The sequence below is a fragment of the Chenopodium album genome, chromosome 22, assembly GCF_948465745.1.
Source record: "Chenopodium album chromosome 22, dcCheAlbu1.1, whole genome shotgun sequence".
NCBI classification, from domain to species: domain Eukaryota; kingdom Viridiplantae; phylum Streptophyta; class Magnoliopsida; order Caryophyllales; family Amaranthaceae; genus Chenopodium; species Chenopodium album.
The window spans coordinates 16,540,674-16,605,000 of NC_137855.1; the positions used below are offsets into that span (position 1 = coordinate 16,540,674).

Sequence of the window (64,327 nt, forward strand, 5' to 3'; positions counted from 1 at the left end):
TAATGCACATACGTGAAGTCTTAACTTAGTCTTTACTTGAGTCTAGTCACATAGTCTAGCCACATGGTCATGACACAAGTCTTAACATGTCACTTACACTCACTTATAAAGCACACACTTGACACGTTAGTCGCACCATGACCATGTCTTAGGTTCATGCATGAGTCGTTTTTCCGTCATTTGAGTTGGGGGGTCTATTATATTCCTATTACTTCCATATTTCTTCATCTACATCTTCTTCCTACTCTCCACATACTTTCTTTCATATTTCTTCATCTACATCATATTCCCACTCTCCACATTCTTTCTCCACACATATCATTCCCTTCATTCTTTCATAATCTCTTCCCATCTATGCATGTTGAATCGAGTTTGAGTCATAGGATTGACAAGAAAAAAAAGTATGATGAGACAAAATACAAGGCAAGCTTATCACTAAGATTTCATGCTTTCTTCTTCTTATTTTCAAACCTTCCCCCAATAAGTCTAGCATAGGCACCCTTTGTCTACCTTAGATTTATTACATAGGTTTTTTTTTTTAATTTTTTTATTTTTTATTTTGTTCCCCTTTAATAAAATGGGCATTTTAATTTCTTGAATATGATCATTGCATTACATTGCAAAAAAAAAAAAAAAAAAAAAAAAAAATCAAGGTCGAACTAAGCACAGGGTATACCCATGATTTGAGGCACCCCTTGTAGCCATATCATATTACCTTTTACACTTCAAATATACAATCCTTTTTTTGATAAAACACTTTGAGCCTCGTCTAACGATAGACCTTTATCTCTTCAACCCACATCTACTTAACCTTGGGATGGGATGGTGTGTAACTTATGCAATTCACAAATATGAAAAGCTTGAGTGATCGCAAAAGAATAAAATATAAATAATAAATAAATAAAAGTGTACAAAAGGGGAAGTGTTCCAATGTCTTTGATATAAAAATATCTTTGATAAGAACATGTCTCAGATTGCGTTTCTTATGGAGTGCTCGGTACCGTGCCTGAGAAACATGAATGCCAAGTGAGTGATAGACCGCATGATCGAGATTGCCCATACTTATAAAAATAAAAATGCAAAAGCAAAAAAAAAAAAAGAAGAGCAAAAAAAAAAAAAAAAAAGCTCAAAAGAGAGAAAACCTCAAGCATAAAAATGTAAAGATTCAAAAGCAAGGTTGCACACCTTGGGGGCTTATTTAGGGTCTTGAGCCTTTATCCCCTTCTTCTCTAACCTTTAGCCTAACCACGTTACAACCCTTAAAAAAGACCTTTTTGAGGTATACATACACTTGTGCGAGGTTCGGCTAGAGTTACGTTTGGCCTGATTCCTAACGGATACGTAGGCAACCTCACAATGAGGTGCGGCCATAATAAAAATGCATTCATTTTCACATTCACATTCACACACATACACCATGATCATATCAAGGGATCTCCAATGCTCATCCCTATTCACTTAGAGCTAGACTTGATGGCTTGATCCTTACATCATTAGCCTAACTAGCCTAAGAGTCATCATTATTTGACTCTTTTCAATATATTTTCCCCACAGTTTTTGGCAACTCTTATCAAATAATACTTTTCCACACCGTTAGCCTTTGCAGCTTAACTTTAGTGTCACTTTCACACACATCACAGATATATGACCAAATAGACTTCCAATTAGGAACCCTTTAACATGAAGTCTTAGCATAACGTTGAAGCATGCCTTATCAAAATCACTCATCACTCATCACTTATAATCATCATTGTATCAAAGTATGAAGTACTTAGCCTCCGTGCCTAAGTTACCTAAATACTTTCATAATCAAGTCAACTAAGATAGTTTAGGAGGAATTAATCCTTGCACCTTGAGGGATAGTATCAAATGCATATACTTGATTAAGCTCATTCAACATGCACCATCAAACACTTCAATTCTTTTTCGCGTCTTTCTTTTTCGGGAGAAAGTCGGTACCTTCCACAAAAATGACAGAAAATTTTTTCTTTTTTGCATTTTCGAGTCGCACTTTACACACGAGTCATGTACATTGAGTCATGTCGTGTCATATCACATCGAGTGGAGTCTAGCTAACACATGTGTCAAACGCTTTGAGTTGAGTCATGTCAAATCAATGAGTCAAGCAACACTAAGCCTTAGGTCAACCCTAAGATAATAAAAAATGAGCAAAGTCCTATAGTCTGAAATATAGATGCAGGTACATTCCAGCGAGCAAGAATATTCTCGGATTTTTTCGAAAAACTGCGAATATAGATGTATGAAACTTTTCCAAGATGAGAGAAGTTTGAGCAAAATTATATGGAGATGAAGAGCCTTAATTTGCAAAAGAATTGAGCAGATTTGGAAAGTTCGGAGTGAAACTGAGCAATGAACAGCAGCAGCAGCGGTAGAAATGAAAAAGAAATCTGTCGCCAAACGACAAGGTTTGTCGCCTGGCGACAGGATATCGCGGCGACAGAAGGTCCTGGCATGCGCCGGTGCAGCGACAGAATGTGTGGCCCCCATATTGGACTATGCGGACCTTTTACAGAAATTTCGGGTTCCTTGGTATGCCAGTTAGCCCCTCTAAGCAATTTGACATGATTTAGTAATCGGCTCGATTACAATCACAATAAGTGATCGACCTGATCGTCTCACTTAGCTTAAAGCGCCTAAGTATTGGCTCATCGCAAGCACCAAAGTAACGGTTCACAACGATTTCCTAGGATGGAAGAAGATTTGAAGATTCGAGATGACGAAGCCTTCAACAGGGGGCTTTAAGATTAAAAAAAAAGAGTCTATTACTTGGATTTGAGAAGGACAGTTTGAGATGAAGCGACGACCTTCAATAGCTTTAACTATGATTGGGGAGGTTATTAGATTTAAGAAGAACGATTCAAGATGAAGCGGTCTTTGATAGCTTTCGCTATGATTGAGGAAGTTATCACTTGATTTTGAGAAGATGGCACGAGATGAGTGATCTTCGACGACCTTCGCTAAGATTGTGGAAGTTGTCATCAAGATTTGATAAGATAGCACGAGATGGGCGATCTTCGACGACATTCACTAAGATTGTGGAAGTTGTCACCTATATTTGAGAAGAGCGGTTCGTGATGAGGCGGTCTTCGACAACATTCGCTATGATTGTGGAGGTTGTCACCTAGATTTGAGAAGAGCGGTTCGTGATGAGGCGGTCTTCGACAATGCCCGCTAAGATTGTGGAAGTTGTCACCTATATTTGAGAAGAGCGGTTCGTGATGAGGCGGTCTTCGACGACATTCGCTAAGATTGTGAAAGTTGTCACCATGATTCAAGGAAAGGCTCGAGATGTAGCAGCAATGATAGACAGCGTTCCCAAGGATGTGGAGAGTTGTCACAAATCTTGGAGATGGCGAAGTAAGGTCACCTTCGACGGTCCCTCAAGGTAAAGAAGAGATTGTCTATAGCGGCGATTGTAGACACCTAAAAATGTCTCCCCAAAACCAAACCCGATGATGAGCAACCTTTCACCGCCATTATTGGTCGGGTTGAGTATTTAATCTTTGGAGTGCTTAAATCCATGTTCCATTCAATAAATTTCATAAATCAATCCAACTCATAGCCCATTTTCCCAAATCATAACTTATTTTCCTCTTTTCGTGCCTTTAAGCCCAAATAATTCATTTCGTGTCCATTAAAATCATTCATTTCGTGTTCTTTTTATAAAAACGTTTAATCCAGTTTATTTTGGTCCATAATCTGGGTCTAATTGTTGAATGGTTGGATGGGGCTTGAAAAGATCTTTCCAACGATGTATTATAAGCCCAAATCCGAGTTATAACGAATAAGTTATGGCCAAAACACTAAACTGGATCTAAACCGAACCTAAGCCCACCTTACCTACGACCCAATGATCATGTGGAGGGTCCAAAGGATTTAATCTCACTCCTAATCCAATTAGGATTAATTGGAAGCTTCTATAAGTTTCTAAAAGATCCTAGTTATCCTTTTTGAAAAGATAAGATTAAAGAGTTTGAAATAGAATAAAACTCCTCTAGTAATTTAATTCGAATTGAAAGACGTTCAAAGATTGACAGATATTATTTTCGTTGCTCACTGTTTTTATCTGATTCTTAGATGGTTGGATAGCTCTTGAAATTATCTTTCCAATTATATATTATAATATTAATTCCGAGCTATAACGAAAAAGATATAAAAGAAATACGAAATTCTATCCAAAACTGACACCGTCCCACTATTTCGGCTATATCGTTTATTATACAAAATATTTTAATTTGATTCAAATTGGGTTAGAAAGTAGACTTTAAGAGCTTTCCATCGATATCTTATTCATCTTATTCCAATTTCTGGATCAAAAGATATGATAAAAACAAAAACCGCAAAAACTGCTGTCTATCGCAAGAGTTTTATCCGTTTCGAATTCTTATCTTTTCTTGATTCGACCCCCTCTTTTTTCCCTATAAATAGATGTCATATCTCCCCTTTTTCAATCATCAACAAGCTTGATCACCTAATCCTTCTCTCTTCCTCTCTTCTACACCAAAAATTATTCTCTCTCCCTACACCAAAAATCATTCTCTTGCTTTAGCCTAAATTCTAGCCACCCTACTCTCTCATTTTATATCCCTTAAGCACTCTAAGGAGTTCATACAATACCCGAAATTCTATACTTAAACCAAGGTGTGAAAGGTAGAATAACTGAGGGTTTGGACCAAATCAACTCTACCTTTTATTTAATTTAATTTCAATTTGATTTATATTTATTGAAGTTACTAACAATTTATTCATGATGTAGCAATTTAAAGGAACGCGCAGAGTATGAGTAATTAATTTAATTACTTATATTATTTTATATTGCTAGTATCATGATTAGGATTATTATTATTTGATTTGACTAACGCTATTATTGTTGAATTGCTTCCAATATTAATGTCTATTTTTATTATTTATGATCACTATATTGCATGTTTAAAGGGAATATGTAATTGAATATCACGACTAATAAGATAATTTGAACAACCGGTTTAGGTTCCTTTTTAATCTTGTTGTTTAATCAAGTGATCACTAATATTTTAGAATAATGTGTGCATTAATATTCAACCAATTTAGCATAATAATAGTTTGGAGCAAATTGAATATTTGTTTGTATGCCTTTGAGATTGCAGGAATGCTTTTCACTATAAGAATCGAGTAGAGGCCAATACGGGCGAATGTGACTCCATGACTCACTTCGTACCATCATCCCCGATCCTCCTTTCGTGGTTCCGAACCATATGGAGTTAGTAATCTCATGTATTATGAATGGGGTGTAACCTTCACGGGTCAATCGTTGTTGCCTATCGTTGTCCCTTTTCGTGGTTGCCTTTTATGATCCTTGAACGGTTTACAAGTTCCTTAAAAACTTGTTGGCGGCTCCCTACTTTCCTTGTCCCTAATCGTGTCCCTAATCGTATATGTCAATTCCCACTTCCTATGAGTGCCAAGCATATTCACAACATGCTTACGTAGGCGCGCTTCGAACGACGCCTACAGCGATGCACTGCCGTGGCGATGTATGGCCACAACCTAGAAGATGACGACATACAGTTATTTTCGACGATGTTTCCAAAATACTGTGGAGGATTGTCACCAAGAATATTGAAGATGACGACGTATTGTTACCTTCAATGATGGCGTTCACGAGATACTGTGGAGGTTGTCACAAACAACAAATGCAGCAACAACAAAATGGTTACGTTCAGAGACGTGTGCTCGACGGTGCAAGATACGTGTTTCTTAACTCTTTTATCTGTTTTAACTAATGATTAGTTTGCAGGTATCGACGTTATAAGAATGATTTGGAATCGCAGAACATTTTGATTCATTCTCCGTCCCTATCGATACTTTGACTTTTGTTTTCGAAACATAAGTTTCTCCAAACTCAGTCAAAGTGGGGGCATCTGTAGACACCCATTTGTGTCTACCCAAAACCAAACCCAGTGATGAATGTCTTTCACGTCAAACCATAATCGAATGAGGTGAAAGTGGTTGAAAGTCAAGTGTTGCGGTTTAGTTTTATTAAAATTCTCTTCTCTCTATTTTTGAAAATAACTCTATTTATTTGAAAATAGCCAAACCAGTTTAGTTTGATCCATAATTAAGGTCAAAAAATAGTGTAGTTGGATGGGGCTTTAAAAGACCTTTCCAACGATATATTATAAGCCCAATTCCGACGAATAATGAGGAAGTTATGGCCAAAAAACTAAACTGGGCCCAAACCGGATTTTACCTACGACCCAATGATCATGAGGAGGATCCAAGGGTTTAATCCTATTCATAAACTAATTAGGATTGATTAGAATCTTTTATAAGTATCTAAAATATCTTAATTATCCTTTTTTGAAAAGATAAGATCAAGGAATTTGATTTAAATATAAACTTTCCTTTTTTTTTATAAAAGTTTCCTTTTTTAAAGTCCTAATTCTATTCGGATTTTAAACATGTTCAAAGACAGTCAGATATTATTTTCGTGCCTCATATTTTTTAACTAAATCTTGTATGGTTGGATATATCTTGAAATTATCTTTCCAATGATATATTATAATATTAATTCGAGCTATAACGAAAAAGATATAAAAGGAATACGAAACTCTATCCAAAACTGACACCGTCCTACTATTTCGTCCATATATTTTTATCTACATATGATTTTAATCTGATTTTAGTTGCATTAGAAATTAGACTTCAAGAGCTTTCCAACGACATATTATATGACTTATTTGGACTTCTGGATCAAAAGATATGATAAAAACAAAATTCGTAAAAACTGCTGTCTACGAGTTTTATTTCGATTCGAATTTGGTTTCTTTTCTTATTCTTCGACCTTCTCTTTTTTCTTATAAATAGAGGTCATATCTCCACTTTTTCAATCATCAACTCTCATCAGGAATTACTTAATTCTTACTTTTTCTCTCTCTTTCTAAACCAACCTACTAAATACAATATTCCGCATTCACAAGACTTAGAATCTCTTAGCCAAGTTCGAAGTTGTCTTCGCCCTAGACGTGAAAGGTTGATAATTTCTTAGGGTTTGGTCCAAATCTAGTCAAAACTTTATTTTGATTCCAATTTAATTCTTTAGTTGTTCTATATTATTTTCATTGAAGTTTACTAACTTGTGTATTTTGTTATTAGAAAGAGGTACGAGGCTTCAAAGTAAGTAGATTAGCTTACTCCCTATTTTATTAACAATGTAGAAAGCATGCTTATTATTGTTTAATATTCCTAGTATCATGTTAGGATGTTATTTTATGCTTTCTAGTATCATGTTTAGGATGCCTTTAATCCTTTCTAATATCATGTTAGTACCATGTTAGGTTTAAAGCTTTGATCTTTATTGTTTAGTGACATGCTACGATTTGTTATTAATCTTGTTAGTATCATGCTTAGGATCTTGCTATTTTATTTAAGCTTTATTATGCCTTCACATGATTTATTATTGTTTATTATTTATGTTGCTTGATATTTATTTTATTGTTATTGCTTGATCACACCTTTTATGCATGTTTAAAGGGAATTTGTACTTGAAATCACGCTTAATAAGATAATTATCAATTTGGTTTAGGCTAATGTGATTTTAACTCAAGTGATCGCCAATAATAGAATTATTTTGTGCATTAATATTCAACCAACATAGATAAACAGGTTAGGTTCAATATAATGTTTGTATGTTATTCGAAAAGCGCACATGAATACGAGCAGAACAAAGTAGAGGCCTATTTTATAGGGCGGGTCCTTTCTTTTGTAGATTGGATTCGTACCCTCATCCCCGGACCCTGTTTGGTTCAAGACCTTATGGAGTTGATGGTCCTTTTGGATTGTCTTTTGGGTTTACAAGTTCCTAAAACTTGTTGGCGACTCTTTTTCTCTCTTTTCTTTCCCTTTGGAACGCCACCATACTTAAGTGTATGATCACAGTGGGGTTCAAGTTTGGGGTCATAATGCTTGAAATATTCCCTACAATACGACATGAAAGATATTCATCACTGGGTTTGGTTTTGGAGAGACACATTTGGGTGTCTATAGAATCCCCCACTTTGACTGAGTTTGGAGAAACGTAAGTTTCGAAAACAAAAGTCAAAGTAGCGATATGGACGGAGAATGATTCAAAGTGTTCTGCGACCCTAAATCATTCTTGTAACGCCGATACCTATAAACTAGCATTAGTTAAATAGATAAAAGAGTTCAGAAACGCGTACTTGCACCGTCGAGCACACGCGTCTAAGGTAACCGATTTTTATTGCTTTGTTGTTGTGACGACTTCCACAGTTCCTCGCGAACGCCGTCTTTGAAGGTAAAATTACTTCGCTATCTTCAATTGTTTGTGACAATCCTCCACAATACTTGGGGAACATCATCGAAGATGACTGTACCTCGTCATTTCCAGGTTGTGGCAATACCTCGCCACGACAGTACCTCGCCGCTATAGACAATCTCCTCTATACCTTGGGACATCATCTATCATTGCTGCTAAATCTCGAGCTATTTTCCTTGAATCATGGTGACAACCTTCCCAATCATAGCGAAAGCTATCGAAGACCGCCTCATCACGAACTGCTCTTCTCAACTCTTTGTGACAACCTCCACAATCTTAGCGAATGCCGTCGAAGACCGCCCATCTCATGCTATCTTCTTAGATCTTGGTGACAACCTCCACAATCTTAGCGAATACTGTCGAAGATCACCCATCTCGTGCCATCTACTCAAATCTTATGATAATTTCCACCATCCCGGCGAAAGCTATCAAAGAACGCTTCATCTTGAATTGTTCTTTTCTCAAATCAAATAATAACCTCCCCAATCATAGTGAAAGCTATCGAAGGTCGCTTCATCTCAAACCGTCCTTCTCAAATCCAAGTGAGAGACTCTTTTTAATCTTAAAGTCCTCCTGTTGATGACTTCTTCATCTTGAATCTTCTAATCGACCCTTCCATCTTTGGAAAATCCTTCTCAAAAACCATATCTAAGTTTCTTAAAGGCTTCAAATTGATTTGAGGAAATCTTCCATCATAGGAATTCTTTGTGAACCATTACTTTGGTGCTTGCGATGAGCCAATGCTTAGTCGCCTTAAGCTAAGTGAGACGATCTTTTGTCAGGTCGATCACCTATTGCGATTGTAATCAAGCCGACTACTTAATCATATCAAATTGCTTATATGGGCTAACTAGCGTACCAAGGAACCCGAAATTGTGCACTAGGACCGCATAATCTAATATGAGGGCCACGCATTGTGTCGCCACACTGGCGCTTGCTGGAAAATGTGTCGCCGTACTTTTCATCTGTTGCCAGACGACAGACTTGTCGTCTAGCGCTGGAGTCGGGCCTTCCCTATTTTGCTCTTGCTGCTGCTGTTTGTTGCTCGATTTTGCCCCGAACTTTGAACTTGGTCGTTTCCTTTCAACCAAATTTGCTAAAATGTTTTGTAAATTAAAGCTCTTCGTCTCTAATTTACTGATCCATGTAATTTTGCTCAAACACCTATCATCTTGGAAGAATCTCATGCGATTGACGTGGGGAAAACTAGGTCGTTGGGCTAATTCTCCCTAAGCCAAACAAAATTTATAAACACTCAACAAACCTAAATACAAGTATAGAGGTAAGTCAAGGGTCGAACCCAAAGGAACGGTAATGTCTAAGTGCTTCCAATTATATGCCTAAGCTAGGTCGAAGACAAGAGATAAAAGGTGACTCTAACAACTACTAAAACGAGGAAACCAAACAAATATAAGAGCTAGGGATTAGGATCCGCAAATAATAGCAATGAACATAGCAAATTGGAATGGAAAGTCGACTAAGTCAAGCAATGTGTGGGAAAATCAATCATGCAACCAAAAGAGCATGTCAAGCTATTCTCCTAGAGGTCTAACTAGCGTCAACTACGATAAACTCTAGCTAGGAAACATCACAAGACACCTCAATCAAGTAAATGCAAGCCACAAATCAATGGTCCGTATCAATGTGAACTTACAATGCAATCTAGTGCAATAATCAAAGTTAGCTACTCTCTAATTAATCACACACATGCACATGATCAGTCAACCAAGTTTAATCACATCATCAACTCCATCAATTATCCCCAATTTACATCAATTCATTACATCATAAGCTTCACCAAATCCCTAACTAAACAACTACTCAAACATTATCATCAATTCTACCAATACAAACATGAATATCCAAAATCAATCATCAAATCATAAAATTCCAATCAAATCAATCAATCAAAACAATGAATATTAAACAAAGCAATAAATGAGATAGAGTTTAGAAATGCTCATTGATAATAGAGTAGATCTCCAATACAATTGTCACATTTGGATCTTCAATCTCTCAATCACCATTGAAATTCCTCACTTTCTCTCTCTAAAATCTACTCCTAAAATTAACCCTAAAAACTAGAGAGAGAAGCTCTCCACTAAGCTAGGAAAATGATCTAAATGTAATACTACTTGTTTCTCTCTCTACCCAAAAATGGGTATTTATAAAATACAAGGATGAGAGAAATAAAAGGGAAAAGAAAATAAATAATAAAAGGAAAATAAAAGGAAAGAAAAGAAAAGAAAATAAAAATAAGAAAAGAAAATGGAAAAGAAAAATACAAGAATTATAGATTAATAAGAGTAATATAAAACCATAGCTTTCAAATAACAAAATTAGCAAGGTAATTCATCTTGTAAGTGATATTATCTATCTGCTACCTATTTGTTCTGTAGTTCAGAAATTGGAACTATCATTTCTCCTGGACATGGGAATCTCACATTAAGTACTTCACAAATCTTGGAGTGCAAAAAACAATTCACATGCAATAACATAGTAGCCCCCGTAATCATATGAATTTATATCCAAAATTATTAACAAAATCACATTAGATACTACTATACTCACAAAACCATTACAAGAAGAAACACCAAATCACAGGCTACATATATATAATTAAGAAAACACGTGCTAGAGACGTTAGGAAAATGGGGAAACATATACGGAGTACATATAACTAAGATGAGAAATAGCCTATAATTTGAGCAAAAATGATGCATCTATGAAGCTTGAGAAATAAACATATACGGAGTACATAAATTCAAACGCTGAAAGATAGAGCTTAACTCGGATAATTACCAGAAGCAACCATTGCTTTAGGACCCAGCTCTTCAAAAAACTCAGCTTCTGGACCCTTTTCAAGGACAGTGTGACAATACCTCTGAAACAAAAAGTAAATAAATGCTCTCCCATTAATACAATTAATCTGATTATCCAAATCCCTAAAAAAACTAAATTATGTGATTTATACCACGATTCAGATATTCAAGGTCGCGGCAGAACAGAGCAAGGAATGGAAAAAATTGATTAACAGGAAAAATAGATAAAAAAAAAATCAACCAAATGAAGACATTAATTAATATACCCACAATCAATTTAACACATTCATATAGCTTAATCAATCGATGTTTACGAAGCCAATTTCAACAAGTAAATAATCTAATCGTCCAAACAAATTACAGTCAATATAAAGTTGACCGCTGGCAGCCCCCACAGCCACCACGCTTAACCAACCACATAAACCCACCACATGCACCACCTAAACCCAAACACAAAACCTCAACCCACCCCTACCCGAACCCACACACCAGACCGACCACCAAAACCCACCCTAAGTCCCTAACCCAAACCCACACAGCAGACCGACCACCAAAACCCACCCTAAGTCCCTAACCCAAACCCACACAGCAGACCGACCACCCTAACCCACCAGATCCACTACCTTAACCCACCCTAAACCCACCAGATGCACCACCTAAACCCACCACCTTAACCCACCCTAAACCCAGCACCTTAACCCACCTTAAACCCACCACATGCACCACCTAAACCCAAACACAAAACCTCAACCCACCCCTACCCGAACCCACACACCAGACCGACCACCATAACCCACCCTAAGTCCCTAACCCAAACCCACCAGATCCACCACCTTAACCCACCCTAAACCCACCAGATCCCGCCTTAATCCACCAGATCCACCACCTCAACCTACCCTAACCCTAACCTGAACCCACCTTAACCAACTAAATTCATACAGAACAATGGAACAACTCATTTATCTTAATTATCAATCAGAAAACAGATAATTTCATACTTCATACACAATCATGAATATTTCTTTCATAAATTTAATCAATTATTCTACCAAATAAATTAAACCCAAAACGCAAAAAAATCAAGGCATTTAACCTGAATAATTGGACCAAAACGCAAAGCCAAAGAACCCGGAAACCCTAACATCAAATTTCTGATTTTTGAATCGATAATTGATTCAAGTTTGTTGTTGTTGTATTTGGTTCAAATTGAAGACGACAGCGACGGTGGTTGTGGCCAATTGATGCTTGCATGGTTCGAATTGGCGGCGGCGTTGGTGGTTGTGCGAGGGTAAATGAAAGAGAGAAATAGAGAGCTGAGAGGAGAGTGCGCCGGCGAGGTGGAATGGACGGCGGCACGGCCGGAGAGAAAAGATCTAGTTGAGGAGAGAGGAGAAAGAAGAGAGAGAGAAGAAGGAGATCTAGCTGAGGAGAGAGGAGAAAGAAGAGGCTAGGTCGAGGGTTGAGGAATGAGAAAGATAATGCGGAATGAGAGAGAAAATAGAGGGGCGTTTTTTGTTTTTATTTTTTTACTATTGCCACGGGTTTTAAACCGATGGGATTTACATTTTCCCCACCGGTTCGGTTTGAACCGATGGCAATAATCTTCCCTCAAAATCCCGCCCAATTTTCTCCTTCTTTTTGCCACCGGTTTTAAAAAACCGGTGGCCATTGATCGGTGCCAATGACTATTTTTCTACTAGTGTTGATGGTATCCCATCCTTAAGTAAATCTTCGGAAACACCTTGGAACCATGTAACTCATCAAGCATATCATCAAGTCGGGGAATAGGGAAGCGATACTTGATGGTGATGTTATTGATGGCCCTACTTTCCACACACATCCTCCATGTACCATCCTTTTTTGGAACCAAAAGAGCCGGAACCGAACAAGGGCTAAGGGATTCCCTTACAAATCCTCTTTCAATCAACTCACAAACTTGTCCTTGAAGCTCTCTTGCTTCATTGGGGGTACGCCTTTAAGCCGGTCTGTTAGGGAGTTGTGATTCGGGAAGAAGATCTATTTGATGCTCAATTCCCCTAATAGGTGGCAAACCGGGTGGGAGATCATCAGGAAAAACATCATGGTACTCAACCAATACTTCCTTGACAAGGGGGTGGATTGGGTTCTCTCGCTCACTATCTTGTGTTTCCTAAGAAGACAAATAAAGACAAGGTGTCCTTGATTTATCTCTTTTCCCATCTCATTTTCCCCAATGAGAAAGTTCTCTTTGATTGTGTTTCCCGTATCGAAGGGTCCTTTGTGTTTGATGGTGGGGGACAAGGGGTTGGAGTACAATCTTCTTCTTATCCATCATGAATGAATAAGTGTTCTTTCATCCATCATGCATTACATCTCTATCAAATTGCCAAGGTCTACCAAGCAATACATGACAAGCATCTGTAGGTAATACATCACAGAGCACCTCACCTCGTCCTTATATAGCTTGCCAATTGAGAAAGAAAGAAGAGTTTGTTTCATTACCTTCACCTTATTGTGAGTGTAAGCCATCGAAGCTTGTAGGGAGTAGGATGATCGGTAGTTTCAAGATTGAGCTTGCTCACCAATGTTGGTGAGGCCACATTAGTGCAAGAGCCACTATTGATGATAAGTGATGAGTCTATTTTATATATATTTTTATTCCCCGTCCCATGGTCATATTTGTGCTTATTTGAGCTCTACGGAGCTATTTTTATTACTAATATACGTTTTCTAGTGTTTTTGTAGAGTTGGTATTATTTTGTAGGAATTTGCAGATTTATGACAATTTCCGAGCTTATTGAGCCACTACGAAAATATTAGAGTCGGATCGTATTTTATGAATGTATATTTTAAGCCCAAGGTCGAGCTAATTAAATTTGGTTCGATGATTAAGGGCTCGATATGTGAAGAGGTCCAAGATTTTACAAGTTATTATTACGGACCAAACAAGTGAATGAATTTGGGCTAATGAACTCTAAAAGACCAAGTCCAAGAACAAAAGGATAGTAGAGCTTCGAAGCCCAATTCGCAGCCCAACTGACCGGGCCCGATCGGGGGAAGCATGGCCCGATCGGGAAGATATAATCAGCGATTCACTTAGGCTATTTAAGATATTGGGCCTACAAATCCTTGGGCCTTACTTCGCGGAACACGTCTTCATTTGCTGAAGGAATTTGTTTGGTGAGGAGTTTGAGTGGGAATAAAAGTCCTCTGACTTTTTCTTATGAAAGGGGTAGTAGTACGTAGGTTGGGGGGAGGTTGGTAGCTTTAGTTTAGTTTAGTTTTTTTAATAAATTTTAGTTTAGTTTTCTTTTCTTTTCGCTCTCTCTCCCTTAATTAAACTCTTAGTATTATTTTCTTTCTTGTTTCTCTCTCTACAACTCTTGATTTAATTTCAGTTATTTATTTACTTTCTTCTATCATGTCTTCTTTTATCACTTTGCATGTTTTAGATTTAATTATGTGTGAGTAGTTTAATTCTAGGGTTTATGGGGATCCATAATTAATATGAAGGGATAATTTATTATTGTTGATTATTGATATTGCATGATAATTTCTTATTGAATTGTTTTAATTCTTTGCAATTAGATTATGAATCGAGCAGATGTAATTTGATTGTGAATGTTTAGCAATATTGAATTGATGAATCGAGCAGATGTTAATTTGATATTAAAGGCTATTTTCAATAGGAACTTATCTAGTAAATTGCGAGAGCCTGTTAGATCTATGTTGGTTAATAAATTGCGAGAGCCTGTTAATCATGTTATTGTGCAATGTTAATTGTTGATTGTTATGTTTTATCCCGGAATATTAATTATTGGTGAACCTGTGACCCTAGGCCTTCTTATTATTAATTTTCTCCCTAAACTTAATCTTCATATATAGTATAATTTCATATTAAACACAACAAATTGGTTACCTTAATAATTTAGATTATATTAATTAATTAGGAGTAGAAAGACCAGTTTCCCTGTGGATTCGACCCTACTTCCCTATCTACGTTAGTTAGAGGACTTAGGTATTACTTTTGATTAGGGGATACGACTTTACCCTGTCAATAAGATTGCTAACCCGATCCTTGATGGTGCATTGAGTTTGGAAGATGTTTTCCCCTTGCTCTTCCGCTAAAGGGGTGGAAATGGAGTGAAGTGCTCTCCACATAACAAGGATTCAACCCTCTTTGGTGTCAATTACAATTTTATCCTCCTCATCATATATAAGGTCACTAAAATCCCTCTTCTAATCTTCGTACTCATCATCATCCATTTCACGAATCATCATAGCTCTACTATTTAGACACTCATTAGCAAAATTTCCATAGCCTCTACACTTGTAGCAAATCTTTCGATTTCCCATCTTGTTGTGATCATCTTTGCTAGGAAAATGCATGGGAGCCTTGCCTTTTTCATCCTTGAAAATGGGCTTGCTTGTCTCACCCTTTGGAGCAAAAGAATTCTTGAAGGTAGGCTTAGGATACCCATTAGCACTACTCACCTTGTTATACTTCTAAAACTTCAAAGCCACTTGCACCACTTGATCAAAACTTCCATGGGCATGCTCATCAACCTTTTGCCCAAGCTTTCTTTCAAGACCACCAATATACCTAGCAATCTTATGCTCCGGTGCTTCCTCAACTCCACTCATGATAGAAAGTTTTTCAAACTCCCTGGTATACTTCTCTACCGACATAGTTCCTTGTTTAAGAGAGTTCAATTTAAGATAAGCATCTTGCAAATAATCTCTAGGCACAAAAGCCTTGTTCATATGTTTCTTCAATTTCTCCCAAGAAGTGATTTCTGATTTTCCATCTTTCTTCCTACGGTTCTTAAAGTTCTCATACCACAAAGAAGAATGTTTTTTTAGTTAAAGGATGGCCAATTTGAAACGTTTTTCATCATTATAACCCTTATATTCAAACACATTCTCCATACTTCTAACCCAATCAAGAAATTCATTAGGATCAATATTATCTTCAAAGTCCGGAAATTCCAACTTGATTTCTCGGTTGTGGTTATCCTCATGGTGTCGTTGGAAGTGTTCCCTTCTCCGGTGAGGATAGTTAGAGTCATAATCTTCACTAGGGCTCCCCCTCCTTCTAGGACTTATCAAACTTCCTTTCTAGAGCATTCAATCTAGAGGTTTCATTGTAACCTTCATCATCTTCATAATAGTATCTATCACCCATGTTTCAAGATAGAAAGCTTGTATTTTGAGGGAAATTTTAAATTTTTATGGGAAAGTATGAGATCTTTTGACAGGGGGAAATAGAAAATCAAAAAGGTAGGATCTTTCTAGGCTAATAACCTAGGCTCTTGATACGAAATGATTCGAAATAACCAAGAAAAGACAAGTAAAAGGGAGGAGAAATCAAGTAACAACAAGTTAAAACCCACAAACCAAGATAAACCTATCTCAAATTCACAAAGATAGATGAAATAGGGGTCTTAATCAAAGCCAACACCAAGTAAAGCTAGAATTTAGTGTAACCACAAAGATTACAAGAGATGCAATCACAAAGAAAGCAAGCTAATCACAAAGATTATGGTAGAGAGAGAAAGTCTCTTGATTACAAAGCTCAACAAAAATTAATTGCAAAACATCTTAAAAACAACTTAAATAGTGCGCATAAAATGAGAGAAAAACGGGAAAAGGTTCGGCCGAACTTAGGGTAAGTTCGGTCAAACTTGTGGGTAGGTTCGGTCGAACTTTTAAAGTTCGGCCACTCCTGTAAAGATGCAAAAATCAGGTCTAAAACTGCCTTGATGGTTCGCGCGAACCAGTTTAGGTTCGGGCAAACTCCCCTGCTCCCGGACAGCTCAACTTCAAACGTTCATAACTTCTTGGTTTCTTGCTCAAATTTGGCATGTGACTAGTCGTTGGAAAGCTCTTGAACTCTACTTTCACCTCCAACTTGAATCACCTAAACATTCCTTGTAAAGAAGGAGATGTGGCTGAATGAAGTAGTTGCATCATATGTGGATAAGCTTCTTGTCTTCAAATGTGATGATGGTTAGCCCCAAAATGTGACCTCCAAGGACCTTGGCTCGACTTCGTGTCACGACACGTGGCACATCTTTCACTTCTTCCGCTAAGTTCCATGCACCTGCGTCACCATCCCTAGAAACTCTCTCTTCAAGTACTCTTCCACTCCTCGTGGTGATAGAAGAAACTAGTTTCTTGGGGTGAAGTCATTGGGAAAGCAATGAAGAAGGACTAGCATAATCTTTCAAAGTGTTTGCTAGTTATGTGATTTGTGTCTCAAGCATTTTGTTATGTGTCATGATCTCATTAAATTTCTTATCGCTCACCGCCATATAGGTATTCTAGATTTTTGTTTGATTTTCAATTATATCCTCCAAATTGGACTTAGATAATTGAGAATAGGAACTTTCACCAACATGCACCTTGTGGTTTTGTAGCGAATCCGGGTGGGGGTCCCCTTTGGTTGTTTTGAAAATTACCCCTACCTTGATTGTGCCAATTGCTCTATTTTGATTGTTGCCAAAATTTTGTTTTGGCCACCAAAGCCTTGAGATTGGCTTTGATTTCCATACCCTTGGCCTTGTCTTTGATTACCATAACCTTGGTTATTATAGTTTCCTCGAAAACCTTGATTTCCTTGGTTCCTATTATTTACATTATTGTAGTTATCAACGCCACCTTATTGGCGAAAATTTCTATTTCCAAAGTTCCTTAGTTCATCAAACCGTCAACCATTGTTATTGTTTGAGACAAAGTTCGAATGTTCACATTCACTACTCTCTCCTTTGTCAACATTTTCAAACCCATTTGAACAAGTCGAAGAATCATATTCATAAAACCCACAAACATCACAAAATAATCATCCATTGGGCATATTGTTAGAAGTAGAAGGAGGAGTAGAGTTTGAAGATGTACCTCTCCCTTTAATGTGGGAGGGATGACCTTGTGCATTGAAAGTTGCACTCTCAAGCTTGGCTTTGACTATTGTCATCTTCTTTCCCAAACTTACAACTTGAGATGATAGATTGTTCATGGCATTGAGGTGATCAACCGAATAAATCGTTGATCCATTCTTGCTTGAAGACTCTCTTTCTCCTTCTTGCTAATCCATAAAATGGCGCACCACATCTTCGATAATGTCCACAACCTCTTCTTCGGTTTTGTTCATAATTGGCCCTCCAGCTCCCGCATCAAGTCATGATTTTCCTTGAGGACTCAACCCTCCATAAAGAATTTGAATATTTTGATAGGTTGGGATGCCATGGTGGGGACATTCTCTTTGATACTCCTTATATCTCTCCCAAGCTTCATACAAGCTCTTACTCAGTTTTTTCTTGAAACTTTGAATCAAAGTCCTTGCCTCTGCCATTTTCTTTAGGGGTGGAACCCAGACAAGAATTCCTTAGTAACCTCGTCCCATGTTCTAAGAGAATTCGGCTTGACCTCTTTGTCTAACCATTCTAAGGCTCGTCGTATGAGAGAGAAGGGGAACAACTATGAGCCGGATAAACTCTTGAGAAACACCATTCACTTTGATAGTATTACAATACTTCTCGAACTCTTTAAGATAGTTTAGCGGGCTCTCACTCTTAGCCCCACTAAATTGTGTCCTTTAGATCAAAGTGATCACGCCCGGTCTTATTTCAAAATTGTTCACCGGTTTTGTTGGCAATGCAATCCCACTTTCAAACCTATATGCACCGGGAATCCCCAATTCCTTTAAGGCTACTCTCGGATTTTCTCCCATGCTTTGTTCTTCTTCTTCTTCTTCACTTGAAGAACTTGTGCTCAAAGACGTACTAGCAATCCTTCTCCTTGAAAGTGTCCTCTCGATTTCCAGATCAAAAGGTACAAGGGAATGTCCTCGTGCTCTATGCATACAAAACTCAATGAAACTATTAGTAACATCGCTACAAGTGTAGCCCTAAGAAGAAAATCTTTTTGTATTTTTGAAAATAAGATGAAATAAACTCAACAACAAAAGCAATCATCTACGCCATTCCCCGGCAACAGCGCCATTTTTGACAAGGGATTAAGCTAGGTCGTTGGAACTAGAAATGCTAAAACAAAATTGACAAACGCTCAATACACCTTCATACAAGTATAATGGTAAGTCGAGGGTCGTACCACTAGGAATGGGAGCTAACTACCTTGGTCTAAGTCAAGATATTTCGAAATCAAGGGGTAAGGTGTGTGTGTGATCTAAACAACTAAATAACAAGTAGAAATCAATATAATGAAACACTAAGGTTTAGGATCCACATATACTAGCAATGGAAATAACGAATTCGGGTTGGAAATTGGCTAAGTCGAGTGACGCGAGGGAAAATCAATCACGCAATCAAAAGAGAGTGATAGGTTAATCTCCTAGAGGTCAAACTAGCGTCAACTACGAGAGACACTAATTAGGAACCTTACAAACCATCTCAATCGACAAATGTAGGACACAAATAAATCAATGGGCCGTATCAATGTGAACCTACAATGCAATATAGTGCATCAATCAAAGTTAGCCACTCTTCAATCAATAGCAACCATGCACATAATCAATCAACCAATTTAATCACATCATCAACTCCATCAACATCCCCCAATTAACATCAATCCATCACATCATATATGCTTCACCATCACCTTAGCAAGTAAACTACTCACTATCCATAGAAATTATGATCAAAACTAAGCTAATCAACAAAATCATCATCATCATATCAAACAAACTAAAATCAATCAAAACTTAATCAAACTTGAACAATAACTACACAAATGAAATAAAAAACTAAAGATTGCATTAAAGTAAAGAAACCCTTACAAACTTGCTTCAAATCAAAGTAGAATCAATCTTCAATCATCAAATCAAGAGTTTCTCTCTCTACAATTCCACTCTTTCTCTCTCTACAATTATCCAACTAAAAATGATCTAATCTTCTCTAATTGAATTCTCTCCCTAAAAAAGAAGGAAAAACTATATATAGTAAAACTAACGAGGAGAAATCGGTTAGATCGTCCCAAAAAGAAAGAAAAAGGCGCGGCCAATGCAAGGGAGGGGCGTAGCCGCTCTAATGTGGGTATGGAACAAAGGCTCCGGGAAGCTCGCTTGCGCTCAGGCGAGGCGCACCCGCGCTTTGGTGCAGGGCACTCCTTCCCCTTCTTTGTTGATGCTCATCCTCATAAACTCAACTTGGTGATGATGATGAACACTATGGTAGGCAGTCTTGATATGGCTTCCACGGTAGGTTCAACACCAAAGTGGTGCCCCCACCGCATGCGTGCACCAACTCATAAACTTGATCCTTGTGTTCCTTCAAACTTGAGTTCCAAATGGCAAGCAAGAGGCATCTAAAATGATGTGAAATGAGGGAAGGAGACTCGGGAATCCTTGGATCACAATCTCAACCTGAAAAATAAACAAAAACAAGCAAATAAAAGAGAAAAAAGGCAAAATAAACCAAGAAATGCATAAAAATATAAAATTAAACAAAGAAATGCAAACTAAGAGAATAAGGAACAAAACTAAAGGAAAACTAAGGAAAATAACTATGAAAAGGCATAAAATTCATCCTAAAAAGAATCAAATGAGTGTCATAAATGACAGTCATCAATCAAAAAGGATGATAGGATTGAGTCAAAGTACTTATATTGATAAGGTATTGGCTCAACTCAACATGGAGGAAGCCAAGAGAGGCCATCTACCCATGTCGCATGGCATAACCCTAAGCAAGAAGCAGTGTGCAAAGACACCTGAAGAGCGAGAAAGGATGAATGAGATTCCATATACTTCACTTATTAAATCGATCATGCATGCCATGATATGTGACTAGGCCAGATGTATCGTACGCCTTGAGCGCTACGAGCCGTTACAAATCAGACCTAGGAAAGGTGCAGTGGACTACGGCCAAGAATATCCTAAAGTACCTGAAAAGGAACAAGGATAAATTTCTGGTGTATGGTGGCAAAGATGAATTGATTTTTGAGGGATATACCGACGCAAGCTTCTAGACAGATAGAGAAGACTTCAAGTCACGGTCTGGGTACATATTTTATCTCAATGGAGAAGCGTTAAGTTGGAAGAGTGCTAAGTAAAGCACAACTGCTGATTCTACAACTGAAGCCGAATACTTAGCAACATCTGAGGTAGTTTGGATTCGCAAGTTCATTGGGGAACTTGATGTTGTACCCTCCATCAAGGGTCCAATAGACCTCTATTGTGACAACAATGGGGCTATTGCTTAGGCCAGAGAGCCACAAGAGCATCAGAAGGTCAAACATGTCCAGAGGAGATTTTACATGATTAGAGAATGGAAATCGGAAGGTGAAATTAGAATTTGCAAGGTTGGAACGGATGACAATGTAGCCGATCTACTCAGTAAACCTTTGTCTCAAGTAAAGCACAACAAACACATTGAGGCAACGGAAATCAGGCACATCGGTGATTGGCTTTTATTTCATTATTTTAGTGTTTTAATTAATTTTAGACAATTTTAATGTATAGCGCGTGCACTATGATGAACCATTTAGTTTTGGAGTAATTAAATTGTTCATTCAATTTAAATCACTCCGTTAATTGTGGTTTAGAATTAAATATTCAGTCCATTCGATTTTGAAAATATTCAAAATAGGGTATCAAGACAATGTCTTGGATAAAGAAACACCTACTAAGTGAACATTGAATATTTTAATCGAAAACTATCCCAGATTAAGGTCATTTAAATGGTGGATGATTAATGACCAATCAAGATTAGTGTGTAGTATGATTTATAGCACTGTTTCTTGTGCTACGAGAACATAAATCATTTGCAGAGGTATTAGTTTGGAACCATACTAGATTGACCTATGAGAGTACTTTAAGAGATTTAAAATCATCATCCTCCACGAGGATCTCCTGCTCCTGAAGAATTTGTTGCTATCAGAACTCTTTTCCTTCACCATGAGTATTGTGAGGTCTCTTGTTTGAGTACTAGTCCGTTATGATTTTGGTCATACGTTTGCTATACATGGAAATTATAACGATGGCAATCGGGCGGCTAGGTCCTCTTAGTAAGAGAAGCTTACATTACAAGATAAGGAATGTCCCCCTACTAACAATAGGGAATATGTCTTTTTTGTTTATAAGGCTACTCGAAGAGTGAGACTATGAAAATGCATAACCGTGCTCAGATGGATTTTAGAAATCATCAGTTTATTGACACTCAAACTCGGATTTTGAGAAACACTTCTGGACGTAATAGGGATGACGAATAATCTTACCCAATAGTTCATGAAGAAACATTATGGGACATAGGAAAAGGGCTATACACTAAAAGCTCATTTTTCCAGAAGGACAAGTGGGAGATTAAAAAGAATGGAGTCCTTCAAACAAGTGTATTATTTTGATAGTGGATTCAGAATGCCTGGGTGGAATGCCTGGGTGGAAGACGCGTCCGATCAGTGATATTAATGCATAATTAATATTACAGCTTAATCTTAACTGAACCCTTCGGGTCACAACCAAGCAACTAATGAACCAAAGAGACGAAGTAATTCAGAAGGAATTAATGAGTCGAATTAGTAATTGATATTTAGACGTCGGCAATTCGAGCTTAGAGCGTCGAAACCGAACGTCGAAAGTCGAGTCGAAAATAGAAAAAGACGAGACGTTCGAATAGTAATAAATCAGCATACTTTCCAAAATACCCCTATCATCGAAACGCCCCGAGCAAACCGAGTGCTAGGGGCACAATGCATAGCATGGTGGCTAGCATGCGCACCAAGCCAAGCCTAGGCCGGCTGGTGCGTGCTAGCGCACCAATGCTAGCATGGCTGCCGCAGCCACGTGCACGCACAAGGAAGCAGTAGCCATTGGCATCATCTCTCGGTAGCAGCTCGCACTCTTGGTGCGCGGCTTGCTAGTCGAGAGCACAAGCAGCCCGCATAAGAGTGCTGGGATTGCTGGCCGAGAGTGTTAGCAGCCCGCACGCTTGTGGTGGGCCTACTAGGCGTGGCAGCCGCTAGCATCGCAGCCCACATGGGTGCCTTGGTACCTAAGTGGGGCTGCCATGTGGTGCGTGATGAGTGGCGGTTGTTTTAATGTGTTGGCCGGTTTTGGGAGAGGGAGTGGGGAGCAAGTTTGGTCCCCCCGCCCCCCTCCAAGTGGTCCTCACCTACTCCCCTATGTAAGCTTGACACTTGTTGATTTATTACTAGTTAGCTTAATAATTTTATTTTAGCTTTAAAATAAAATGTGAAAATCACATTGTCCCACATTGATGGGAGAAATTTTCATACTCACATCATTTTCTATAGATACCCAACTTGGGGCATTAGAAAAGATGCTTGAGTAAGAATTGAAAAGGGTATTACCATTTTAAAAATTCTTAAACTCATTATTACTTGGGCTTGGTCGGGTCTTGTTAACCCCAAGGCATTACACCCTCGTCGGTGGTTGGGTTGTGGGTGGACTATTGTTGGAGGCCATCGTATTTTGGAGGCTTGCTTTCGAAGTAACAACCCTTAAGGTCGGGCAAAGCACGCAACAAAGGTATAATTACTATTCTACCCTTGTCTTTATATTTATTATGCTTATGTGGTTTTAATTTTTGCGAGCGAGATCTTCGCTTGGGTTTCTTCCGCGGTGAGTCGGACTCACCAAACCCCAACATCGATGAGTCCGACTCACCGCGGTAATAAAATCCAAGCCCAAGGAAAAACTCACAATTAACATAACTAAAAGATATAAAATAAATGATTAGAAAAAAGACCAAATTACCCTTAATTCATGCGTGCTTCGCTCGACTTACGGTGCTTTTACTTGAGAAATCCAAGCCTCACAAACGCAACAGACTTCGACGGTATCTACCCACAACTCGACCCGACTAGTCTCTTACTTGATGGTTAGCCAAGTCGGACCAAAAAAACTACCCAAGTACTTAATGAGCTTAAAGGTTTTCTCTCAAGTGGTGATGCCTTTTTGAGCACTTACTCAAGTGAGTTTCCCCAATTCCCAAGGGGATATTTATAGGGAAACTCAAGTGAGAAATCCATTCTCCCATCGATAATGTGGGAGAGTTGGTAAAATCAATTTTCTCATTTTATTTTAGAATAAAAAATAAAAGAAAAAAACCAACAACTAATTAATCAACAAGTAGCAATCGTAGGAGGAGAGGTTAGGTAAGGACCACAACGGAGGAGACCATGCCTTCCTCCCCAAGCATTCCCAAACCGGCTGCTCTCACAAGTTGTGTGCTAGGCTGGGCTGCTATCCGTGCGAGCTATGATGCGAATGGGAAGCTACCTTGGCCCGTGCGAGCTATGATGCGGATGAGCTGCTGCCCGTGCGAGCTTGCTTGCTGCTGGCCAAAACATGCACACCTCGTGCTACCACGCTAGCAAAACTCTAGCTGTTAATTGCTAGGCGCTGTTAGCATGGCGAGCCAGCAATGCTAGCCTCGCACCAAGCACGCACATGCACGTAGCAAGCCACGCTCCAATGCGGGCAACTGTTGCTTGCGTGCGGCTGGTGCTGCTAGCATGGCTAGCAATGCGCCAACAGCTAGCTAGCCATGCCCACCTAGCACCATTGCCTTGGTACGGTGCGCATGGTAGCACCATTGGACCCTAGCACTCGATTTGCTTCGGGCATTCCAACACTAGGGATATTTTAGTAACTTGTTGATTAATCATTGATTTCACCGTCTCGTCTTTGGTAATTTGACTCGATTTGTGACGCTTGGTCTGAACGCTTCTAGCTCGATTTTCGACGTCCAAATTTATATTACTCGAGCGACTCATTAATTCCTTCCGGATTAATGCGTCGTGTCGGATCGTTAGTTTCTTGGGTGTGACCCAAAGGGTTAACTCAAGATGAAGTTGTAATATTAATTATACATTAATATTACTAATCGGAAGCGGCCTTCACCTACGCCTTTTGATCACTTGACCTTAATGAGTAATTAGCTTTCTAATAACTCCGAACTCTTTATCGGAATAATACACTTGTTCGGAGGACACCATTCCTTTCACCTTTCTTATTAAGTAAATATGCAACTTTTTAAAATTACATGTGTTTGCTCTTTTCACTTTTTTAGGTGAGGCAGAGAAAATATGTTGTTTGTTGTCTTAGCTTTGTATTTTCTTTCCTTAAAATATTGATGGTTAGGGTTCAAATGCTGCTTTTAGTGTGTATATAAATATATATTGAAAGGAATAGTGTCCTTCGGACAAGTGTATTATTCTGATAGTGGGTTCAGAAGTATTAGAAAGCTAATATATTAAGTAAGATCAAGTGATCGAAATGCCTGGGTGGAGGCCGCTTCCGATCAGTAATATTATTGCATAATTAATATTACAGCTTAATCTTGACTGAACCCTTCAGATCACACCCATAGCAATGAACGAACCGACTCGACGAATTAGTCAGGAAGAAATTAACCCGAGTATTAAATATTTAGACGTCGGAAATTCGAGCTTGGAGCGTCGAAACCAAGCTTCGGATATCTCAAATGTCGAGCCAAAATTTAGGATTTGGCGAGACAGGAAAATGCTTCAAGTAACAGGTAAAATCCTGATCATGCAAAAGGCAAGGAAAGCGTGCCCAATAGGAGCGTGCCACGTGGCAGCACACATGGAAAAACGCCATGTGGTATCACACGTGGCAACCAAGTTGGCAACAGCCAAGTGACAGCGCGCCATGGTAGCGAAGCGCCACGGTGGCGACACATGTGGCAAGGGCCGTGTACCCGGGTTGATGGGTCATGGACACGGGCCAAAATAAAATGGGCCAACCGAACCCAACTTGGGGCTCAAGGTTGGGTGACACATGGTTAATTCACATTGCATGTGAAATGCCTTGGGGACCAAGTGAGGAAGTGGTCCACTCCTAACCATGTGACACATGTTACTTGTTCCTTGGTTTATTTAACTAAGGGTTGAATTCACCAATCTTTTCATATGGGATCTTTTTGTGAAAAGTCCGACATTGAAAGATGAGTAGAATTCACAAAGCATCCTTCCTTATAAATAGTCATGGCATGGCTTAGGAATTCTTTGCTTGGGTGGGAGTTAAAAAGAGCATTGCATTTTGGCAAAAACTCTTAAACTGCATTAACACTCGGGTTTTGGTCGGACCTTGCTAACTCCAAGGTAGCGGACCTAAAAAGTCGGTGTTCGTCCTTGTAGGTGGATACCGTTGGAGGCTAGATATTTTCAGAGCTAGAATCTTTCAAGTACGAGCCCGTGTGTGAGGGCGAAGCACACTTCAAAGGTAAATTCCATATATATATATATATATATATATATGTATATATGTATGTATATGTATATATGTATGTATATGTATATATAGGTCTACCAAACCACATAGATCAGAATGATTCTATGATTCACATGCAGAAAACTTATCATAAAGAAACATCATCACATGACAATGCAAAACTTTCACACAATTGAAAACCTTAACATTCAAAATAAAGTTACATAAAAGGAAATGATTGTGAACTTGGCTTTTTTCATAAGCTGGTAGTAAAAGGAATACATTATCCTATCATTAAAGTATAATAGTCATATCAAAGATTCTTATCAACTTAATAAGGTACCCCCAAAAAATAATTAAGAGGGTCCCTTGACTACCTCTGAAAATGAAAGTTCTATACAGCATCCATCATTCATAAGATTGTGATATGAGTATGTCATGCAATTCACAATATACAAGGACAGTCAAAGGATACTAAAATGTTGCTCCTCTACCCTTTTCTACTTGTAGTCTAGTAGAAGAAGAAAAGTTAGATTTGGAGAAAATTCAACCTAATTTAGCAAGGTTTACTGGTATTGGCCATAATTTACAAGAGTGACCCAAGTATGTTCGATTTCTAAAAACTATTACTTATATGTAGCTTTTTAAGGAATCATTCATGGATCCCCCAAAAACAATGCATTCTCCTTTACACCCTTGAATATTACCAATAGAGAAATGAATAATAAATAATGTGAAAGTAACTTCCAAGCGCTTGAATGACTACACGGAACCTTATACCTATTAACTCATGAAATGTGAAAGCACCACCACTTCCTCACTAAAGAGATGTTCTCTTAATTTGTATTACAAAATCCCAACATTTTAGTATCCTACAGCTATCAAGATACAAAGATAACTGGGCTATCGAATCCTTAATAAATGCTTATAGGTTGTGTTTACCGTCTTTTCATAGCTTTCTTTCTAAATAAATGCTTAGTTTTATGCATTTTCTCTTTATTTTACCTTTTCTCTCTTATTTTGTATTTTAATGGTTTTTCTAGTGTTTTCTCCTATATTTGCTCTCTTTTTTGTGGTTGTATGTATTGTACGAGGTTTGGGTCTTGATATTAGTGGTTTAGTAAGGTGTAAGAAGCATTTGGAACAAGCTTATAGCATTGGGAAAGCTCAAGATGCAAGAAGGTGGATGCTCCAAGTTCTAGCTCTTGCGCTCTCAAGCTGCACTCTCATGAAGACGCGGTGTTAAACCCACCGTCAAGTCCATTTCAATCTTCCATGTTTAGTGACTATCAAGAAGACCTTGTGAGCACATACGACATCTACTTAGCGAGCGCAAGAAGCTACGAAGATTTGAAGAATCAAAGAAACCCGGTAGAGCGCTAGCGCGCAGGCCACACGCGCGGGCGCGCAGCTCTGCCAGCGCGGTCGCTCCTCCTTGGGTGCCGGTTTCTTTCTTCTTTTATTTTTGGAAACCTATAAATACCTTTTTTATATACTATTTTTGCAAGAAGTTTTAGAAATAATTTTGATCATATTCTTAGCTTAGTTAAGAGTTTCACTCTCTAGTTTAGGGTTAGTTTAGGAGTAGGTTTAGAGAGAGAAAGCTTGGATTTTAATAGAGATTTGAGAGTTTGAAGAAGCAATTTGTGGATTCTCTTCTCATCTATTAAATGATGTTTTCTAACTTTCTTTCCTCTTTATTGCTTTAGTTAATTTCATGTTTGTTTTACTTGATTTTGATGTTTGATTCTTGATTAGTGTATATGTTCTTCATATTTTGTTGATTCTTGATTTCTGTAGCTGTTTGTTGATTAGATGATGATTCTTGAGTAGTTTCTTTACTAGGGATTGGGTGAAATTTGTATGATTGATTAAATGTGGTTAATTTGGGAATTGTGTTGATTGATTGTTAAGATTAAAGTTATTATTGTAGGTTCGCATGTGTGTAATTTGATTAGGCCTTGAGAATTATGCTAGATTGCATTGTGATTTCTAATGATACGGACCATTGATTTAGGAATTACAATTGTGGATAGGTTTGGATTGTGATTCTCCTGTTTTTTTATTCGTAGAGACCACTAGCTTAACGATTAGGAGATAGCTCTTTGGTTCCAATTTAAAAATCTTATCATTAGTTTTCACAACTATTGATTGGCATGTTCTTCCCAAGTTGTTGCAATTGTCATGATTACTTGTTGATCCTCATTCCCTAGTGTTTTATTTGTTTGATTTTTTTTTTGTTTTGGAAGTTGTTAGTGTTACCTCTTCACCTTCGACTTTGACCTAGCTTAGGCGCATAATTAAGAGCACTTGAACATAACCGTTCCTAGTGGTTCGACCCTTGACTTACCTCTATACTTATATTTAGGTTTGTTATGTGATTATAAATTTTGTTTGTCTTAGGGAAGAGTAGTTAACGACCTATTTTTCCCCTTGTCAGAATTTATTGCTAATAATATTCTAGGGTGAATAATCATAATATGTAAGTAATTAATCTAATTGGGTGTTTGAAGATTAAAATAATTATGATTGGTTAATATATATGGTAGTGGATTATTGGTATGACAAATTTTACTAATCAAGATTTATTGTAGGCGATTTTATTATAGCCAATTCCCATAGATAAAACAAGTAAAACAGGATAAGACAAAATATTGATTACTAAGGGGGAATTTTCTATGTGGCCGGCGTTCGTTGCTCGCGTTACTCGGTCAAGGGTTACTCAATTTGTCAGGGTACCCAAGTTTACTCGATCAGGGGTTACCCTAGTTACTCATGACCGAATAACCCCTGATCGAGTAACCCCATGAGTTATCCCTTGCCGAGTCTGTCAACTGTCAATGTCTTGGTGGACACTAAAACAAATTTTTGTGTCAATGTCTTGGTGGATCCTAAAAAAATTAAAAAAATAAAAATAAAAATAAAAATAAATTTAAAAAATTCTCTTTTTTCTTTATCTATAACTACTTCCTCTGTTTTTTTATTCTTTAACATGTTTCATATTGGCCCGCATATTTAGAAAAGGGTGTGAAGGAATGACAAAATACTTAAAGACCCCTAGGCCCTACGGCCCCTACCCGCTCACCCTTCTACTTGGCACTTTTACAAAACAAGCCACTACCACCCCCACTTTCTTCAACTCCACTAGTCACCAGTATCTGCAACACCACCACCCTATTATCCTCAAATACTTACATTAGAACAATCATTCTAACATGAACTTGGATATAAAAAACAATTACAAAAAAGGAAATTTTGACTTTTACCACAAAAAAAAAAACAAAAAATTGTTTTTTACCACCGTAACTTCTAAAACTTTTATTTTACCTCCAAAAAAATTTCTAAAAATTGTTTTTTACCACCAAACGTCAAGAAAATCGTTAAATCTAACGATTTAAAAAAAATTCCTTCGGATTTCGTGCGCAAAATATGTTTTTCATAGGTTTAGGGGGGCACTTTGGTTCTACGGGTCCAATTTGAGGTCAAAATTGACAAAAAATGATCAGAAATGCCTCGTTTTGCGTGTTCACGCAAATCGAGGGTTTTTTAAACTCGCAAAACCAGGCATTTCCGATCATTTTTTGTTATTTCTTACCTCAAATTGGACCCGTAGGGCCAAAGTGTCCCCCAAAACCCCTAAGGAGCCTGTGTTTGACACGAAAATCGAAGAATTTAATTAAAATTCCATTAGGTTTTTGACGACAGGTGGTAAAAAACAACTTTTAATTATTTATTTGGTGGTAAAATAAAAGTTTTAGAAGTTTTGGTGGTAAAAATAATTTTTTTGATTTTTCTTGGTGGTAAAAGTCAAAAATTCCTTTAAAAAAACCCATTATCAAAATTTATCAGTTGAAATTCTATCTCCTTTGAGCAGGTACTCAGGTAGTTCTTCCTCCTTTTTGCAATTATAAATCAATATAGAAATTCAATTAAAATTATCAATCTTTATGATTTCTTTGTTTTAGGATTTGTATTCCTGTCTTATTTTTTTGTTTTAGGATTTGTATTCCTGTCTTTTTGAGGGAGCTTGAATTAGATTTGATCCAATCATTACGCTATTTGTAAGAAACTAATAAGGAATCGCTAATGAGTTTTAGGAAAACTCATAAACCTCATTCATGTCTTTCTCCAAAGTAGGGTTCAAGGGATATTTATCATGAATCATAATTTAGCCATGCCCAAATTGATCTATGTATACCAGAAATGAGTTTGGCAGCGAGGGTACTAAAATAACGTTTCTTTTAGGGAGTAATCGCTATTCTAGCCCTAGTTCAGCCTTTAGTAGCTCTTACTTTTTCACAATTTCATCACCAAACAAAAATGCAACGTGATACTTAAAACTAAGTTTGTTGATTATATTTACAAGCATTGATCACATAAGTGCTACATTGAAACGAATGTCATTTCACCTTTCTAATCAAATTCGTGAAATAACAAAAGTAAACAAGATTCGCCTTGACTTAGGTGATAATACAATCAATAAATTTTCGATTCCAGTCTTTATTTAAAGCAAGAATACTATGTGAAATTAATTAATTAAAAGTTTGTTTAAAGTTATCAAACAACACTAATTAATCAATTAAAGTTGTTTAAACAATAAAAGAAAAGTGATTTTTCTAAGTGCTCGGGAAACTAACAGTTCTTCTTTTATGCTAAATCTCCGTCTAATGGTTTATTGACATTCTTTCTTCTTTGTACTTCTAAGGCTTCAATGGACGGATTAGGGTTGAAGAGTATTTAGGAAGAAAGGAGAAAAATAGTATGATAGTAAGAGAACTTGAGGGATTAGGGCTTTAAGAATGCTAGGGTTTAGAATTCTGATTTTTCTGGCATAGGAATCAAGGTTTAGGGTTTCAGAGCCGTGGTGTCAGTTGGTGCTAGCAACTCTCGGGCGTTGAGTGCCGCGCACATCTTAATGACTTGTGCGCGCCAGCTCACGGAGTTGTGCTCGGTGCGGTTTGCCTTATATGAAAACGCGTTCCATAACCTCCATAACTTTTGATTACAAAGTAAGATAAAGGAAAATGATATATAATTGGAAATCTCTAAATGTCTACTTTCCAATTTCTTTTAAATTAGTTTAAAATCTGTTATGGATCAAATATAGGTCGTTTGATTGCAAGCGTATCGGTTTTAGGGCCCAGTTTAGTAATTTGATGATAACTTCTGTTAGCTCAGAATTGGGCTTATAATATACCGTTGAAAAGATCTTTGAAAGGGCAATCCATCTGTATAGTTCTTGCACAGAAATTTTTATTGTTGGTTAATGTCATTTTCTCGGTTTTTAACAATATAATTTTCATTGGATCAAATCATTACATTTGACGCATTAGGGTCTGTTATTAATCAATTTTAAACATGTATGAGAACGTTTTAGGCCTAAATAGTAATCAGAGAAGGCTCTAGGATTACTTGCATTGGTCTCAAATATGTGTTTTAATTTACTTCATAATGCATTTCCTAGTCCATGAACACTTCAACTTTGATCAAGCATGAAGAACCGATTTTTATAACATCATCACACTTCCTGTCGGGACAGGAGGCCAAAAGTAGGTGTCTACAATCTTGTAGTAGGGTCAGCCCCAAGAGACTAGGGATGAGCCACACCCCGCTGTTTTTGGTGGGTTTTGTGTACCATCTTTTCCGGCAGGTACATATGGTACTTGCATGTGACGTGGGGAAAACTAGGTCGTTGGACTAATCCTCCTAAGCCAAACAAAATTTATAAACACTCAACAAACCTAAATACAAGTATAGAGGTAAGTCAAGGGTCGAACCCAAAGGAACGGTAATGTCTAAGTGCTTTCAATTATGTGCCTAAGCTAGGTCGAAGACTAAGGGTAAAAGAGGACACTAACAACTACTAAGACAAAGAAACCAAACAAATAAAATGCTAGGGATTCGGATTCACTTATAATAGCAACGAACAATGCAAATTGGTTTCGGAAGTTGACTAAGTCAAGCAATGTGAGGGAAGATCAATTATGCAACCAAAAGAGCATATCAAGCTATTCTCCTAGAGGTCTAACTAGCGTCAACTACGATAAACTCTAGCTAGGAAACATCACAAGACACCTCAATCGTGTAAATGCAAGCCACAAATCAATGGTCCGTATCAATGTGAACTTACAATGCAATCTAGTGTGAATAACTAGGGTGATCAAGCCTAAATCAAACACACACATGCACATAATCAATTAACCAATTTAATCACATCATCAACTCCATCAAAATCCCCAATCTACAACTACTCTAGAAACATCATCAATTCAACAAACAACTAAAGTAATCAACAATCAAGAATCAACAATCAAAGAAGAACAATTACTCTAATCAAACATCAATCATCAAATCATCAAAATCCAATCAAAATCAACAATCTAAACATGAATACTAAACAAAACAATAAATGAGATAGAGTTTACAAATGCTCATTGATAATAGAGTAGATCTCTAATACAATTGTCACCATTGGATCTTCAATCTCTCAATCACCATTGAAATTCTTCACTTTCTCTCTCTAAAATCTACTCCTAAAACTAACCCCTAAATCTAGAGAGAGAAGCTCTCAACTAAGCTAAGAATATGATCTAATTCTATTATGAAAACTTCTTACAAAAATTGGGTTCAAATAGGTATAAGAAGAGAGAGAAAATCGTCAAAATCCGATCGGAAAAGACCCACGATGGTGCGGCCACACAACAGGGGATGTGCGCCCGCACAACCATGGTGTGCGGCCACACACCCTTCGTGTGCGCCCGCACATTCTGCGCGTGCGGCTGCACTCAGCTGGGTTTCTTCGAATCTTCAACTCTTCAAGCTCAAGGGGTGCACACATGATTTATGATGGTGATGGAGGACAAGGTAGGCAGTAGCTAAGGCTTAATATTGAGGGCACACACTTCCTTTGAAAGGAGCACAAGAGAAGAGCCAAGACTTGGAACTTCCACTTCTTTGCATCTTGAGCTTCCCAAACTCCATGAACTTGATCCTAAAGCTTCTTCCACCATAGTGGATCACCAAAATCACGACCCGAACCTCTTCCAATACCTACAACCACGAAAATAGAGCAAATAAAGAAGAAAAGGCTAGAAAACCAACGAAAAGCACAAAAGCTACAAAATAAGAGAAGAAAGGTAAAACTAAGCAACAAAGCATAAAACTAAGAACTTATTAAGCAAGAAAGCAATGAAAAGAGAATAGAAATGACCTAAATGCTCGTCAAATGTGTGCCATTTATGACACACATCAGCATGTTTAGTACTTATACTTTTGATTTCAATAATTCTAACTTCCTTTATGATTGGTACTTATTTTTCCAATGAAATGGAAATGAGGCTACCTGGCCAGTCGCTTATATTCGCTGATCAGAAGGCCATTAGGGTGGCCATGCTGCAAGTCATCCCTCAAGATTAGTATGATATGGACTCCCTAAAGTTAGAGGTTGAGCAGCTTTTGCCATTTTCATATTTTCATAGCTAGATTGTTGGTGGTTAGGAATTTAGCCTAAGCTTCTAACATTTAAGGAATTACTCCATTCCTTTTTACGTTATACTCCTTATTAATATGCAAGTGATTTATTATTCAAAAGTAGTTATTATATCTATAAATTTATCTGCAATTTACATGTCAAATCGGAAGTAGTCATCATATCTATACATCTAGATATTCAAATATCAAAAGTAGTTATTATATCTATAAATATATATCTATATATATAATTTAAAGGTAAAATATATGTGCAACTTATGTCGTTTTAATTGGTTACACAAAAATTCTCGACGATCTTTAAATGGTAAGTTTGACAATAAAATGTAGATTGTAGACACAAGTGGCCCGGGCCTCCAAACATGTTGATTACTTGTGATATTTCTTGGTTGCTTGACACTCATGACATCTCATTTTTAATTTTCTAGTTGGGCTTCGAAATGGAAAATCAATCATGGCCACAAAAGATGGCTCAATTCGTTTGTCGCCCAAAATAACTCTTAAACATGTGCTTTTTGTTCTGCAATCGAGTTGTAATTTAATTTCAATATCGCAATTGATTATTATTATGCAATGCACTATCCAAATTAACCTCTTAATTTATGCTAATCAAGGGAGATGATTGGAATGAGTATTAGGTGATATAAATCAACCTACTTTGATGGAGCAGAATAAGTGCAACAGTTTTTTTAGTAAATGTGGCTTCTTTGAAGTTCCAAGTCTTGGCTCTTGCGCTCGCATGCCGTGCTACCATTAAGAAGTGGTGTACCCACTAATCTAAAGCTTTAGCTACTGCCACTCCTAGTGTTCATCATCATCATAGTCGTGCGACCCTAGCGAACGCACGAAGCCGCGAGAAAATTGGTGAAACCATGCTAGGTGCAGGCGCACAGCAAGGAGGCGCGGGCGCACCTAGGGGTGGCGTGGCCTGCTGGCGAGCACACCACTTACGTGCGCGAGCGCACCTCCCCTGCTGCCCGGGCGCGCCTTCGTGGGTATTTTATGCTCACTTTTTGGTAATTTCGCGCCTCTATATATATATCTATGTAAACCCGATTTTTGGGGCAAGTTTTAGAATAAGATTTCATTCATAATTTTAGCTTAGTTGAGAGCTTCTCTCTCTAGTTTTAGGGTTAGTATTAGAAGTACATTTTAGAGAGAGAAAGTGAGGAATTTCAATGGTGATTGAGAGATTGAAGATTCAATGGTGAGAATTGTATTGGAGATCTTCTCTATTATCAATGAGCATTTCTAAACTCTATCTCATTTATTGTTTTGTTTAATATTCATGTTTGTTTGGTTTGTTATTAATATCTGATCTTTGATTAGTGTAAATGTTCTTCATATTTTGTTGATTCTTGATTTCTTTAGTTGTCTGTTGATTTGATGATGTTGTTAGAGTAGTTGTTTGGCTAGGGGTAGGGTTAAGCTTATATGATGTGATGGATTGATGTAAATTGGGGATAATTGATGGAGTTGATGATGTGATTAAATTGGTTGATTGATTATGTGCATGTTTGTGTTTGATTTAGGCTTGATCACCCTAGTTATTCACACTAGATTGCATTGTAGGTTCACATTGATACGGACCATTGATTTGTGGCTTGCATTAACACGATTGAGGTGTCTTGTGATGTTTCCTAGCTAGATTTTATCGTAGTTGACGCTAGTTAGACCTCTAGGAGAATAGCTTGATATGCTCTTTTGGTTGCATAATTGGTTTTCCCTCGCATCACTTGACTTAGTCAGCTTCCTATCCCAATTTGCTATGTTCATTGCTATTATATGTGAATCCTAATCCATAGCACTTTATTTGTTCGGTTTCTTCGTTTAAGTAGTTGTTAGTGTTGCCTTTTATCCTTAGACTTCGACCGAGCTTAGGCACATAGGTGAAAGCACTTAGACATTCTTCCTTTGGGTTCGACCCTTGACTTACCTCTATACTTGTATTTAGATTAGTTAAGTGTTTATAAATTTTGTTTGACTTAGGGAGGATTGGTCCAACGACCTAGTTCACCCCTTCGTCAAAGTGGCGCCGTTGCCGGGGAACGGTGTCTATGTTTGAGTGGCTTTGATTGCTTGAGTCTAGGTCATTGTTTAAACTTTTCTTTTATTTGTTTTTGTTTGCTTTGTATAAAAATGGCATGTCTATCTTTTTCTCAATATGATGATGAGCCTTTTTGCGAATATTTCAATAGACTTAAGGGATTTCTTTACTATAATCGTTGTAGTCTTTGGGAGGCTTGTGAGATTTGTTATCTTGGATTGAATGAGCAAAGTAGGGATATAGTTGAGGGAATGGTAGATTTAGAGCATTTTCTATTGAAGATGTTTGAGGATTTTATGTTTGGTTTGCTTGGGAAGTCTATAATAAGGGTAAGCGAGCTTCTATTTTTTATGTGCAATGTGTTAATTCTTCAAATGTTGGCAATATTTACCATGATGTGTCACATGATACCATAGTTGAACCTAGAACAAATGTTTCCAATTCTATTTCCTCTTTTGTTCATGATAATGTGTTGAATGTTCAAGCTAACAAATCTCATACATTTGATATCATTTATAAGATTAGCTTATTAGGTACAAACCTATTGGATTTCTTATTGATTAAAACTACAAGCTACGCTTGGATAGTAGCGCGTTATGCACTCTTTGATCCTGAAGCCTATCGAAGGCTTATTGGTAGGTTGATTTACCTCGCGATCACTCAACCAAATCTTGCTTCTTTCTGTCATGTCTTATTTTAGTTCATGCAGTAACCCTGAACAAAACACTGTGAAGTGGCCTTAAGGCTCATGCGATATTCAATAGATACTCTCGGACAGGGAATTCTTTTGAAAGATGGTTAGTTGGGTCGCATGTCCCGTTGCACGTAAATCTTTAACTTGATGACTCATGTTCTGGTCATTCTCTCATTTCATGGAAGACTAGGGTTTAAAACATTGTTTCTCGTTCTTTGATAAAGACGAAATAACGTTTTATGGCTGCTATCACATTCAGGAAAGGAAAATAATATTGTTTGTAAAACATTAGTGAGCTAACATAATAAAATTAAATATGAATAAAAAAATTAACGGACAAAAAAAAAAAAAAAAAAAAAAAAAAAAAAAAACATGCAAGACAAATGTCAATTATTCAGAAATACATCAAATCATATCCTTCTTAAACTCATTAAGAATAGTTCAATATCTAAAATTGTATGGAGTAATTAACAACATCATATAATCATATTTCATTCTTTCATTTTCTTCGCAATTGTTGTTTGAATATTAGCCTACTCCAAATCATGAAAGGCCCATTCATTTTTCCTTCGAAGTTCGGCTTCTTCTTCCGGTGTGAAATCATTGACGATGTTGAAGATCTTCCTTACCTCTTCAGGAGTTTTGGTCTTGATGATATCAGCAATGGCTTGGCAAGTCAAGTCTAGTAAACCCTTTATATCCAAGTAGTTTGCAGCCTGCCAAATATTATTTACTTTAACACATTAACTAATGCAATTAATAATTATAAATAAAAAATTCTAATGAAGTTGGAAGTATAATTTTTCACCATCAAATTTTAGGGTTTATGTGAGGGTTAACTTTTGACGAGTATCAATTACTCTGTATATCATAACTTTTACGGTATTATCTATTGATTTATCTCTTACTCGTAGCTATTATATCTATAAATCGACATCTATTTCCAAAATCTATACTATATTTTAAAAGGCGTTTCTAAGAACGTCAATGTGCCACGTAGTTCCTTTTTTCTTGAGCTACGTCATCTTCACCCAAACAACTAACATTATTGAAGGATAAGGAGAATCGAACGCTCAACCCCTTATCATAAGAATAATCATTTTACCAAGCCAATTATCAAGTATGTTATTAATATATTAAAAAAAAAATTATTTAATTGCAAACCACAAGGTTCAATTAAAATAAAGTGTACGTACTAAAAAAACCCTCAATTTTTATTTGATAATGACGATTATAATTTTATAAAGCCTTTAAAAGAATTTATCGGTTGCACTTCTACATTAGTAGCTAGGGTTGTACACCAGTCCAAAACCGGACCGAACCTGGACCGGACTTGTAAGGACCGAGACTTGAATCATCGAATTTTGAGGACCGGAGACCGGACCTGATTCAACAGGTTTGGTTCTGGGTTGGACCTGAACAATCATGTTTGGTCTGGGTTTAGACCTGAACAGACCTACTTTGTAATTTTTGTTGTAAAAAAAAACCTATTGGACCTATTTATGGACATGTTACCTGTTGCATAATTAAGTAAAATCTGAAATTATCAATCACAAAAACTACATAAATTTACATTCCCAATTCCCAAACACCAAAAATACTAGTCGCACTACAATGTACAGAAGAACCGCAACCACCAGATCTACCACCTTCAAAGTAGGTGGTCGCATAGGAAGGTCAAGGTAGATCGGGTGGTTGGGTGGCTGCAGTCCGTGGAGTCGATGTGTGATTGAGTGGCTGTGGTCGCTGGAGTAAGAGGACAAACGGTGTGCGATTGGGTGGCTACGGTCACTAGAGTAGCTCGTTCTGGTGGCTGCGGTCGCTAGAGTTGAGCGATCTGGTGGTCGTGGTCTCTAATGTCGCGCGAGGTTGCTGGCTTACTGTGGACCCGCAGTTCATCGGAGTCTTCGTGGTGGTCAGTTGGTCAGTAGTGACTTGGTGAGGAGAGAGAAGGTCAGAATGAGAGTAATGAGACTATGGGAGAGAGAGGTGGAGATTGAGAATTACGATTGAAATTTTAGGATAAAATTTTTATTTTACAGAAAAAACATCTACACCGGTTTTTAGGTCTGGACTTGAAACCCACAGTTTAGACCAAACCTAGACTAGAACCGAAATTTTTGAATTCTAAGGACCGAGATCGGACCTAAATCTATACGTTCGGGTCATGTCCGGTTTCAGCGGCCCGATTTAGATTGATTTTCAGGTCCTGTCTTGTTTATGTATACCCCTAGCAGTAGCAACCCGAGGCAACACCCGGGGTACTCACTAATTCAGATTTTAAGAGTAGAGAAACCATAGTGGTACCTTATTAACTAAGATTATTATCAATTGTATAAATATATTTAATAATTAATATATTGATACTCTCACATCATAGGATATGTTAACATTTAATGAATACAATAATTCAGTATCTCTAGCAATAAATATTTCAATAAAGAGCGTGGTTTTTCTATATTAATGAGATGGTTAATCAATTAATGAGATATTTTTTAAAAATAAAATAATACATATGAAAAAATTAATTAAAACCAAAATTTGGTAGTTTTAATTATTACCCTTTCGTCATCTATCTTATCAACCATTGGAATGTAAACTAATATTTCACTAATAATGGAATAAGAACATAAAATATGAAATCAAGAAAAGCGTTTCTGCAAAACAATTTAACACTATAAAATTTAGAAAGACATTGCTATCATTTAAAAAAATAAAAAAATAAAAAAAAACTTTAAAAAAGTAATTAAGATACCGAAGAAACAAGGAAAAAGTTAATAAAAAACAATCAAGAATAAAAATTTATAATGCATCAAAAATTAAAAAACACATTAATGCTAAGGACTAATAAAATAAATAATCATAATCTTAGCCTAATTTATTAATTCATACTTTAATACTTTAAACACTACAGATTTAAAACGCACATTGACCACAAGCCATAATTAATATAATAATTAATTATAATGCTAACCTTAAGTCCCTAACAAACAATTAATACGTTTAAGAAAAATAAATTTCGATATTATTAATCATCAAAATAAAGATAAACAAACAAAAGAATTCAAGAAAATCAATAACAAATTAAATCAAATTAAATAAAAAAATATAGATAAAATCAAAGAGCAAAAGAAAACTCACATGAATGAGCTCAATGAGGGTCTCTTGGTCAACTTTGAGAAAGTCCATATCCCATTGCTTGATATCATCTTAAATGGTCTTGAATTTAGGGCTATCGGCAACAACGTGCTTGTCGCAGTACTTGATAACCTTAGCAAGAATTTTAGCGTCGACATTAGGCACTGGAATGAAATTGTTGTTGTCGCCGATTGCGAGGTCCTCGATTATGTGCTTGAGGGTTTGAGAAAGCCTTGCTGAGTTTTCGTCGATTGAGAAAAACTCATGATCGGAAGACTTAAGGACAACCTTCTTGGAAGAAGATGGAGAAGAGGAGGATGATGCCATTGAATTGGAGTTTTTTTGGAAGGAAAAGTGGAGAGTAATATTTTACAAAAGTATTACTTATTTTGAGAATATGTTGACTGATGAGACTTTGGAAGACTACTAGGGTTGTTTTTATAGATGTTATTGGGGATTCTAGAAATATCTTACAGCAGGCTATCGTATTTTTTCCAGCAAATTCTATCCTATCCTATATATCTAGCTATCCTATATGATTTTATTTTAGTGTATATGATATAGAAAGTTATTTTTTATTTCACGTAATAGCTCAAGCGTGACCCAATAAATTTGATACAATTTTATATTTTTGACGAAACTATATTATTCATGATTATTCTAAAATTCCTCAATTACTCAAGTTGTCATAAAGAATAAAAACTCTAACAAAAACAAACATTAAGTGCTCGCTCATGTTGTTGGATTTCAAGAAAAAACTCCATGGATTTGAGTATGCATGTTCCTTGATCATTATATATAATGTTGTAAAAGACTAGTCCTATCACGTGGTGAAACCTAGCTAGTAAGATAAAGATACAAAATATATACAAAATATATCCTAAATCTACGACATATATTATCTTACTATAATATCTATCACACTCCCGCAGTCGTAGCGAAAGGAGGACGTACACTAAGATTGGATCTGAAGTCTAAAAACAAGTCTCAAAGAAGGCCTTTAGTGAAGATGTCTGCAAACAGATATCTAGAAGGAACATGTAGAACCCGAACGTGACCCATAACAACCTTTTCTTGAACAAAATATATATCCATCTCCACGTGTTTGGTGCGTTGGTATTGAATCGGGTTGGTAGATAATTAAATAGATAGCGCTGATATGATCACAGTGAATAATAGTAGCTTTTCGAAGAGGACAATGTACCTCCAATAAAGGTTTACAAAGCCAACAAGCCTAAGAGACAACATTTGCGATGCCTCAATATTACGCTAATGCACTCGACTTAGTTAATGTAGGGGATTTTCCTGTGAGGGTAGTTAACTGCATTGGCATGTGAGAGGTTTTGCCTTATGTAATAACATATTTTTCAATAACTTCATATGTATCTTGCAGTTAGTGATCTTTTTCAATGGTTTCAAATGTAACCTCATATGTATATTACAATAGTGTTAGTGAAAATGACGTATTAACACGCGTCCAAGGTATGAAAACTCAAAGAATAAAGCTTTTGTAGTTTTTTTTTAATTTCATGTTGTTCTAAAGTGTAATCCATTTGTAATCCGAAATTTGAATTAATGTGTGTATTTGAATAAAGTGTAATCCATTTGTAATCCGAAATTTGTAATCCGAAACTAACTCTTTATGTTGACTTGTTTCTTGTAAATAATGTCCTGAACTAACCAAGGACTAAAAAGGACTTTCTTAACCAATTGGTTAATTAATTTGAACCTATAAATTCTAAATGCCCTCTACCTAGAAGTCCATAGGCTTAAACCATTGAAAGAATTAATGAAAACAAATTAGATAGACGTTCCTATAATGGCGCATAAATTAGGCCTGTAGCAAAGAACGCTAGCTCCATTGCGCCGCGATAGATTTAGCATTCTGCGATGGTTCCATCGGTACGCCATGGTTCAGGTTTTTCTTTTCATATCTTCGTGTCGATTCGAGTCTTATCGAGTTACCGCCATAATTAACCGGTTTAGTTAGACCTGTCAATTTTTGACCCTATCCACAACCCAACCCATTTTCCTAGGTCTTGAATAATGCTTTTTGACTCATTACCAGATATAACCCAAACCCGTTAAACCTGTAAATTTGTGGGTCAAAGCAAACCCTCACAAGCACAACAAACTTCGACAGTGTCCACCCACAACTCGATCCGACCGGTCTCTTACTTGGAAGTTAGCCAAGTCGGATCAAAACAACTACCCAAGTAATTAATGAGCTTAATGGTTTTCTCTCAAGTGGAGATGCCTTTTTGAGCACTTACTCAAGTGAGTTTCTCCAATTCCCAAGGGGGATATTTGTATGGAAACTCAAGTGAGAAATCCTTTCTCCCATCAATTATGTAGGAGAGTTGGTAAAATCAATTTTATCATTTTATTTTTAAATCAAAAATAAAAGAAAAAAACCAACAACTAATTAATCAACAAGTGGCAATCATAGGAGGAGATGTTAGATAAGGACCACAAGGGGAGGGGACCATGCCATCCTCCCAAAGTATCCCCAAACCGGCTGTTCTTACAAGTTATGTCCTAGGCTAGGCTGCTGCATGTGCGAGCTATATATGATACGAATGGATTGCTAATTGGCCCGTGCAAGCTATGATGCGGATGGGCTGCTGCCCATGCGAGCTTACTTGCTACTGGCCAAGGCATGGCCGCCTGGTGCTACCACGCTAGCATATCGCTAGCTGCTAGGTGCTAGGCGATGCTAGCATGGCGAGCCAGCAGTGCTGGCCTCGCACCAAGCCACGCACCCACGCGGGATACTGTTGCTTGCGTGCAGCTGGTGTTGCTAGCATTGCTAGCTATGTGTTAGCAGCTAGCTAGCCATGCGCACCTAGCATCATTGCCTTATTGCAGTGCGCATGCTAGCACCATTGGCCCATAGCACTCGATTTGCTCAACTTACAATGCTCGGTGTCAACGCTTCTAGCTCGATTTCCGAAGTCTAAATTTATATTACTCCAGCGACACATTAATTGGTCATTTCGTATCGTTAGTTGCTTAGGTGTGACCCGAAGGGTTCAACCTGAATAATTACCTTGACCATACTGAATAATTAGCTTTCTAATAACTCTGAACTCTCTATCGGAATAATACACTTGTTCAAAGGACACCATTCCTTTCACCTTTCTTATTAAGTAGATATATAACTTTTGAAATTATTACATGTGTTTGATCTTTTCACTTTGTATACATATATATGTATACCTATACATATATGTATACCTATATATATATACGTATATATATATATATATACATATATATATATACATATATACATATATATATATACATATATATACGTATACGTATATATATATATATATATATATATATATATATATATATATATATATATATATATATATATATATATATATATATATATATATATATATATATATATGAGAAGGAGGAGAATGAATCTCATACGTTCAAATAAACTAATCCAATGGCTCTAATAACATTTTTCATTAATGGCATAATTGTTAATAATGAAAAAAACCAATTTCCAGATTTCTTTTTCTCCTCCCGTTTTCTTCCTTTCTTTCTCTCCATGTTCAACAATCTACCCCTTTTATTTCTTTCTCTAAAAGTTAATTTTCCCCATCTTTGTATCCACCCCATTTCTCTCCTTCTCTCTCCTCCTTATTCATCTCTTTTCCTACCCTTTTTCTCAAAAATTTCATAAGTTTTTCATGAATACTTACAATAAATGTATCATGAACATAGCAGGTATTAAAGAAAATAGAGTTGATTAAATATGTATAATATCTAAATTAAACGTGCAATATTTCTGTAAAAATTGTGCAAATTTTAAAATTGATTTGTTCGTGCATATTTACTTATAAAAATGTGCAATTAAAGATGCATATTATTTTAATTAAATGGGTATAATGCTATATATTCTTAAAGATAAGGAAGGTATGTTTATTTTAAACTCTGATCAATTGATTGATGATGATTTCCATAATCCATCATTGCCAAGTTATAAGAAAGTTCCAATCTACTAGGTTAGGACATTGTGCTACATCGTGAATGGTAATCTTGGAATGTTTAATGTTATCACGAATTCGAGATTGCATACGGCCATTGAACTCATATGGTTTACAAAGCGCGAAAATACTAAATATTATTGGATTTTCAAATTACTCTAACCACAATTACTCTCATCTCTTAAATCAAAAATATATTTGTTAAAAGAAATCAATAGTTTGAACTTCGAATAAGTTCTATTAGGGGGAGAGAGAGAGTATGTTGCAGACTTGCAGTGAAGACAAAGATTAAAAGAAAAAAAAGCATATGCATAAATTTTGAATTAAATGTGTAAACGTTCATAAATTTTGTAGTAAATGTGCATAATCAAGACTTTTTCTCATTCTTCTTATTTTAAGATTCTTCTTATTACCCCCAACCTTTTGGTTGAGCGCCCGCCTCTCTGCGCGCGCGTGAACCAACCCAACAAAGAAGGAAAGGATGCCCTCTCGGGGCCGCACTTTGGGGCGGCTGGTCTGGCTCCCCTGCGGGAGTCCCGGCGGATTTAGAACTAAGCCAAGCTCTACTTTCGCGGGCGACTCTCGTGATGGCACTTGCCTTTGGGAAAGGCGAGTGCGATAGACCCGGAGTTTAGTTCAACCCTTGGTGTGTGAAGTTGAACAACCACACTTCTATAATTCAGGATCTTCCTAAGCATCCACGAGCACCCTTTGTTACTATTGGACAAATTCCTTCTCCTCTAATATGACACGATGAGGCTGCACTTCCAAATGCCACTTCTTCCCGTCGCAACCGTAACCAAATTGTGGCTCGTGACTAATCCATAAATCCCTTACTTCGTCTGCACTGGTTTGTACGCGAATGCACGAATTATACCGAGCGAAAGCTTTCTTTCTCTTTATGGATAACCAATTCATTTTCGATCGGTGCCTCTGGCCCCCTTGTTCCTTTCTATATATGTATATGTGTGTATATATATATGTATATGTGTGTGTATATATATATATATATATATGTGTATATACATATATATATATATATATATATACACACACACACATATATCACATGATCTTGTTTAAGGGCATTTTCGTAATTTTGAAAGTTGAATGACCTTCGTTCTAATTCGCGCACACGCTTCATGTTTTTTCTCAGTCTTCTTTAGAATTTCTCTCTCTTCCTCCAAGTTCTCTAAGAGGCGGTTTTTTCTCGCTCTTCCATTTCTTCGCTTTTTAATTTCTTAACTTTAGCTCTTCAATTTCAGGCGATATTATGTTAAGGTACTTAAATATCGGTTTAATTTTGAATTATCTCAATTTTGATATATGTTTTTGCGATTTTGATTGCGAAAATCTAATTATGCGGTTTTGATTATTCGATTGACTTGCTATGGTTTTAGGCTAGATAAGTATACTGGAAAAGTAAGTTATTTGATTGTGGTTAATTGATTTTTTTTACAATTGTTTGATTTTTTGTGATTTCGAGTCTGAAATTAGGGTTTTAGTTATTTTAAGTTCTAGCAATTTGCTAATTTTGTTATTTTTGCTGAGTATTTTTTTGCGATTCTTGTTAATCTTTCTTGCGATTATTTAATGTATAGAATTTTATTTTAATTTTATTTTCAATTTTGTTTATGGCCTGTTTGGATTGCATGATTTCATTTCAAATTCCAGAATTGAGCCAATTATCTTGTTTGGATACTTCAAAATTTTGGAATTGTATTTGGCCCAATTCCAAGCCATTACAGAAATCAGTTATGTCAATTAGTCTTAGGTGCATCCTTATGTACCAAAGATAGGTACAACAAGGGAAGGTCCAAAACGCGCGGCCCAGATTATTAACCCAGACAACATATCCGCGATCCGTTAAAATCAACACTACGCTCTACAAAATGAACATTTAGTAAAAAAAATATGAACATTAAAATACGAACATATAATAATAATAAATGAACACGTAGAAAAATGAACATTTAATACTTATAATATGTTTCAAAATCATGTTATTTTTTATTTCTTCAAATGTTTATGTTCATAATTAAATGTATGATATTCATAATAATATTTTGTATGTTCATATATAATTTCAAATATTTATTATGTAAAGATGTGTTGTCCATGAAATATTAATTAAATTTGTTTATGCATTTGTTGTCTTTCTTAAATGTTTATGTTCATATTTTTTTTACGTATATGTTCACCTTTTAAATGCTTATATTCACTTTAAAAAAACCAATGTTTACGTTCATATTTTGAAATGTTATGTTCACTTTCTAAAATGCATAACTTCATATTTTTTATGCCTATGTTCACTTTCTCAAAAGCTAATGTTCACATTTAAGGGAAACTATGCATATGTTCATATTTTGCATGATTATATTCGTTGATAAAAAAAATGCATAAAATCAGATAAAATTTAAATCATTAGAATTAAGAAAACCATATACTACCTCTTTTAACATTTAGTTTCAACTTTGGAATATTTTATGTCTCCAAATAATACCCCAAAGTTACAACTAAATGTTAAAGGAGGTAGTATAACCTAATCAATCAAAGTTAATCACAAAGTCACCACATAAGAAATCGAAAAATCATACATTTTTTTGCCTGTATTCACAATCTGAAAAATTAATGTTCATATTTTTATGCCTATGTTCATTTTCTGAAAGCTAATGTTGATATTGTGCTATTGTTACACCTATTTCTAGCTGCAGTGGAGTGTGCACCTAAGAATATGCGAAGTTATGTTTTATGAATTTCAAATTCTAACCCAATATACGTCATTCTAAATTCTCTCTCTTCAAACATACATGACCCTTTTACTCCTTACCTCCTTTATGATCTTCTATCCAGTCTCTCTCCTCTGCTAGCTATTCCTGCTCACCGCCACGATATCACGATATATTCATTTACTTTTCTTGTTTTTCTACTTACTTTTGAACGATTTGATTTACTTTTTAGGTATTTTGAATAACTTTAAAGTATTTTGTAGTTACTTATAGAGATAACCTTTGTAAAAGTTGAACCTACACCTCTATGTAGGATGCATAGTGCTCTACCATTTGATCTAATAGGTTGACCTTATAGATTGTTTTATCAACTTTATATTATTTTTTTATTTACTTTTAATTTAGAGACATAAGATTTATATATCCCCACCCATAGTTCATTTGGCTTCACTTTATCTTCACAATAACTAACATTAGAATCAGGATGAATCAAACATCTTTCATCAAATGAAGAGTTAGGAGTACTAGGAGCAACACAAATCAAGTCAAGTTTACAATTCGTACAACCATCATCATAATTTCAGGCTTATTAACATAAGTGTTAGAAATAACACTGTCTTTGTAAATTAAAGACACTATCTTATCAACAAGTTTTATTGGGTCATAAGGGCACAAACATATGTATTTTAATGAAGTATAGGTTTGATCAGATGTAAATAATAAGGAAATTTTGTTTTTAACCACCTCACAAAACACGAAAATCTATTTGACCACCTCCCAAAAAAAAAAAGTATTACTGTACCACCACATAAAAAACACGAATATAGGTTTTACCACCACTTAACGGTTTCCATCCAAAAATTCCGTTAAGTGTGGCCCACGGTAACACGTGTTAGCATTTTATTTGCTCCAAAAAAAAAAAAAAAAAAAAAAAAAAAAAAAAAAAAAAAAACCTAAAACCACTCCAGCCACCACCACAGCGCCACCCCCGCGCCACCGCCGCCTTCCCCCCAACTCACCACAGCACTCCCCGAAACCACCACCCGCGTCGCACCACCAGCCCCAACCCACCTAAACCCTCCCCCTCCCTTTCCCGCAACCGTAACACCCCCAAAAACCACCAAACCCAAAACCCTCCTTCCCTAATACGGTCACGATTTCGGACACAAATGGCCGAAATCGGCCGGTTTTAAGGCTGAGTGGCCTTAACCAGCCGATTTCGGCCATTTGTGGCCGGAATCGTGGTTGTTTTGGGGGGATTCGTGGTCATTGAAGGTTGTGGATTGGTGGTTTTTGGGTCGATTGCGGTTGCGGGAGAGGGAAGGGGGCGTTTAGGTGGGTTGGTTGAGGGAGGGGGTGGAGCCGCGCCGCCGGTGGTAGGTTCGGGGGGCAGTCGTGGGTTGGGTGGTGGCGTGGTGGTGGCGTTGTGGTGGTGGCTGGGTAGTTTTAGGGTTTTTTTATTTTTTTTATTTTTTTTCCTTTTTTTTTAATTTTTTTCTTTTTTTGGCCAATAATGACACGACACGTGGCTTTATGGGCCCACTTAACGGATTCTTAAATGGAATCAGTTAAGTGGTGGTAAACCTATATTCGTGTTTTTTATGAGGTGGTAAAGTAGTACTTTTTTTTGGGAGGTGGTAAAAGAGATTTTCGTGTTTTTGTGAGGTGGTAAAAAACAAAATTTCCAAATAATAATGTTGAAATTTATGAAAATCAGAAACACAAGAATACAATAGGACAAAAGAAGCAATTACATTTGTCATCATAATCAATGTACACGAGGCCATAAAACACATTTCCCACAAAAGAGAATTTGATAGAAACTAGAGCTCTTGGACAACTGCAACAAATTAAAGAGATTTTGAGATGCAGCAAGCTGATGAGGACATCAAAGAAGTGAGATTAACCTGAGAGCACCACAATTTCTTACAACTGAACCTAAACTGGAAGCAGAGAAGGTGGATCTCATTTCACTCTGCTTTTTGAAATATCTTATTTACTTTAACTAATTTCATTATACTTTTAGAATTATCTTATTTACTTTTAACTAATTTCAATCTACTTTTGGCTAGCAGGTGAAGGACTAGCAGGTTCCTCCAGAACAAAGCCTTCTAAAATACTTGGATGTGAAGGACTAGGAAGCTAAAAGGTACTTTCCTCTAGCATAAGTCTTTAAACACTTAATGTATGAGAAGTCCACATTATGCCCATCTATTAAAACAACATAAAAGCAGCGACTTTCTTGAAAGTTGCTATGCTTTTTAACGTGCATATAGCAACATGAAAAGATTTTAGAAGTTATTTAGATTTCATAAAAAAAATAGAAAAGGATTCAATAGCAAGAGCTACGTATGCATACCATACTACAATCAACTTCAACCCTAATTTTAGCCGCTTTATCAGGATACTAGTTCGGCACATTGTCAATGACATATTTTTGATCATCAGGAGGGAGAGGCTCTCCATCATTACACCTAATAAATTACGAAATGTAATATGAATGATGTACAAAAATTTCCCACTTGTATAATTCTCACTCAACCCAACATAGGATTCCACCCCCCATTACATAATTCCAACTACCTGCATAAATCATACAATTAGTCAAATAAAAAACCAAGTCCAACACACCAGAAGAAGCAAGAAGCGACTAATCAGTACAAATACAAAGTTAAACATAAAAAACTAGGCCAAAAAATTAATTTAACATTCATTCACAATGTCACTCAATTATTCACTTAAATTTGTACTCAAACTCACAAACTATCACAAAAGTTAGCACAAAATTATCTCGACAAGTTTAAATAAGCAATTTAGTCTTTTGATTTACTTAACATATAATTGATTTACTTTTAATTATTATCTATCTACTTTTGTAATTGATAAAATAATAAGGTTCATAGGGGCAATTTGTCAAACAGTTAGTGCGCATTCACTTTATTTTGCTTAAATTTTGATCAAATTTAAGAATAAATTAGTGAAATAGAAATACTAAATTTTCAAGAATTGAATAGAAGTGAATTTGTCAAAATTTTGAGCAAAAATTATCAGAATCGATAGGATACATAATCCTAATGAATCTGAACATAGCCAATTGTTATCAAATTTGTAAATATATGCTCTAAATTCATAGTATATACTATATGTGATCCGATTATCGTACAAAAAGAATAAACCCTAAAAATCAATTTACACCAAATTTACAATGCTTACCTCTATAATTAAGAAATTTTGCAACAAATTAAGAATATTGTTGAAGAATAGTGTAGATTGTATCAAATTCCTGACTTTTGAGCAGATAATTGAGGAGAGTAAACCTGAAAATTGCTTGAGGACAACAAATATATTATCAGTGAGAAAGAGGAGAGAGAAACGAAAGTTTTGTTTTAGTGGTTCAATGAATTTAACTTGCAGATTTAATCACAACCGTCCAATTTGTTTTAATCTGTGGTTGAAATTGGTTCCTAGTTCTCATTATAGGGGAGGATTGTGAATTTGGCTCTTTCACAAGCTGGTAGTAAAAGGAATACACTCCCCTATCATGAAAGTATAACAGCCATATCAAAGATTCTCAGCAACTTAATAAGCTACCCCTAACAAACAATTAAGAGGGTCCCTTGACTACCTCTGAAAATAAAAGTTCTATACACCATTTATCGTTCATAAGATTGTAATATGAGTATGCTATGCAATTCACAATATACAAGGATAGTCAAAGGATACTAAAATGTTTCTCCTCTACCCTTTTCTACTAGTAGAGGAAAAAAAGTTAGATTCAGAGAAAATTCAACCGAATTTGGCAATGTTTACTGGTAATTGGCCATACTTTACAAGAGCAACCCAAGTATGTTCGATTTCTAAAAAGAATAACTTATCCGTAGCTTTTCAAGGAATCTTTTTCTCACATGACAATTTTGGAACTTTTCTTTGAATTTTGTTTTCTATGAACTTTTTAGTGTTTGTAATGCTTTTCTTTTACCATTTTATATCAGTAATAATAGCAATTGGGTATGGCTATTTTCTCTTTCTTTCCAGTTCATCCCCCTCTTAAAAATTAGTAATTACAAGCACTTTATGCATCAAATTTGTTTGTAAAAATCATGGATATTAATAACCTATACTTGTGATTGTATCAATACAATGAGCTGCATACTTGCATTCAATCAAAAGTTTAAAGAATTGAAATATTGGATTTCCTATTGATTAAAACCACAAGCTAGGTTTGGATAGTAGTGCGTTATGCACTTTCTGATCCTGAAGCCTTTCGAAGGCTTATTGGTAGGCTGATTTATCTCGCTATCACTCGACCGAATCTTGCTTCTTTATGTCATGTCTTATCTTAGTTCATGCAGTAACTTTGAACAAAACACTATGAAGTGGCCTTAAGGCTCATGGGATATTTAAAAGGTAATCCTGGATAGCGAATTCTTTTGAGAGAAGGTTAGTTGGGTCGCATGCATGTCTTGTTACACGTATATCTTTGACTTGATGATTCGTGTTATGGTCATTCTCCTATTTCATGGAAGACTAAGATTTAAAACATTGTTTCTCGTTCTTTGACAAAGGCGGAATAGCGTTTTATGGCTGCTATCACTTGTGAATTAAAGTGTAAGGGTCTTTTATTGTGTTTTAGTGTACATCATCAAAAGGCTATTAAATTATTTTGTGATAATAGATCAGCTCTCCATATTAGTAAGAATTATTTTTCATGAACAAACCAAACATATTGAAAATAATACTTCAATTCTTTGAAAAAGTTTGAAAAAGGTGAATAAAGTGAGCAAACAAAAGAACATTAAAGAAAAGTTAAGGGAATTTTTAAAGGAGAACCAAAAACAAAATTCAAGGCCACATGTCCTCTTCATCATTGTCATGGTTTATATCCAAAAGTGATTGATCGTTTATAGCTATTTTAAGTGGAGAAGCATGTATAGTCATAGGAAGCCCTTGATAGTTCAACCTAATCACTTGATGAAGTGAGGATAGTATTGCACCAAGCTCATGTATCCAAGGACGTCCAAGTAGAAGGTTTAATGTAGGTTTAATGTCCATAACATGGAATTCAACCATCTTTTGAATTGGGCTTGTGGTAATTGGTAGCTTAGCAGTTCCACACACCGATCTTCTCGAGTTGTCATAGACCCTGATGCTTTGTATTGTTGATTGAAAATCTTTTTCTGAATAAAGGCCTAAGTATTTTTTTAGTTCGCAATGGGCATACATTTACAGCTAACCCAATGTCTACCAAAGTTTGAGGGATATTGTATCCCTTGCACCCCACAGTTAGGTATAATGCATTGTTGTGGGTAGTGTCTTTTGAAGGCATATCATCATTAGTGAAAATGATTGATTTGTCTGATTTCTCGCTAGTAAGCAAGCTAACAAGATCCTAAGGGGTTGTGTCTGTGCTTACAGACAAAGCTGTTAGAGCATTCATAAGAGAATTCTTATGTTCTTTAGAAGTACTTAGGAGTTCCCAAATGCTAACATTTGCCTCGGATTGGCGAAGCTGTTTGACCAATGGATCTTTTTCCTCACTTGGAGGTGGTATTGGATTTTGCACTTGACCTTGAGTAAAATTTTGTGTGGTTGAGGATCCATTTGGTGGTGCTTGGTAAACTCGCCCAGAACGAGTTAGATGATCTATCTCGTTTGGATTAGTTGTAAGACTCACAAACCAACTTTCTTCTAGAGGCTTTGGATGTGACTCCATTTCAAGATGTTCCATGAGTTGTGCTTTATGCCAATTTTCATCCAAGGAGAGATTTGATAAGTCTTGTGACTTCCCCAAGAAATGATCCCAATCAAGCGCTCCATTTGTCTCATTTTGTAAACAAGATGGAGGTGGGACGGCGGCATACTTACAGACATATAAGTCTTGAAAGTCGTTGTTCCATAGTCCACATACTTCATTAGTTGCCCCTATGAGTATTGTGGCTAGAGGTTCTCCTATAGGTGTGATATAGTCCAAAGGATTGAACATGCCACTTCCCATATGGTCCTCATTAATATGAAACACCCCTAGTGGGGATACATTATTGTTAGGTTTTGGCGTGGGAATTCTCTCATCGTCTACTAAATCTTGTATTTTGTGCTTTAAGACGTAGCAATGTTCAGTATCGTGTCCAACGCCTCTATGATAAGCACAATAAGCATTACCATCCCATTGAGGAAATCTTCTTTCTGGTGGAGTGGGTGGTGTCGGCCCTGTTGGCGCAAGAAAGCCTTTTTCACTTAATTTTTCTAACAATTCTTTATAGCTTAAGGGAAATGGCGTAAATTTTCTTTCTTTTGTCCATCTCTTTCTAGGATCATTATATTGATTTGCATTATTGTATTGCGTGGTGGTCGCAAATACATCAATAAAGGATGATGTATTATCATTCCCCTTCTTGTAGTTATTCTTAGGTTGATGATGATGATGGGGTTTATTTGTTTTTTCTTTAGCAAGATCATCTTCAATCCTAGTAGCCACAGAATAGACCTTTTGAAAAGTGTCTAAAGCAAGGTAACGTAGATGTTTGTTGAACTTTTCATGACAGCTGTCAATGAACTTTTGTACTAACTCGAGTTCACGTGGCCTTTGGGCAAGGTGGGTCGCCTTTTCTCGTCATCTACCATCGAAAGCAAGGAAACCCTCATCGTCGCCTTGCTTGAGCATTTCAAGTTCACGTAGAGTTGACTTGAACTCTACGTTACTTTCATAATGGGTAATGAAAGCCGAAACTACATCTTCCCATGTTGCTTTGAATTTTGGATCTAACCCATAGTACCACTTTCTTGCGGTTGGGTCTAGAGATAAAGGGAAAGTCAAAGCATGAAGCTTAGGATCTATCAACTCCCTTTAATGCCATGGTGCCAGTAAACACATTAAATTGTTTTGTGGATTATTGGTCACCTTAAATATTAGCAAGTCCGTAGCTACGAACTTCTCCGGTATAGCAAGTCCTGCGGGAGGAGCAAAATTTTCTACGTCGAAGTACTTGTTCCCCATCGTAGAACGAAGAACTAGCTTCTTCAACAACTTTTCTTTGATGGATAATTGTTCCATCTTTTGTTGCAAGGCTAAGGCTTCAGCATTTTTCTTTTTAGCCTTTTTGATATTATTAATTCTTTTCTCCTAGCCTTTTCCTCTCTCAAACGAAGAATCTCTTCTGGAAGTTCTTCAATGGTTGACATTGTTGTTGGACTAGGACTAGTTGTTGAAGAAAAGTGGTTTGAAAGGGGTTGATCTTTGGGAGGTAAACGTAGAATACGAGTGCCCGGGAGTCTTCTTTCCTAAGCTTGAAAACCGGCCCTAAAAGAAGTACGAAAGGATAAGTAAATCGATACGGTTGTTTAGAAGAAAGGGAAAAAAAAAAGGAAATGACGCAAGATATATTCGAACGGATAACATCACCCTTAAACAATTCTTCTAAGAATTGTTTGGACGAGTCAGTTTTTTTTTTTTTTTTGAGAAATCAAATTGACTCGTACAATGGGTGCGCGCAAGGGATTAAGTTGCACGCGGATGCGCGCGCAACGGAATCTCTTGCGCTGGGAGGGGTTGCGCAACTCAATAAAATTGACTCGTACAATGGGCACGTGCAAGGGATTAAGTTGCGCGCGGATGGCGCGTGCAACGGAATCTCTTCCGCTTGGAGGGGTCGCGCAACTCATTGAGTTTCTTTTTTTAATTCGACTGCTCTCTTTTTTTTTGTCATCGTTTTTTTTTAATTTCTTTTTTTATGTTGCCCTTCGAATATGACTCTAAATCACGAAGAGGCTGCTTCGTAATTGGGAACCTAGACCAAACTAAAAAAGAAAAGAAGACTATCCTAGCACGTTGCATATAGTCACATAATCACATAAAGCATGCTATAAGTCAAGATTCATGCAAATTCGTTTAAAGGTCAAAAAGGCTTGGGTGTCCAAAGGTACCATATTTAAGAAACGATGCACAAATCAATCACTCAACGTGTTGACTCATGGCATCGCCCTCCCAACATTTTGTTGCGATATGGGTGGGGTGATTGTTATTGATTTCAGGATAGAAGCCTAGTGTTGGCGACCCCTAATCAATGAGCCAATCCCCAATGGTTAAAGTGTGCTATGCTTATGCATGATGCGATATTGCTTGTTTGGTTTTTACTTTTGTGAAAAAGGAAGATATTATGCGTTCAAGTCTAGCTCTCTAGCTAGAGAAATATCAAAGTTAATTCCCGTTACAATCCATAAGCAACCTAGTGTTGGAAACCTTGGACCATAACTAAGAACTAATCATGTAACCTCTAAGTCCCTAGCGGAGTCGACACTGTAAGGAGGGTATTCCCATCGTAGGGGATCTTCTCCTTAAATGCCCATAGCCCTTTAAAAGCCTAGGACTTTACACTTGTTAAGGTGTAGTAGGATTTAAATTCCTGACTGTTTGGGGGACCTTGAATTAGAATTGATTCTATCATCACGCTTTTTTGTAAGAAACAAGTAGGGAGTCGCCAATGAGTTTTAGGAAAACTCATAAACCTCGTTCATGCCTTTCTTCCATGTGGAGTTCATGGAATAATTATCACAAATCGTAAGTTTACCCATGCCCAAATTGGTCTATAAACCAGAAATGAGTTCGGGAGCGAGGGTACTAAAATAATGTTCCCTTTAGGGAGGGAATCACTATCCTAGCCCTGGTGCGGCCTCTACTAGCTCTTCAAGCTTTTTTACAATTTCATCACCAAACAATATATGCAACGCGATACCTAAAACTATGTTAGTTGATTTTATTTACACACATCAATTCACGTAGGAATTACATTGCAACGTCGATATTCTTTATTTAATCAAATTCGTGAAAAGGACAAGAAAATAAACAATATTCGCCTTGGCTTAAGTGATCAAATAACAATTAGATCAAATAACAATTAATTATTCAATTCTAATCTTATTTAATGCAAGATACTATGTGGAATTGATTAATTAATCTTTTTAAGGTGATCAAGCAACACTAATTAATTAATTAAAGTTCATTTAAACAAAAAGATAAATATGATATAACTAAGTGCTCGGGAATTTACGACTTCTCTTTGCTATATCTCCGTTTAGAACACTTATGGACTACTTCTTATACAGGAACCTCCACCGTAGTAACAAAATATCAAAGGGGTGAGTGTTTAGGACAAAAGGAGTTAGGTAGCAAAAGTTCACAAGTATTCTGCCGGAGTTTAGGGTTATTTTCTCCATGTTTAAGCCTCGGATTAAGCCTCTATTTATAGGGAATGAATAGGTTTAGGGTTTCGAACATTCTGCCGCAGCAGGTCTCGCGCGCAACTGGATGAGTTGCGCGCGGCATCCCAGCGCAAGTGATTAGGTCGCGCTGCTATGGGCAGCGCAACTAATTGTCTTGCGCGCTGCTTTATGGTAAGATTCGGTTTTATATTTTCGTAAAATTCTGAATCTTCCGCGAGCGCAACTCTGGAGGTTACGCTGAGTGTCGTGGGAAACTGAATTAGTTGCGCACGACTGCCCAGCGCGTCTGATTGAGATGCACGCGGCTTTTCTGCGGCAACATTAAAATTTAATCTAGGTGCTCCTAAATCCGTCATTATTGGGTTTTAAGTACGAGCTTAAGCCTAATTATAATCGTATTTAGTTAATTGGACCTTGCTTAGCTTTATTCTTTAGTTCGGGCTAGTCTTCTGTGTTTTGTGGCTTAACTAGTTATCCATAAACATTCTTCACTTTGATCCAACACGAAGATGAATTTATTTATCGTCATTGCACTTCCTGTCGCGACAGGAGGCCAAAAGTAGATGTCTACACAACTAATAAGCTACACCCAACAAATAATCAAGAGGGTACCTTGAATACCTCTGAAAATGAAAGTTCTATACACCAACCATCATTCATAAGATTGTCATATGAGTATGCCATGCAATTCACAATCTACAACGACAGTCAAAGGATACTAAAATGTTGCTCCTCTACCCTTTTCTACTTGCAAAAGAAGAAAGCTAGGTTCAGAGAAAATTCAAACAAATTTGGCAAGGTTTACGGGTATTGGCCATACTTTACAAGAGCAACCCAAGTATGTTCGATTTCTAAGAAAAATAACTTATCCGTAGCTTTTCAAGGAATCTATTTCTCAAATGACATCCTTGGAACTTTTTTTGACTTTTGTTTTCTATGAAGTTTTTAGTGTTTGTAATGCTTTTCTTTTACCATTTTATATCAATAATAATAGCAATTGGGTATGGGTATTTTCTCTTTCTTACTAGTTCATCCCCCTCTAAAAATTGTGATTACAAGCACTTTATGCAGCAAATTTGTTTATAAAAATCATGGATATTAATAACCTATACTTGTGACTGTACCAATACAATGAGTTGCATACTTGCATTCAATCAGAAGTTCAAAGAATTGAAATATTGGATTTCTTATTGATTAAAACCACAAGCTAGGTTTTTATAGTAGTGCGTTATGCACTCTCTGGTCCTAAAGCCTATCGAAGGCTTATTGGTAAGCTAATTTATCTTGCTATCACTCGATCGAATCTTGCTTTTTTATGTCATGTCTAATCTTAGTTCATGCAGTAACTCTAAACAAAACACTATGAAGTGGCCTTAAGGCTCATGGGATATTTAAAAGATAATCCCGGACAGGAAAATCTTTTGAGAGAGGGTTAGTTGGGTCACATGTCCGGTTACACGTAGATCTTTGACTTGATGATTCATGTTATGGTCATTCTCCCATTTCATGGAAGACTAAGATTTAAAAAATTGTTTCTCGTTATTTGACAAAGGCAGAATAGCGTTTTATGGCTACTATCACTTGTGAATTAAAGTGAAAGAGTCTTTCATTGTGTTTGAGTGTACATCATCAAAAGGCTATAATTTTACTTTGAGATAATCGATCAGCTCTCCATATTAGTAAGAATTATTTTTTATTAACGAACCAAACTTTTTGAAAAAGTTTTTAAAAGGTGAATAAAGTTAGCAAACAAAAGAACATTTAAGAAAAGTTAAGGGAGTTTATAAAGGAGAACCAAAAATAAAATTTAAGAAAGTATTGAAAATGTTGAGTACTTAAAAACATTAAAGTTTGAGAAAAATCAGCAAAGGAAAAAATATTGTTCGTAAAACATTATTGAGCTAAAATAATAAAATTAAATACAAATAAATAAATTAAAAGACAAAAAAAATAAAAATAAAATAAAAACATGCAACACAAAAGTCAATTATTCAGAAATACATCAAATCATATCCTTCTTAAACTCAATAAAGAAGAGTTCAGTAACTAAAATTGTATGGAGTAATTAACAACATGATATAATCATATTTCTTTCTTTCATTTTCTTCGCAATTGTTGTTTGAATATAAGCTTACTCCAAATCATGAAAGGCCCATTCATTTTCCCTTCGAATTTCGGCTTCTTCTTCCGGTGTGAAATCATTGACGATGTGGAACATCTTCCTTACCTCTTCAGGAGTTTTGTTCTCTATGATATCAGCAATGGCTTGGCAAGTCAAGTCTAGTAAACCCTTTATGTCCAAGTAGTTTGCAGCCTGCACAAATATTATTCACTTTAATACTTTAACTAATGCAATTAATAATTTATAAACAAAAAATGCTAATAAAGTTGGAAGTACAATTTTTAACCATCAAATTTTAGGGTTTATGTGAGGGTTAACTTTTGATGAGTATCAATTACTCTGTATATCATAACTTTTACGGTATTATCTATTGATTTATCTCTTACTTCTAGCTATTTTATATATTAAAAGGCGTTTGCGTAATTCCTTTTTTGTTGACCCACATCATCTTCTCAATATCTCATAATGTCACATCATCTCTCAAACAATGCCACATCACCCAAGCAACTAATATTATTGAATATAAAAACATAAGGATAATGAGAATCAAACCTTCAACCTCTTATAATAAGAATAACCATTTCAACATCTAAGCCAATTATCATGTATGCTACTAATATGTTTTAAAAAAATTATATAAGTGCAATTCACAAGGTTCAATTAAAATAAAATATACTAAAAACAAAAACAAAACAAAACAAAGAAAAAAAAAAAAAAAAAAAAAACTCAATGTTTGTTTGATAATGACAATTATAATTTTATGAAGGCTTTAAAAAAATTTATCAATTGCACATCTAGAGCAGTAGCAACCTGGGGCAACGCCTAAGCTACTCACTAATTCAGATTTTAAAAGTAGAGAAACCAAAGTGGTATCTTCTTAATTAGTTTATTATCAATTATATAAATTTATGCAATTAATGTATTGAGTAGTAGCAATCATGATGCGCTCACATCATAGGATATGTTAATAATTAATGAATACAATAATTCAGTATCTCTTACAATAAATATTTCAATAAGGATCGTGTTTTTTCTATATCAATGAGATGGTTAATCAATTAATGAGATATTTGATTCGCAATTAAAATAAATACATATGAAAAAAATTAATTAAAACCAAAACTTGGTAATTTTAATTATTAATCTTTCGTCATCTATCTTATCAACCATTGGAATGTAAAGTAATATCTCATTAATAATGGAGTAAGAACATAAAATTTGGAAAATGATTTAACAGTATAAAATTCAGAAAGACATTACTACCACATTAAAAAAAAAATAACATTAAAAAAGTAATTATGAAGAAACAAGAAAAAAGTTAAAAAAAAAAAAAAAAAAAACAATCATGAAGGAAAACTTATAACGCGTCAAAAATTAAAAAACACACTAATGCTAAACCCTAATTAAAATAATTAATCATATTCTTAGCCTATTTTATTAATTCATACTTGAATACTTTAAACCCTACAGAAATCAAACGTACATTGACCCTAAGCTTTAATAAATATAAAAATTAAAATCTTTAATCATAATGTTAACCCTAAGTCCCTAACAAACAATTAACACGTTTAAGAAAAACAAAATTTTAGTATTATTAATCAACAAAGTAAAGAAAAACAAACAAAAGAATTCAACAAAATCAATAACAAATCAAATCAAATCAAATTAAATAAAAAAATATAGATAAAATCAAAGAACAAAAAAAAACTCACAAGAATAAGCTCAATGAGGGTCTCTTGGTCAACTTTGAGGAAGTCCTTATCCCATTGCTTGATCTCATCTTCAGTGGTCTTGAATGTAGGGCTATAGGCAACAACGTGCTTGTTGCAGTACTCGATAACCTTAGAGAGAATTTTAGCGTCGACATTAGGCACTGGAATGAAATTGTTGTTGTCGCTGATCGCGAGGTCCTCGATAATGTGCTTGAGGGTTTGAGAAAGCCTTGCTGAGTTTTCGTCGACAGAGAATAACTCTTGATCGGATGATTTAAGGACAACCTTCTTGGAAGAAGATGGAGAAGAGGAGGATGATGCCATTAAATTGGAGTTTTCTTGGAAGGAAAAGAGGAGAGTAATATTTTGTAAAAGTATGACTTGTTTTGAGAATATGTTGACTGATGAGACTTTGGAAGACTACTAGGGTTGTTTTTATAGATGTTACTGGGGATTCTAGAAATATCTTACAGGAAGCTATCTTATTTTTTCCAGCAAATTCTATCCTATCCTATCTTGCTATCCTATATGATTTTATTTTAGGGTATGATATAAAAAGTTAACTTTTATTTAACTTAATAGCACATGTGTGTCCCAATGAATTTGATACAATTTTATTTTTTTGACGAAAACTATTTGATACATAATTCAATAAATTTCTAAAATTCCTCAATTACTCTAGTTATCATAAAGAATAAAAAAAACAAACATTTAGTGCTCGCTCATGCTGTTAGATTTTGCGAAAACTCCTTAGATTGGAGTACGTATCCTTGATCATTATATATAATGTTGTACAAGACTAGTCCTAATCACGATAGGAAACCTAGTACGAAAATGATACAGAATATATACAAAATATAACCTAAATCTGCGACATATATTATCTTACTATAATGACTATCACACCCCCGCAGTTGTAGCAGGAGGAGGACGTACGCTAAGACTGGATCTGAAGTTTAAAAACAAGTCTTGAGGAAGGCCTTTAGTGAAGATGTATGCAAACTGATATCTAGAAGGAACATGTAGAACCCAAACGTGACCCAAAGCAACCTTTAATTTCTTGTACAAAATATAAATCCATCTCTACATATTTGGTGCCTTGGTGTTGAACCGGGTTGCTAGATAGATAAATAGATAGCTTTGATATATCACAGTAAACAATAGTAGCCTTTTGGAGAGGAGAATGTAACTCCAATAAATGATTGCGAAGCCAACAAGCCTAAGAGATAACATTTGGGACGCCTTGATATTAAGCTAATGCACTCGACTTAGATAACGTAGGGGATATTCCTGTGAGGTTACGTAGTTAACAGTTTTGGCCCGTGAGGGGTTCTGCCTTATATAATAACATATTTTTCAATGGCTTCACATGTATCTTGCAGTTAGTGATAACGTCTTTTTCAATGGTTTCAAATGTATCTACATATGTATATTACAATAGTATTAGTGATAATGACGTATTGACACGCATCCAAGGTATGGAAACTTAAAGAATAAAGCTTTTGTAGTATTTTTTTTTTCATTTCATGTTCTAAAGTGTAATTCATTTGTAATCGGAAATTTGAATATAATGTGTGTATTTAAATAAAGTGTAATCCATTTGTAACCCAAAATTTGAATATAATGTGTGTATTTGAATTAAGTGTAATCCATTTGTAATCCGAAATTTGTAATCTGAAACTAACTCTTTGTGTTGACTTGTTTCTTGTAAATAAAGTCTTGAACTAACCAAGGACTAAAAAGGACTTTGCTTAACCAATTGGTTAATAAATTTGAACCTATAAAGTCTAAATGCTCTCGACCTAGAAGTCCATAGGCTTAAACCATCGAAAGAATTACCGAAAACAGATTAGATTAACGATTCTAAAGTGGCGCTTAAATTAGGTCTGTAGCACCGAATGCTAGCTCCATTGCATTGCGATGGTTTTAACGTTCCGCGATGGTTCAATTTTTTCTTTCCAAGTCTTCGAGTCGAGTCTTACCGAGTTACCGCCATATTAACCGGTTCAATTAGACCTGTCAATTTTCGACCCGACCCATTTTTTTGGGTCTTGAACAAAGTTTTTTTACCCATAACCCGATATAAGCTGAACCCGTTAAACCCGTAAATTTGTGGGTCAAACCCAACCCAACCCAAACCCGACCCGTTGACCCAATTTTATGAGTTTTTAAAATACATTTATTTAAAAACTTTAATATTAGTTTATTATTTATGTTTGATTGTTTATCTACCATCGGACATTCATTTCATATCTTTCTCATTTATCTATCTCATATGACTCTTTTACTCAAATTCACACCAATCACCTCCTACACCAATTATTCACTCACACTATTTGCATCTGTATAACCCACATCACCACCACCGATTGACAAGCTTAAGCTACTGATTTTATGACAAGAGATATTATACTCCACATATATAATTATGTTGGTGTAGACACCGAAAAATGTCCCCCAAAACCAAACCCGACAGATGATGAACAACCTTTCACCACCATTATTGGTCGGGTCAAGTATTTAATCTCAAAAGTGCTTAAAATCCATGTTTAGTCAAATAGATTCAACATATTCAGTCAAAAAATCAGTTTAAATCATATTTTTCAGCCCAAACCCTTTCTAATATATTTTTTATTATTTATTAATAGAGCCCGATTAATAAATAATAAAATCCTAAGCCTGAAATTAATCCAGAATGGCTTAAATGGCACCTAAAATATCAAGTTCTTAGTTGTTAAGCAAAGAAAAAAAAGATGATTCTGGACGGTTTTCCGAACACCGTGTCACGACGCGATATGCTACACCGTGTTACGAGATTGCATGCCGTATCACTGCACACATACCGTGACACGGTGTTTTCTTAGGGTTTTTCTGCGGCGCCTTTTCACTTCTAGGGTGCTTCACCCCTCACATGTTCTCTATAAATACGACCCTGATTTCCTCAGTTTTGGGGGCACCAAATAATTCTCTCTTGTGCACCAACAATCATTCTTCGCTCTTCGCTCTCTTTAGCCTAAACACTAGCCTCCTTATTATTCCACAATATATATACTTCCCTAAGCACTCCAAGGAGTTCATACTTAACCCAAAGTTCTTTACTTAAACAAAGGCGTAAAAGGTAGAATTAAGTGACGGTTTGGACCAAATCAACTCTACTTTTCATTTAATTTTGTTTAAATTCAATACGATTTATATATCTATTGAAGTTACTAACAATTTATTCATGATGTAGCAACTTAAAGAAGCGCGGAACGTGATTAATTAATTCACTTAATTATTATTTTCATTATTCTAGTTGCTAGTATCATGATTAGGTTTATTATTATGATTTTATTTGATTAACATCATTATGGTGAAATTGTTTCCAATGTTAATGTTTATTCTATTGTTTTTATTGATCACCATATTGCATGTTAAAGGTAATATGTAATTGAAAACCACGCTTAATAAGATAATTTGGACGACCAGTTAGGTTCCTTTTTAATCTTGTTTTTTAATTGAAGTGATCACTAATAATTAGAATTATGCGTATATTAATATTCAACCAATTTAGCATAATTATTAGTTTGGAGCAAATAGTTACTTTGTTTGCATGCCTTTAAGATCGCAAGAAATACTTTTCACTATAAGAGTTGAGTAGAGGCCAATACGGGCAAATGTAACTTCATTACTCACTTAGTACCTTCACCCCTGATCCTCCTTTAGTGAGTCCGAACCATATGGAGTTAATAATTTCATGGATTATGAATGGGATGTAACCTTCATGGGTCAATCGTTGTTACATTCGTTGTCCCTTATTCGTGGTTGCCTAGAATGATCCGTGAACGGTTTACAAGTTCCTTAAAAACTTGTGGGCGGCTCCCTACTTTGCTTTGTCCCTAATCATGTCCTTAATCGTATGTCAATTCCCACTTCCTAAGAGTGCCAAGCATATTCAATACATGCTTAACGTAGGCGCACTTCAAAAGACATTTTTCATCATCGGGGTTGGTTTTGGGGAGACATGTTTAGGTGTGTACAAGACTGTACTCGTTTAGTAATAAGTGCAAACACTAAAATTGATAAAATCTGGAAATGAACCGCACAAAAAGAACCTGGAACTGATTACCATGCCACGGCACAAATGCCGTGTCATAGCAATCAGTGTCGTGTCACGGTAACCTATACCGCACCACAATACAATTTTCTGTGTCACGACAGTTGCGCCGTGTCACGGTGCCCGGGTAATAAGACCAGTCAATCATTTTTTTTAATCTTCTGTGCTAATTTGGTTCTCGCGTCAATCATTTTGATTATCTTTCACATGTCTAACCATACGATCATACCACGAGTCTTATATCATCACTTAGGGCCTGTCACTTCAACTTAATTTCACTTCAGTTCAGTTCAGCTCCAATCAGTTCAGTTCAGCTCCAATCAATTCAGTTCAGCTCCTAATTTCCTTCTCTCATAAAATATTAATTTCATCTCTATTCAATTCAGTTCAGTTCAATTCAATTCTAATCAGTTCAACTCAGTACATGAACAGGCCCTTAACCACTCACGAGTCAAGTACTAGTCCACACACTTTCTTTGTATTTCGACTCGAGTCGTGCACTATGTAATTTATGATCGTATATTAGGTTCATGCATATGTCTTCCTTATCCGTCACACAAATAAGTGGAGGTGTTCTCACTTGTTTTTCAAATGTCTACAGTTGGTTTCTTCTTAAATTTGGGATGTTTTAAAGTTTTATTTTTAAGATTATTGTAATTTTTATTAGTTGGGAACTTATGAGCTTTGATGAAATGGTTAAGATTTAAACAATGTAGTATGTAATGACTATA

At 36.2% G+C, this 64,327-nt stretch overlaps 1 protein-coding gene, 1 non-coding gene and 1 pseudogene across 2 annotated transcripts; 1 reads left to right on the top strand and 2 right to left on the bottom strand.

Annotated features, from left to right (window-relative positions):
- The first annotated feature begins 18,374 nt into the window (after positions 1–18,374).
- Positions 18,375–18,482, top strand: LOC145606428 (small nucleolar RNA R71). Its single transcript, XR_014105307.1, has one exon. It is a non-coding gene; the product is annotated as a small nucleolar RNA R71 (small nucleolar RNA).
- Positions 18,483–37,106: 18,624 nt separating this feature from the next.
- On the bottom strand, positions 37,107–40,038 carry LOC145604025 (SKP1-like protein 1A pseudogene; annotated as a pseudogene).
- Positions 40,039–57,384: 17,346 nt separating this feature from the next.
- LOC145605837 (SKP1-like protein 1A) lies at positions 57,385–59,881 on the bottom strand. The gene is made up of 2 exons (XM_081661900.1): positions 59,501–59,881; positions 57,385–57,980 (listed from the first exon to the last, which is right to left on the bottom strand). The coding sequence occupies exons 1-2, from the start codon at positions 59,822–59,824 to the stop codon at positions 57,798–57,800; spliced, it is 507 nt and encodes a 168-aa protein (XP_081518026.1). The 5' UTR covers positions 59,825–59,881; the 3' UTR covers positions 57,385–57,797.
- Positions 59,882–64,327: the final 4,446 nt, after the last annotated feature.

Excerpts from the sequence above, each read along its gene's own strand:
- LOC145605837 (XM_081661900.1), bottom strand. The coding sequence starts at position 59,824 with ATGGCATCATCCTCCTCTTCTCCATCTTCTTCCAAGAAGGTTGTCCTT. Across the intron at positions 57,981-59,500 it reads CCCTCATTGAGCTTATTCTT|GCTGCAAACTACTTGGACAT; the intron begins GTGAGTTTTTTT and ends ATATTTGTGCAG.